The sequence below is a fragment of the Aphis gossypii genome, chromosome 3 (genome assembly GCF_020184175.1).
Source record: "Aphis gossypii isolate Hap1 chromosome 3, ASM2018417v2, whole genome shotgun sequence".
NCBI lineage: Eukaryota > Metazoa > Arthropoda > Insecta > Hemiptera > Aphididae > Aphis > Aphis gossypii.
In genome coordinates, this window is record NC_065532.1 from 16,068,283 (window position 1) to 16,140,196 (window position 71,914).

Consider the following 71,914-nt stretch of genomic DNA (forward strand, 5'->3'; position numbering starts at 1 on the left):
TCTTAATATCTGAATATTATATTGTATGTATTGGGTATATTGGTGTATATGAATAATATATTATTATATAGTATGATTGACATTTGACAATAATTGTTTTGTAAATGATATACCTACCTACCTTATTTCATGGTCGTAGTGACTTGTAGCCCTCATATAGTCATATACTCTTATATATTTGTAATATTAATAATATTATAATTATTATAATACTACTTACCTAATTATCCACGTTACCTACATTTTAGCTTTGAATATAAGTAGTATGGTTTAGATACCTAGATGATTAATATAATTGTTGGAATTTTTTATTTCATGGGTAAAGTGATTTTGTTTTAAAACAACATTTAGAAATTACAAATAACTATGTCGTACCTACCTATTTAATATTACTTATTAGCATATTATCTTAATATTTGTCTCATTTATTACTTAATTATTATAGACTGCTCACTCATATTCAGTTTATCAAAAATTCAAAAATATAACACTATACCTATCTACATTTTATTGAAAAATAACAAAATATTATGTAACACAAATTTAAATACAATATTTTATAAACGTTAATAATTGTTACCGACATTTTACTGATAGTGTTTAATTTACATGTTTCTATAAATAAATTTGTTACAATGTGATTATTACCCATTAAATTTTATGTTGCTATTTAACCTATAGCCTATAGGTAATAGAATTGTAATTTGTAAAGCAGCAACAGGGTGAAATTATTTGACCAGTATGCGTATATTATCGTACATAGGTGTATCTAGTCCGTTTTTTATTGTAACTCGTAAATACTAAATACTAAAGTAAATAGTAATAACTAAGTGTTGAGTTTATAATACAAATCGATTCGTCTCTAATATTATCTACAAAGACGATTGTGAATGTGACGTCACTTATCGAAGTTAAATAATTGATGTTAATTCGTAAGTACGAGCGCTGCTAATAGTGTATACTAATCTAGTAATCTATTTACAAATTACAATATTATAGTTGTTTGGTTCACCATATAGCCGTGGGAGTGTATAGCATAATATTAATAAAAGTATATTATTATAATGATGTATAGGTACGTGCACGAGATTTCGTCACTACCACTACCACCGCGGCCAACACACAATAATTATTCGTTGTGTGATTCGTTTTTTCTGTCTGTCCGCGGTGTGAAATAACAATCTCGGCGTTGCGTTAGTATAGCGTGCGACCTCATCCGCAGTTCGACCTCAGGAAAAAGTTTTGTCGTTCTGTCGCGCTCCTCCACCGTTTGCCAACCACAAGTCGTAGTTATAATTTATAAGTACCTATTAGACATTTATAACGATATGACGAAGACAGACGTTTCTGCCGCTGACGGTGGACGGACATGGCCCGACCACATGACGGCTTGGCAAATCGACACTTATGCATCGTTTGAAGAATCAGCCGTGCTCAACGAAAAGGCCGAGTTACCCGTGTCCCTCGGACCCAAAGAAGTTCTGGTGCGTGTTAGGGCGTCGTCTGTCAATCCCATCGACGTGCTCATGGCCGGTAAGTAAGCAGTAGGCACAATATGTATAATATAGTCTTACTTATATATTTACTTACCCAATGGCGTATTTAAGGTTTTTCCGCCTATAGGCACTTCCCGATTCGCCACCTCAGCCCCCCCCCCATAATTCCTAAAATTATTTATAAAACATATTTAAATACACAATTTGTTGTTTTATAATACTATATAATAAAAGATACATTATTAATGAACATAAATTAATTACACGTAATATCTTTTATGAAATTTAAAAAATTAATTATATTTAACAATTTAAATTTTTCTTCTGCCTAACCTAATCTACTGTTTCGTACTATGTTGCGTATGTGTATAATATAGTAGGTGCATGTAGATATATAGCTGTTTAATTTTGAGCGAACGAAAAATTAGTTAAATTTGATTTCATATTTTCATCAAATGAAAAATACTTTTTATAATTTTGTAAAAAAAAAAAAAAAATCGTCAAATTTACCGCCCTCCAATGTCGCCGCTTTTGGCCCGGGCCTATAGGGCCTGTGCCTAAATACGCCTCTGCAGCTTAAACCTAATATCCATTTAGATTAACTATAGACTATAGTCTATAGTGTTGGATTATAATTATAAAAGGTGTACCTCATTATAAATTATATTACCTAAGACAATATCAACAGCAGTCAGTTCCATTTCAGTTAATCGTCACCAAAAAAACTACATATTATTTTATAGTATATGATTATACTTATATATATATTAAATTAATTACAATTATATAATGACTATGAGAATATCACGTAATATAATGTCGCAATTGTAGGTAAAAAGTGGACAACAAACAAATTAAAAACATTTTTTAGAATATCTTATATGTGTGCTGAATTTCTTTATAAATTTAATTAATATTTTAAATGTTGGTAATTTGTGTTATTTACTATGTCCTTACACTTACCGAAAAATCTTTCGAAACTGTAAATAAGTATAATATAATTCATTAAAATAGAAAATATAATGAGGATATATGGAGTAAGATTTAAAACGATTTCCGAGGTGGTTATATAGCGGCTGTTAGACGTGCAAATAAATACATTGTACATTTGGTAATCCAATAAAGGTATATACTTTTGATTCTTAAATATATTTCAATCAAAATTAAAAATTAGTATTCACTATAAATTTATCTAAAAAGATCTTATTTTCCAATAATATGGTGAATGTGTGTATTTAAAATTAAAAGTCTATCGATATATCATAATTCATAATATATATACATTCTAGTTTTAAATAACTCTAAATGATACTATTCATTATTATACACGAAGTTACTAAAATAAGTTAATCTATGTATTATATTATATTTAATCACGTTAATTATGGAACATGTAGTCTTTATATAAAGTATATAAAGTTATTAGTTATTACTATATTATATGCAGTCACTTAACACTTTATGACTTATGATTAAACTCTTAACTTACTCTATTATATAGTAGGTATCGTGCGTGCGTTTTTATTATACATAAATGATAAATGATTGTGGTTTTTATTTATAGAGGGTTATGGCCAAGTGCTTATGGGCAGGGTCCGGCAAGTGAAAAAGAAGTCGTTCTTCAGACCTATCGAATTCCCCTTGACGTTAGGACGGGATTTCGCTGGTGAAGTAGTTGCGAAAGGAGCCGAAGTCGACTCAGAACACTTGGCCGTTGGCGATGCCGTTCTGGGTGTCGTAGCTCCTTTCCAACTCGGCTGTCACGCCCAATTTGTCACAGTTCCTGTAACTCAGGTAATGGTCATTGCCTCTCGCTGGTGTTGGAAAAATGCTGTATATTTGTTATAAATTTTAACAATTGCACTATATTGTTGTATAGGTAGCCAAGAAGCCCGATTGCATGTCCTATGAGGAAGCTGCGTGCTTATTGTATACAGGCCTGACTACGTGGTGCGCCTTGACGTCGGCCGGTGGCCTAAACGCTTCAAATGCTGCCGATAAGAACGTACTAGTAATTGGTGGATCCGGTGGTGTCGGTAATTGTGCAATACAAATACTCAAGTCGTGGGGTTCCAAGGTACTGTATAGACTCGTGAAAATTAATACTGCATTATGTGTAGCGATTTGGCCAAATAAATACTACATCTTTACAATATGTGATATGTGTACTAGGTATATCTATATTATTTTTGTTGATAACTTAAATGTTACACAATGTTTCCCATAAGTTTAAAGTTGTTCAGCAATTTGGAAGTATCGAAAATGCAAGTTTTTTAGCATTTTAGTTAAATTCTTAAATTAATTAAATGATATTTAAATTGAAAATTCGTGCAATTTTTATTTTAATTACTAATGATTGAAAAATTATTAAATTTTATTAATTATTAAAATTTTTCGCACACATTATTTTTACTAGAAATAAAAATTTTTTTTATATATAAAGCCATATTATTGATTTACGAGCGTTTAATTTTAATTTTTGAATATTTTTAATTATCTAAGTTAGTTTTCTATTAATTTTTCTCTGATAAATTAATGTATATTAATATACTAGTAATATAGAAATAATTTGTTCAAAGTAATGTAGCCTGTAGTCTGTAGGACGTAGGTAAATTATTTATTTATTTATTCATACCTACGGAGGCAGGATTACTAATATGTATTTTATTTATACTGATATAGTAATGTCTGACGCATGCAAAATGAGGACTTAGCTAGTTATGATATCAAACTGTAGGAATACTAAACTTCAAACTGCAAACAGATAGTGACTAATGACTATAACCGGTATTATTTTTAGTTTTCACAGTCACAGTAGAAGCTTTATTTTATTCAGCCTATGATATTAAGTAGGTATCTTATAATATTAGTTTTCCCTAAGGCTTTAAAGCGTTGCTCCTCTAATCAGCTTATCAGTTATCAGCAATCAACATAGGCCATACACAATTTAAAAACATTGCAACATTTGCAACTAATTACCATTCAAATAATTAACGAACCAAACGATCACAAATCTAAAATATATTTTTAATTTGTCAATAGCTATTAGGTTAAGACTATAGGTATCTATAATAAGTTATAACCATTTATTATATAATATTACCTAAACTAAAGTAATATAATATACTATACCTATTATATGTCTATATATAATATACATTAATGATTTTAATTCAAATAAATTTAATCGGATATTTATTTTTCGAAATTTTATTGTTTTTGTATGTAACATTTGTGTGATGGATTTTAACCTATTTAACATAAGTAGGTTTTTTCAATTTTTTTCCATTTATTACCTTCACTTAATACATTTTATTATGTTCTTGGATTATTCGTGTTTTCTTGATGTGCGTTTGATATTGGTGCTTCTTTAATCAAATCAGTTTTTAAAGAATTGAGTGGCTGTGACAGTTGCTTTACCTCATACTTAGATGTATCAATGTTTTTTTGCTCTCCAGAATTTAAAGATTTTAAAGGGAACAAAATTTGCAATAACTTATTGCGGATTGAGCTGTATCCTGGAAAGCATACGAATTGATTTTCTAGTATTGTTCGACATTTTTCGCATTTCCATTTTTTATCAAAATTACTCATTTTTACACACGGAATAAAAAATTAATTACAGTAAAGATAAACAGTAGAAACATACAACTTAACTAATTCTATAGTTACCATTAAAACTTTAATACCTTTTTAGTATTATTATTATTATTATTATTATAAGAATAAGTGCCAATACTGGCCAACAACTTAATTAGAAATATTTTTATATAAATATTTATAAATAGTAGATAACTCAATATTTTATTATCCAGCTAAATATGTAGGTATATTTAACTATATGTTTTGTATTTGTATGTCAGAAGATAGGTATTTTATAATTAATTTATATTAAGTATTAAATTTTATCAAAATTTCAACTTCAAACGCTGATATATTAAATTTTCTTTTACTATTTACTATACTCTTTAATTGTTTTAATGGCAACTAATGAGAAACCTTGTACTAAACGTTCAAATGTTTTAATTGACACTAAATATTTTTGTCAACACTTTAAAAAACTTGAAATTTCTAAAATATCCAATGCCTTAAACTATTTGAAAAAGCAAAAAAAAATGTTATTATATGTTTATAAAATTCTAATTTAAAAATTTGGTAAATCAAGTTTCTCTTATTATTTTGTATAATAAAAAAAAAACTCAAATAGGTACCATTACCATCAATTATATAACATTTATAACTATTCCATCAATTATTTAAAATAACTAAGTTCTCTAAAATGTAAAACTCTTAAAGTACCTATATAGGTGTCTACTATTTAGACCAATTTTATATTTCAGTCTATACTCAGTATTTTGTACTTGACTTTTATTGGTAATTTGGTAGCAATAAAAACTCGAAGTCGAAGTAAATAAATTCATAAATAGCTAACTAAAAAATGAATAAATAGGTATACTTTAATTATTAATAGGTAATAATTATAGTTCAACTATAGTTAATATTGTACAATACGTTTTTCAATTTACTTAAATTAAAATTATACATTTTAAAAAACAATATCTTTTGAATTTTGAAATATTATTTATTATATTTTTTATTATTTAGGTAACTACTACATGTAGTACAAATGCCATAAATTTAGTGAAAGAACTTGGACCAGATAATATTATTGACTACACTACCGTAGATACGCAAAAACAATTGGAGCAATATGGAAAGTATGTAAATATAACACGTTTTTTACTAAGAGTATTATTAAATATCCATAGGTGTGCACAAGGGGGGAGGGGGGTGCATTGCAAGCAATTGCACACTCTTCAAAAAATTGTGTCTACTTTAAATTGTTAATGAAAAATTGTTAAATTACATATTTAAAACTGATTATTGAGAGTAGGTTAGTAACTATATATAATATAATATATAAATACAAAATGACATTTTCAAAATATGTAGATTAATTTTAATGTATTATCTATTTAGTATTTATACTATATTATATGTACTTATTCAAACTATTTTAGGGTAAGGTGAATTGAATTAAAATTAAAGTATTTTAAAAATTTAAACATCTATCACAGTGACCCACGTAATACCTACTAATGTACCTACAGCAGAACTATTTACTCACTAGCCCACCTTTTTTTGCCATTGTAATATTAATATTTTTATAGATACGACCTGATTTTGGACGCGGCCGGGATACCGTATGAAGATATCGGTGCCGCGTACGCACCACTGTTGAAACCTTGGTCGTGGGCAACATTCGTCACCCTCCGTAGTCCCGTTTTGCGTAATACGGACTCGTATGGCATGGTATTCGGTATGTTGAAGAACGCGTACGACCTGGTGGCTCCTAACGTCTGTTCGGGGGCTGTGTTCAAAGGCTCCACGATCCGATGGGGATTTTTTATGCCTGTAGAGCGTGGCATAAAGGAGCTAACCCTCCTAGCCGCGGAGAAAAAGATTACCGTCCCAATCGACAGCGTTTACGGGTTTGCAGACATGAAGAAAGCGTTTGACCGGGTAAAGGCCGGACACCTCCGAGGCAAGGTGGCCGTTAAATTCGACGAAAAGTGACGGGAACGTCGGCAAAAACTTCGAATTTCAGAACTTCAGTTAGTTGTAACGATTATAGTATTACATTATTATTATAATCATTATTATATATTTTTATATTATTATTAATAATACATTTAGTTCGTTGGTGTAAAATCCTTTTACATTTTCCTAATACATCCCTATACCGGCTATATCCTATAAATTTAAACGATTAAATTCTAAATAAAATGTATTTATTTATTTTTATACACTATTAACAATCATATATTTTTTAAAGTCCAATGCTTACGTCATATGTATACATCATTATGTATTGTGAAAAACAAAAATATTGTGTAGAAAATCCTTTGATTTGATTATTAGCAGCAGTGGAGTTTATAAAACCTAGATTAATCATCATCAACATTTATATTAATAATTTAATAAGAAAAATAGTTGGCATGATTGACCCCTGACTAATTTGTAAAAATAAAAATTTATACTTATTATTCTATTGTCTGAAATTTAGTAAGTTAAAAGTCTTGTTCATCAATATGTTATTGATTTTTTTTTCTTTTTGTAAAATTATTGTAATTTTCATGTATTAAAATGTGTACTTATGTTGTTGTTTATAAATATACTTTATGTAAATTTATTTGATAAATACCAGCTGATAGTAAGGAAATTATACTAAAATTTCTTAATAATTAAATTTGGATAATGTAATAAAATGATCTAAGTTTTGTTTGTATAGGGTTATACTACACATAATCACAGTTAATAACCACCATTTTTCTACAACATACAAATTTGAAATTTAGAAATTTTCGAATTGATTCAATGGATTTATAGGTATTATTTTTAATTTGAATAAAATTCATAATTTGTATCATGCAATTTGTTTAACTAGTATATAGTCAAAGAAACTTTAAAAAGGAATAAAAAACACACAAATAAAAATAATTAACAGTCAAATTCAGAAATATATAGATAGGTACAAGTTATGCAGTCTAATATTTACTTTTTACATTCGGAATATGGTAGAAATAGAGTATTATCAAATCGTATCATATTATTAAATCTTTCTATTCTAATCTAGACTAAAGTCATTTAAAAAATAAAATTGTTACCTATATACTGTATCATACTTGTTAGGTAGATTATGTACCATTAATTTTGCTAATTGCATCGTACATTTTTGTAATGCTTTCATAATTTATTATTGACTGAATAATCGAGTCATTGACTTTAAAATAGATACATATTGAATTGTTCAACATGAAAATGTACAAATTTAATACATATCATTTTACATCATACAAAATAAATAGGAAGCTTGATATAACATTAAATAAAAAAGTTAATACTTTATTTATGTTATTTGATATTTACTAGTTACATAAAATTAAGGTAATGTAAGAAGAATATCTGAATAAAAAATAGTAATTTGTAATAATAAATATTCATTTACTTATAATTAAATGATAAACTAATAACTTTACTATGAAAAACAAACCAAAAATATCCTCAAACATTAAATAATAATAACAAAAAGCAGAATTATATTATAATATACCCATTGGCCATGATATAATATTTGTTGAGAGTATATGAACCTCAGACATTATAATAATCAAATTGTAGTATTTTATATATAACTTGTTAATATCATTGTGACTTTTTGAAATGCTTTCACAGGTATTCCAATTGGGGAAGTTTAACTCTCACAGAACTCATTCAAACTACAACAAACGTTAGGCACCAAAAAAGTGTGTGTTTATGCTTAAACCTTAATGCAGATGTCATCAATTTGGCCTGTGGATTTATCACAATATTATTAACCAGGTCATCATTGAGTTTAAAATATTTCACATTAAAATATAAAAGTTGACAGATATAGTGAAATCAATTTCAACACAACCATAGTCCATTGAAAATATTTGCGTTGATTTATGGTTAAATGTATTTCTATCAACAGTATTGCATAAGAAAAGATAAAAATATGTGTTGTGTGTTATGCTTTACATTGAAGAGGAATACATTTTGTATTGTTCAGTCAAATAACACAAATATTTTGACTAAGTACTTTAAAATAAACTAATCTCTTAAACCAATAAATAATAGTAGGCAATATTAATAAAACACGTTTGTATTATGAAAAATTTAAAAAATAATTTAGTAATCATATGAACAATAATATTAAATCAAATCAAGTAAACGTAAAAAGTATAAATAACAAAAAAAATTAAAAAATCATCTCCTTTAAACTATATATAAACTAAATAGTAATAATAAAAATTAAAATAATTAAGTCTCAAAATGGTTTGAGGTAACATAAATTTTATAGTGGTCAATAAATTAATAGTTAACAAAAAAACATTTAAAACAGAACAAGTTATTTAAATTAATACAATCAAAAACATGCAACCATAATAGATTTTAAATATAATTAACACAAAACGACAAAATAAAAACAAATCAAAGTCTTTTAGTTACGTAAAATAGTAATGTTACACCAATAATAAAACAATAGTTAAAATAATCCTATTGATAAGTAAAATTCAAGTCTCTTAAGCACTGAATTATTAAGTTAACAAAACAATAATTTTGAATACTATAACAATTGAATATAAAATGGATCCATATATATTATATATATATATATAAATATAAAAAGTTAAGGTCTTAAACAATTATATAAATTCTAGATAAATAAAACAATTACATCAAAATAAATCAAATAGGTATCAGTCACTATTAACAATAATAAATTTTTAAAAAATAATGCATATGTAATATGAAATTCCAACTGCAGAATTACAATGAAAACATTAATTAAAGTTTCTAGGCATTCTTTGGACTTTATATTTTAAGGTTTCAGCAAACAACAATGATTTGTCAATTTGCTGTTTCATGAAAGTTTGATTACCAATTATTAATAAGATGCACTCCAAGTATTTATTGATAGACATTCCAAGTAGACTCTGGGCTATTAATGAACGGACCATACCAAGTTTTTCTAGCAGTTGATTTAACAATTTCTCCATGACAAGGACTATGTCTTGTTGTAATTGGTCGCCGACAACACAATTCTTGTTCGGTATGGGATAATGCAATATGTCTCGCATGTACGACATGAACTCACACAGTTCATTTGGTGTAACTTCCAAATCCAAAGCCTGTAATCAAAAGTAATTTATTAGTTTCTTTCTACACACAAGTCAAGTATTTTAAATTACCAATAATAAGTCGTTCAACTTTTGTGGCCGATCTCTCAACGTCTTTGTTGATATGCAGATCTTTCTTTGTGCACCTTTTGTAATGGAATTTTTGTTCACTTTAGCAATGAAATCATCAATATTGTCCTCGTCAATGAATTCAATTTCAAGATAACTGAGGCTATTGAAGAACCATTGGTATTTATGTAATTTTAAGTAGTGAAGCCACTTAGCAACCGCTCCATCCATTTCTTGATTAATGATTGTCAGGTCGACTAGTGATTGCGAGTCTCCCAAAATAGCGGCTCTGTTTGTCTTTGCAATCATCTCCAGATGGTTGTAGCCAAAACATTCCACTAAAAAAACAAATTAGACATCATAGTTAAATATTATTTCTATGGCAATTGCAAGTTATTAGTCGATGATTAATACTTACTGCTAAAGTGTGGTAGACCAGAGACAGATTTTAAATTTGTCGGTTGCAGTACGTTTGGCCAAACAGGGGTATTCATGTGTTGAGCAGGCTGAGTATTGAATTGTTGGAAAGGGTCTACTTGTGGGGATTTAAAATGATTTGTCCAAATGTTTTCTGTCGGCATGTGACGTTGACTTCTTTTGTTCAGTTGATTTACTTGGTGAATTAGATGTTTCAAATTCCTAAAAATTTATAAAACATTATTAGTTGAAAATAAGAGTTAAAAAAAAACTAAGTTTTAACTCACTCGTGAACGATGGTTAATTTTGTTGATTTCTCAATTAAATGGCATATTTTCACTGCTACATCAATGTTGGTACCGTTTTCAATTGTTTGATTTAGCATACACTTTAAATTTTTTATATACTCCTCGATGGCCATTATGTTGTTATTCTTAACCAATAACAATGCTTCATGAAGTTTTACAAATGATTTAGATGATGGATTATTTAACCACTTAGTAATTTTATTTGGGTCGTTAGACTCCAGTTCTCTTTTTTTCATCTCTCTAAACCACACAGTGTAGAGATCAGGATGGTTGAAAGACAGATGATCTAGTGCTTCACTCAAACGTTCTTGTCGCTCTTTGAATGATTTACACTGCATTAATGTAATTGCTAGTTGTTTCATTTCGTCCACTAGAAATGAAAAGAACATTAAGGAATTAGAAAAATCACAGAAAATAAAAATAATAAAAGGTAAAAAAACAAAAGTATATTAATTTCTTATTGATGTATATTATAATTATTATAATATAAATGATTATTATTGAAAATATTTTGTATTTTGTTTAGGTATTTATTGTTGATGTTTAAGGCTATGAATAGGTATTAGTCAAATCAGGCCAATATTCAAAGATTATAATATACATATTATATATTTTTTAAATTTTTTATTTAATTTGTATTAATACCTATTATATTATAGCTAAACAATTACATACAAAAATCTAATCTACCAACTACACAGGTAAGTACATCAATTTTAAAATTTCTTAAAATTTAATCCAACCAATAGAATAGAAACCGTATTTGAACAAGTTTACGTTCAAACAAATATATAACTATTTATTTTTAAACAAACAACATATTTTTATTTTTATTTGATTTTCTTGCATCAATATTAATTACTATACAAATCTCATTGATCAAAAGTATATGAGAAATTATTTTTTTTATAATTTTCAAATGTGAATAAAAGAACTATGAGTACTTATTTTGTTTAAAATATTTATAATACCTACTAGTTATAAATTTGTTCAATGAGAAAATAAAGTAACTAAAGATCTGTAAATTTAAATCATATGACATGTATGCTATGTAACACAGATTACAGATAACTATATACTTATTAACATTTTTAAAAATAAATAATAAAACCTTGAAAAAAAAAATTAAATGTTTTAGTGGTGATAGGTACTTATATAATTATATTATTATTAATTTGGTTCTTTAAGTATGGAATAATTAAATGCAAAGACTTACTGTTTAAATATTCAGATTATAATTCTATAGCACGACGTTTGGCAGGTAGGTAGTAAATGTGTTGGTATATTGAATATAATAAAAGACGTAAGAATCTTTAAGTATTTCGAAAAGAGCAACGGTTGTTTCACGGCAACGTCAGAACATGGTATGTCGGTTGTCGGTTGATCAGTGATCACGTCTTGGTCTTGCTGTCTGGTCCTCCCGCCGTCGGTTGTTTTTCTTCAATACTCCCTCTCAAAAAACCACTCTTGAGCATAATATTATGTTATACAGCCTTACAGGTAGGCAGCAAGTTTACCGTATGTCTGCACTACATCCCCTTTTTACGTAACTGTTATATTATACACACAAAATATACAATAACGACGATTTGTTTTTTTTTTTTTTTTGGTGTGTTTCAGATATTGATGATTTTATTTTATCGATTCCAATATAAATACATAGTTTAATTTTATTGTGTAAAAGGGTAGTCAGAAAAATAAGCCACGGAAAAAAAAGTCAAATTAAAATAATTAAATATAAAACAATTAAAATTAAAGTATAAATTAGGTATTATTTAAAAATTGTTTACATATTATTGGTCATATTGTATACATACATAGGTACAAATATATATTATATCTAAACGGTTATAAACGGTTTACATTGGTTTTCATTTTCAGATTTATATATTAGATATTATATAATATTATTAATACACAGGTTATATGTTATATGTTATTATTTATTATTCCATAGTAATAAATATATTTTAGATTCTAAACAGTAATGAATGTATTAATTTTATTTATTTTACATCAAATTTTTAACAAATATACAGAAGAGATGAACGTTTTAGTGAGTTTTGTAGAAAACTGGGATGGGTTGGCATTTTTACCTTTAGAAATGGTTAAAGATGGGATGCTCACTTAAAGAACATAATGCCAGATCGTGCCAATGAGCTAGTTGATTATTTTAACAAAACTTACGTAAATGGGACTTATAGACAGATAGGTATTCCAGGAGAGACTAATATACGTTTTAGAAATTGTCTACCACTATTTCCACTTGAACAGTGGAATACTCATGATTTGACTTTGGCAGATAGCGATCGTACAAATAACCAAACTGAAGGTTGGAATAACCGTTTTTCTAGACTGGTCGGCCACAAGCATCCAAGTATTTGGGTTTTAATAACCAAAATGAGGTTAGAAGTTGCTACAGATGAAACGAAGTTGGCACAACAAAGTCTAGGTTTATTAAGCAACAAAAGAAAATTACCACATTATGAAAAAAATCAAAAATTATTAAAAAATCTCTGCTTGGAAATCAAAGAAGGATTTATTAATTAATTTATTAATATTATAATATTAACAATTTTATTTTTATATATGAATACGGACAATACAGTATGACCAACTGTGTTAAAAATTTTGAATAATATTTTAATTTTAATTTTTTTATATGTTTAATTATAATCATTTTTTAAATATTTTTCCCGTAAATTATTTTCTGTTGTATAATAAATATTAACATATAACCTGTGTATTAATAATTATATATATATATGTATACAATATGACCAATAATGTGTAAACAATTTTTAAATAATACCTAATTTATACTTTAATTTTAATTGTTATATATTTAATTATTTTAATTTGACTTTTTTTTCCGTGACTTATTTTTCCCATGGCTTTTTTTTCTGTGGATTATTTTTCCCGTGGCTTTTTTTTGTTGGCTTTTTTTCCCGAGACTTTTTCCGGGGACTTTTTTTCCTATTATCATAATGTAAAATCAGACTGGCAACGGTCAAGTGTCGAACGGAAACGGCGTCCGTTCGATCAACCAAATAACAGCCGTAACGGAGGAGTTATCACTCAATGATAAATATTAGATCAATTGGGACAATGTCAACATTTTATTAGGTATTCTAGATTTGTCAAATGGATTACTGTTGCTCACACGTGGGCTGCTAAAACTAAACTAGATTCGTTTTGGGAGTAGTGTTTCCGAATTCCATGTTGAGAAAATTAAGGTAACATCATTCAATAGTTTGAATTGTTTTGATTTGTTCTTGTAATTAATGTATTTTCTAATAATGAAATATGATATAATAGGTATAGCAAAATATAAGAATTTGGTTTTTATTTTCGTCGTTTCTATATCTCATGGTTTTTTTCATTGTTTTTTTTCCGTCTAGCATAAAATATAAACACCATACCTACTTATTAGGTTTAAAGTATTTATATTGTTATTATGTAATAAAGTACACAACATTATACAGATTTAATTTAAAATAAATATCATATTATTATGTATACAGACATACAGTGGTATTCAGAAAAAAAAATCCATACAGTATACATTTGTCTGAAACTGTGAAATACTTTAGCATTTAATAACACAATGTTATATTGAATATCGGATACATTCTATGTCCAATTAACGATATTTATAAATATTAAGACATGAAAAATAACAATAATACCTATCTTACCCGCATTTTTAAAAAAGACAAATATTAATTTCCAAGTAATCTTAACAATTGTAAAAAAGGTAATTCCTAGAATATATTATTCAGTTAGATAAGGTTGACCCTCTGCTTGCAGTCACGACGGTTTCTTTTGTTGTTACATATTATCCACATTTCACAAGTATCACCATAGGATACATATATATTATATCACCACTATATTCTTAACTGCAGCAGAGCATAGACATAATATAATATAATAAATAGGCAATATAATGAATTTAATGAGCTTAAGGTTTTTTTTTACCAATACAGGAGATAATGTCAGCTTCATATATAATAATAATCATTCAAAAGGTCCGAATCCATTCTTTTACTATCAGACAAAAAATCTAAGCACCTATTTAAATCAGAAAAAATATAATATAATGTTGGATTTTATTTTCACGATGGTTTTTTTCCGTAGATTCCCGTGATTTGTTTTATACCTATACAGATACACTACATGCATTTTGTATGCCACATACACCTATTTGTATTTGAAAAAAAATAATAAATGTTATAAATGTACCTACGGTTATTTTATTCCACTATGTCCTAAAATTCAAGATAACAAAAAAATCGAGAATATTTACCTATTTTGCCATTTGTACATGTACTATAATATTTTTTAATATTCTTTCCGTAGTCTACAATTATTCAAATAAGGCAGTAGGTTAATATATATATACATTAATTTTATATATATTATTTATAATACCTATTTAATTTTACAAATATGTTTAAAGGGTAATCGGAATAAAAATCCCCGGGAAAAAAAATCCCCGGAAAAAAAATCCCCTGACGAACGACTCCGGAAAAAAAATCCCCGACCCTAGGAAAAAAAATCCCCAGCCTATAATATTACTCACAACCACAATATAAAATGATTTTAGTATTAAATTACAAATAGGTATACTATATATTAAAGTTATCAGTCAAAAAATCAATATATTATATAATATTAGGTACCTATAAATAATTTAAAATAAATTCTGTATTAAAAAAAAAATAATAATAAAAAAATATGTAATTACAAATAAGTATTTAGTATACTATATATTATAGTTTTCAGTCAAAAAATCAAAAAATCAATATATTAAATAATGTTATAAATAATTTTAAATAAATTCTGTAGCGAAATAGTAATAAAAAATAATAATAATAAAAAAATAATAATAAAGATAATAATAATCAAAGTTAGTTATTAGATTGTTTTCTAATATTATGGCTTATCGAATTTAAAAAATCCGAAACATTTATTTTTCCACTTACAAACCTGGCACAAAGTTCTTTTAATCTTATTTCCGTCGTCCGCATCTGTCCAAGTTTGGTTGTTTTCATATTGATTTCTCCAACGTCATCCAATGCTAATTTTGCGTAATCCGATGCAACTTCGTACTTCATTTTTCTTATTAAATGCCAAACTGTAGGATGTTTAATGCCAATTAAATGGGAAAATCGATTGTTCCATCCTTCTGTGACATTATTTGTTCGGTGTCTATTACTATCATCATTTGATAAGGTAGTTTGATGTACATTCCATGTACAAGGTGGAAATACTGGAGGAATTCTTCGAAGACGAATATTGGACTCGTTTGTACCTACTTTTTTAAAAGATCCATTAACATAGGTTGTATCAAAATATATTATAAAATCTTCTGCTCCAGTTGGTATATTTTTTTTTAACCACTCCATGCCATTTTTAACATCATCTAAAGGAAGAAAAGCTAGACTATCAACCATAGTACAGAACTTACGGAATGCTTCGTCTTTTTTATAGCGTTCGGACAAACCTAATTCTTGTAATTTTCTATACGTTGACTGACAGAGGTGGTAAAAACATCCTCGAATCGTAATGTGGCTGCCTAAGATCAGTTTTGCTGCATTCATGACGGCTAGTTCAAAATCCATATTTAAAAAAACGGGATCTGGGTATTTTCCTCGTTTTTCACACTCGTTCATTACAGTACGAAATAAATGTTCATATGTGTATTGTGTTTTACGTTCAAGAATACAGTAAACAGCTGTAATAAAAAATGAATTTTTTTGAACTCGAATTACGTACAGTTGCTTAAAATATTCAGGTGCAAGTCCAAAATTTCCGTCTATGAACCATGTATTAGAACTTGCTAATAAAGATAAACCCGTGTCTGTAGCAAATATTAAAACTCTTTCATTCGCATCTGGACCATTGTCATCTAATAAAAATCTTTCTTCTCCGTATAAGCACCATTCACCTAAAAAATTTTTTTTATTATTTTTTAAACTCAGAGCCTACCTAAATGTAGGTATTGATTTTACAATGACATATAATATGTGTTTTTTTATAATATTATTATTTTTTGTAATTTTTTTAAATTAACAACAAAATATATAATACATAATTAAACCATTATTATATTATTCAATTTTTTTTATAGATATTGTTAGTTGTAAATTAAAAATATTATTTTGAAAATATAAATATAAATACCTTCAATTATTAACTCTTTTCTACATGTTGGTTTTGAAGGATCGTTGTAACCTCTGTGGTTTCGAATTGTACGTTTTACGTGTTCTTCTTTTGGCAATTCAACTAATATATCATGTGGTACATTACTCACAGACTCGGCAAATATTTGACTCGGTGTTGCATAGGATATTTGTGCTTTTTCGTTCATTTTGTTTTGTAATTTTAAAGCAGCGACTGCATTTTTACTAGAAGTATGAACATGTTCATGGTCAATACTAATAAATATTGGTTTTTCAATATCTAAACTCGTTTTAAGTACACTCGGACACTTTAACGAGGTAAATTTAGAGCATCGCCAACGTATAAAATTGGAACACTCTTTTTGAAAATGATAAATATATCCGATGTGCGCAATTTTAGGTTTTTTACTATTATTTTTAATAATTTCAATAACGTGTTCCATGTTTGTGTGTAGGTATACTATCGTGTACTAAGTGTGTACTGCACAGAGCACAGACCTATAATATGTGGTCCACTACAAATCGTTGCTAATTTTCCCATTTATTTTAAGATAGCGAGTATCCAGATTATGTTCATGAGCCCATTACAGATAAGATAGATAGGAGTTACTTTTTACCTTATTTTAAATTATATCAAAGGTACACACTACACCACATAATGATATAACAATTACTATAACATTTGAAGTTCTCATATCTATACATTATGGTCAAAATGTTATAGAAGACGTAATATTTTATTTCAGGCTATTATATAATATATATGTATACATTAATTTTTTCAAGGCTGGGCATTAACGAATTAAAAGTTAAAATTAAGTTAAAACGTTAAATTAATTAAATCGTTGCTTTTTTTCAAATAAACTTTTAACTTAATAAGTTACTTTTTTTAAAATTAACGTGTTAACTTCAAGTTAATTGTATTCAAACATCTAAATTAAGTTAATTTTTGTCCAAAGAATAATACAAATTTTTGAATGAGATTTTTAGAAAAGTAGGTTTTTGATAGCTAATTAATACTTAATGTATTATACAAATAATAATAATTAATATAAATTAATGTAATGCAATAATGTAATCTGGGGATTTTTTTTCCTAGGGTCGGGGATTTTTTTTCCGGAGTCGTTCGTCAGGGGATTTTTTTTCCGGGGATTTTTTTTCCCGGGGATTTTTATTCCGGGATTCGTTTAAAGTCATCTAATGCCAATTTTACATTAGTCTCTAGCAACTATTATTCATGTTTAATTTTTCTTAAAATATGCCAGATTTTATGATATTTAATTCCAACTAAATTTGAAAAAATCTATTGTTTCAACTTTCTGCGGCATAATTTGTTATGTGTCTAATATCTATTGTTATATAAGTGAACGCAATATTTTATTTCTGGAATTTTTTTCTAGCTTTTCGTTGGAGTTGTTTTCTTCAGAGATTTGTATTTTGTTAACTATAAAATTGTTTTTAAAACTATTGTTAGTTATTTAACACCAACACCTCGTAAATTGATTAATTTCACGAATGTGATTTTCATATTGAGAAATAGGAAATTATTTACGAAAATTATTACCTATATGAAAATAATAATTCATAAATTAATCTTTTCAGTTTTCTTTATGATGAAAAACTTATTTTACATAATACTATAATAGTGTGGATTTAAACTAAGCCTCTACAGTCTACATGGACGTCAAAAGACAATATTCAAGAAATAATTGAAAATTAATTAATTATTGCGCATAAAGTATTCAATTAGTATTATATGTATAGTTAATATTATTTTAAATATCAAAACAGTACCAAGAATAAAACAAATATTCACGTACATGCGAGATTTAAAAATAAATGTTTTAGTTTATTCTGATAGGGTTGTATTAGAGGTTATATCAATTGTAGGTGAATAAACACAGATTTACAGATTTCAGCTGTTATACCTATTTCTGGATCTAAAATAGTTAAATATATACGTTTCCATCTACATAAAAATTTGGGTTTAACCGAGTAGAACAAGATAACATTTTTTGGGGAAGTGAAAAAATGGGAAGGCGGAAAAAAAGCTCAAAAACATTATATATGTATAAATATAAATAGATGTATTAAAATGTTTACATAATATATTTACATTTATTTATAGATACATACGTTAAATAATATATACATAGTAGTGAAATATACAGGTACATACTTTATTAAATTATACATGCATATATACTTTTTAGTATTAGAAATTTATAGTTGATTTATCATTAACAAAATATTATGTTGAACGACAAAGTTTTAAATTAAGTGATTTGGGTACTAATACTACTAACAATTAATTATTATTATGACTATTTTTTGTTATAACTAAATTACAAAACTTATTTTTATAAACATTTTTAAGTGCGATGTGTCTATTAAATCGCAAATGCGAGCGAAGAAGAATAGCCAATTATTTTTCAATGAATATGTTATTCAATTTTAATTAGCTTGAATAGAAACAGAATTTTGAGTTTTAAAAATAAATCGTTCAAATTACATAATATTATAGCATTTTGTTTAATAGTATTTATTTAGCGTGCCGCGTGCGTTCGCAGGTTTGTATACGTTTGGTATGTTTCTATTAAACCGAAATTAAAAAATATATAAAAATAATAAGGAGTTGCATGGTTGTATAGGATTAGGTAATCGGTCAAAAAGTCCATTTAGAAAAAAATGAGCAAAAAGACCGGATTCATTTTTTTGTTGTCGGACAAAAAGTTCGAAAATACAATTAAAATATTTTATTAAATTTTCATCTATAATTATTTTATATTATATAAAGGTATTTCATACTACACTAAACAAATAATTTTACGTCCAAATTTATAAAAGGGAAAAATGGGAATTTGAAGCTTATTCATTAAAATACGAAGAATTTTTCTCAATTTAAAATAATAAAAGAAAAATATAGGTATATAATTTAAAATTAAATTATGTTAAGTCTAATATTGCGGATTTTTAGAGAACAACCTTGATAATGCGTAAATAATTAGTATAGTGATGTATGATGTACTGCGGTCCTAAGAAAAAACACAGTAAATTGAAAAAAAAGTATCAGTATTATTATACATCAATATAAAACTCTGATGATTTGTATGTATTTGCATATTTATTCTGGTTGATCGCATGATATTGATTTATATATATAGATCATAGATATGATATTTTCATGACATAGGTATAAATGACTTTTTTAACGCATATTTTTGCATGTATTGACAATTTTATATTTTAAGATTTTAATTTCTTTTTTAAATGTGTACTTTTGTCTATTACAATATAAGAAAAATGTATGATATATTTATAGTTTTCATTAATAACAAAATTAATTAATAGGTATACTTGTAGGAATAAACTGTTTTTCCTTATAAGACTATTAAGACTATAACATCAATAATCAAGGAAATAAAATACGTAAACTAAAATGAGAAAATATCGGTTAAGATTATATGATCAAGCATTGACCTTATTTCACTATTGTTCAAAAAATATAGATAATATTTACTATCTACGCTCTACAGTAATTTATATTTATTATAATATTATTATATGTGTATAGATATAGCAATACCATCAGTAGCGGTGCTACTAGATTAGATTACATTGATTATAATATAAAATTAAATATAATAAAATTAAACTATTTATATTGGAATCGATAAAATAAAATCATCAATATCTGAAACACACCAAAAAAAAAAAAAAAACAAATCGTCGTTATTGTATATTTTGTGTGTATAATATAACAGTTACGTAAAAAGGGGATTTAGTGCAGACATACGGTAAACTTGCTGCCTACCTGTAAGGCTGTATAAGTATAAAATAATATTATGCTCAAGAGTGGTTTTTTGAGAGGGAGTATTGAAGAAAAACAACCGACGGCGGGAGGACCAGACAGCAAGACCAAGACGTGATCACTGATCAACCGACAACCGACATACCATGTTCTGACGTTGCCGTGAAACAACCGTTGCTCTTTTCGAAATACTTAAAGATTCTTACGTCTTTTATTATATTCAATATACCAACACATTTACTACCTACCTGCCAAACGTCGTGCTATAGAATTATAATCTGAATATTTAAACAGTAAGTCTTTGCATTTAATTATTCCATACTTAAACACATTGATGGACAGTACTGCTATAGCAGTAGTTTTTAAATTTGATGTACGTATATCACTACTGCTATTGCAGTAGTTCAATATTCGTTTATTAAAACTCACTACTGCTATAGCAGTACTATTTTCAATAGTTTTATACGGTAGAGAATTTCCCACTGCCCCACTACAACTCAACGGATCATTGGGCACTGTATTTTAAAACCACTTATTTCTATTTTTAGTATTTGCTGTTTATGATAATAATATTATCGGTAATATTATTGACAATTATTTACGACAGCTGTTTATTTTAACGAATAACAATCAGATATTGAATTCACTATTTATAATTTATTTATTTATATAAATTATCGATTGTTTCGTCATAATATTTAGTTATTTGATGGTACTGCTATAGCAGTAGTGATATACGTACATGATAATTACTATGTAGGTGGACAATACTGTTATAACAGTAGTCAAATTACTACTGCTATAGCAGTAGTATGTAATTGCGTTTCAAAAGTTACACAAAAAAAACCACAACAATTCAGAATGTCCATCAATGTGTTAAAGAACCAAATTAATAATAATATAATTGTATAAGTACCTACCACCACTAAAACATTTAATTAATTGTTTTTTTCAAGATTTTATTGTTTATTTTTAAAAATGTTAATAAGTATTTAGTTATCTGTAATCCGTGTTACATAGCATACATGTCATATGATTTAAATTTACAGATCTTTAGTTACTTTATTTTCTCATTGAACAAATTTATAACTAGTAGGTATTATAAATATTTTAAACAAAATAAGTACTCATAGTTCTTTTATTCACATTTGAAAATTATAAAAAAAATAATTTCTCATATACTTTTGATTAATGAGATTTGTATAGTAATTAATATTGATGCAAGAAAATCTAATAAAAATAAAAATATGTTGTTTGTTTAAAAATAAATAGTTATATATTTGTTTGAACGTAAACTTGTTCAAATACGGTTTCTATTCTATTGATTGGATTCAATTTTAAGAAATTTTAAAATTGATGTACTTACCTATGTAATTGGTAGATTAGATTTTTTTATGTAATTGTTTAGCTATAATATAATAGGTATTAATACAAATTAAATAAAAAATTTAAAAAATATATATGTATATTATAATCTTTGAATATTGGCCTGATTTGACCAAAATACAAAATATTTTCAATAATAATCATTTATATTATAATAATTATAATATACATCAATAAGAAATTAATATACTTTTGTTTTTTTACCTTTTATTATTTTTATTTTCTGTGATTTTTCTAATTCCTTAATGTTCTTTTCATTTCTAGTGGACGAAATGAAACAACTAGCAATTACATTAATGCAGTGTAAATCATTCAAAGAGCGACAAGAACGTTTGAGTGAAGCACTAGATCATCTGTCTTTCAACCATCCTGATCTCTACACTGTGTGGTTTAGAGAGATGAAAAAAAGAGAACTGGAGTCTAACGACCCAAATAAAATTACTAAGTGGTTAAATAATCCATCATCTAAATCATTTGTAAAACTTCATGAAGCATTGTTATTGGTTAAGAATAACAACATAATGGCCATCGAGGAGTATATAAAAAATTTAAAGTGTATGCTAAATCAAACAATTGAAAACGGTACCAACATTGATGTAGCAGTGAAAATATGCCATTTAATTGAGAAATCAACAAAATTAACCATCGTTCACGAGTGAGTTAAAACTTAGTTTTTTTTTAACTCTTATTTTCAACTAATAATGTTTTATAAATTTTTAGGAATTTGAAACATCTAATTCACCAAGTAAATCAACTGAACAAAAGAAGTCAACGTCACATGCCGACAGAAAACATTTGGACAAATCATTTTAAATCCCCACAAGTAGACCCTTTCCAACAATTCAATACTCAGCCTGCTCAACACATGAATACCCCTGTTTGGCCAAACGTACTGCAACCGACAGATTTAAAATCTGTCTCTGGTCTACCACACTTTAGCAGTAAGTATTAATCATCGACTAATAACTTGCAATTGCCATAGAAATAATATGTAACTATGATGTCCAATTTGTTTTTTTAGTGGAATGTTTTGGCTACAACCATCTGGAGATGATTGCAAAGACAAACAGAGCCGCTATTTTGGGAGACTCGCAATCACTAGTCGACCTGACAATCATTAATCAAGAAATGGATGGAGCGGTTGCTAAGTGGCTTCACTACTTAAAATTACATAAATACCAATGGTTCTTCAATAGCCTCAGTTATCTTGAAATTGAATTCATTGACGAGGACAATATTGATGATTTCATTGCTAAAGTGAACAAAAATTCCATTACAAAAGGTGCACAAAGAAAGATCTGCATATCAACAAAGACGTTGAGAGATCGGCCACAAAAGTTGAACGACTTATTATTGGTAATTTAAAATACTTGACTTGTGTGTAGAAAGAAACTAATAAATTACTTTTGATTACAGGCTTTGGATTTGGAAGTTACACCAAATGAACTGTGTGAGTTCATGTCGTACATGCGAGACATATTGCATTATCCCATACCGAACAAGAATTGTGTTGTCGGCGACCAATTACAACAAGACATAGTCCTTGTCATGGAGAAATTGTTAAATCAACTGCTAGAAAAACTTGGTATGGTCCGTTCATTAATAGCCCAGAGTCTACTTGGAATGTCTATCAATAAATACTTGGAGTGCATCTTATTAATAATTGGTAATCAAACTTTCATGAAACAGCAAATAGACAAATCATTGTTGTTTGCTGAAACCTTAAAATATAAAGTCCAAAGAATGCCTAGAAACTTTAATTAATGTTTTCATTGTAATTCTGCAGTTGGAATTTCATATTACATATGCATTATTTTTTAAAAATTTATTATTGTTAATAGTGACTGATACCTATTTGATTTATTTTGATGTAATTGTTTTATTTATCTAGAATTTATATAATTGTTTAAGACCTTAACTTTTTATATTTATATATATATATATAATATATATGGATCCATTTTATATTCAATTGTTATAGTATTCAAAATTATTGTTTTGTTAACTTAATAATTCAGTGCTTAAGAGACTTGAATTTTACTTATCAATAGGATTATTTTAACTATTGTTTTATTATTGGTGTAACATTACTATTTTACGTAACTAAAAAACTTTGATTTGTTTTTATTTTGTCGTTTTGTGTTAATTATATTTAAAATCTATTATGGTTGCATGTTTTTGATTGTATTAATTTAAATAACTTGTTCTATTTTAAATGTTTTTTGTTAACTATTAATTTATTGACCACTATAAAATTTATGTTACCTCAAACCATTTTGAGACTGAATTATTTTAATTTTTATTATTACTATTTAGTTTATATATAGTTTAAAGGAGATGATTTTTTAATTTTTTTTGTTATTTATACTTTTTACGTTTACTTGATTTGATTTAATATTATTGTTCATATGATTACTAAATTATTTTTTAAATTTTTCATAATACAAACGTGTTTTATTAATATTGCCTACTATTATTTATTGGTTTAAGAGATTAGTTTATTTTAAAGTACTTAGTCAAAATATTTGTGTTATTTGACTGAACAATACAAAATGTATTCCTCTTCAATGTAAAGCATAACACACAACACATATTTTTATCTTTTCTTATGCAATACTGTTGATAGAAATACATTTAACCATAAATCAACGCAAATATTTTCAATGGACTATGGTTGTGTTGAAATTGATTTCACTATATCTGTCAACTTTTATATTTTAATGTGAAATATTTTAAACTCAATGATGACCTGGTTAATAATATTGTGATAAATCCACAGGCCAAATTGATGACATCTGCATTAAGGTTTAAGCATAAACACACACTTTTTTGGTGCCTAACGTTTGTTGTAGTTTGAATGAGTTCTGTGAGAGTTAAACTTCCCCAATTGGAATACCTGTGAAAGCATTTCAAAAAGTCACAATGATATTAACAAGTTATATATAAAATACTACAATTTGATTATTATAATGTCTGAGGTTCATATACTCTCAACAAATATTATATCATGGCCAATGGGTATATTATAATATAATTCTGCTTTTTGTTTATTATTTTATGTTTGAGGATATTTTTGGTTTGTTTTTCATAGTAAAGTTATTAGTTTATCATTTAATTATTAGTAAGTTAAAACTTATTAAAGTATTATGACAAATTACAATTTTTTACATCACCTTAATTTTACATACCTATCTAAAACTGAATTCAGGTGCAATATATGTAAGTTACCTACTTCTAAATGTCAATTGTTTGTCGTATATTATTGTAGTAGGTAACTATTAAATACCAAATAACATAAATAAATTATAAGCTTTTTTACTCAATTGTTATATTAAGCCTCCTCTTTAATTTTAATGATTATACAATTAAAACAGTGTATCACATATATCAGTTAGACACAGAGATAGGAGCTAGCATTTAAAACTATTAACCTATTTTTATAGTAAAAACATTTTTTTTCCATAAATTCTATTGAAAAAAATATTTAGAAACTATTACTTTATTATCTAAATTTGTGCCTATCTATCGTTGTAGTCTAGAGTATTACAATTACAGCCTAGTGACTTTAAACTGTGTTACTAGATGAAAAAAAATCATAAACATACACATTCAATAAATAACAGTATAGTATAATTTATTCAATAAAAATATAATAGTTCTTTATTTCATCTAACAATGTTGAACATATCATGGTGTTTATCTAGTAACAACAAAAAGTTTTAAAATCAAAGTACTAAGATTAAACATAAATCATGAAATTTCTTATAATATTATAAAATAATTGTATTTTTAAAAATAATGATATTATATTTTGGATATCTTATAATTAAAAGTAAATAACTTAAAATGAATACATAATGTCATTTTATGATCAATGGTTGGATTACGTCTAATAACTAATTAACTAAACTAACATAATTATTATGAATTTTTATTTTTTAAAGCACCATATTAAGTTCTATAGGTCATACAATATTAATATTATAAACAAATATTCACTATTCTGTAGATTTTGATCAACATATAAATTATAAATATATATTCATAGAAAATTAAATAAAACGCTATAGTATCATTAAGCAATAAAATGAATTGAAATCAAAAATCAATGTCAATTTATTGTTATATATACCTATATATGTATATTATAGACTAATATCATATATTTTTTTTTTAGAGATACTATTCTGAAACATAACATTGTAAAATAATTTTATAAGTAATTACACAATAAATTATTAAATATTTTAAAATGTCCCAAAATTGTTCCAATTGAAATCTTGATTAATTTCTGGTTTGGATAAATCTACAACAGATTTTTTTAAAGTTAAAACTTCTCCAATTTGCATTTGTCTTAGAGGTTAAAATGGAGCCATATTTCTTGGTGGTATATGAGGTCTGAATGATCCACCTACTTTGACTAATATAGATTAATATTATATATATATTTTTTATAGAGTTTCTATTCTGAATCCTAATATAGTAAAATAATGTTATAAGTGATCATACAATATACTATTAAACATTTTGAAATGTCTCTAATTTAATTTAATACTTTTACAATATTTCAATAATAATCAATAGATACTACACAATTTGTAAGAAAAAAATTATCAAAGATTAAAGTATACACAGGTTATCACAGACAATTTGCAATTTGTTTTGAATAATAATTTTAATCTAACATTATTTAATATTGGACTAAATATTGGTGTTATTGGAATAACAAATGTAAAAATGATATTGACAAGGCAATATAGGTTATATAAAATTTGATAAATTATAAAAATTAAAGTATAAAAAGTAATAGAAGAATTCATTTCAATGTTAATGAAAAAAAAAAAAAAAATGCATACAGCCAATATAAGTAAAACTCAAGCACCTATATCTTTCATCCAGAATTTGACAATATATATTACAAATGTATAGGAAATTAGGAAACACCATAATTATTACTCAAGTGAACTAATATACAAATTTTCTGATTATATTTATAAAATTTAATTAGAATATGGCAATTATTTTATAACATGTTCTGATATATTGATTTATATTGCTTATCAATAATAGTCTTTGGCTTTTAGACATTGAATTGGAACATAGAAGGAGTTGTTTTTTTAAGAATAAATAATTTTAATGGGAATCTAGAGTTTGGTACAATTTCTGGTCTAAAGAATGGTGGTCCGCTTAGACGTTCAAAAGTATTGTTTCGTTTGGGAAAAATATCCACTTTTGTTTTCAGATTCATGAGCTTTTTAATAGGACTAACTGGTACAAGTTTTTTATTCCAATTGAAATCTTGATTAATTTCTGGTTTGGGTAATTCTACAACAGATTTTTTAAAAGGCAAAACTTCTTCGACTTGTAATCTTCTTGGGGGTAAAGGTGGAGCCATTCTTCTTGGTGGTATAGGAGGTCTGAATGATCCATCTCCTCTACACAGTCGAGGTGGAACTGGAGGAACATCATTATTTTTACCCAAAGTAAATGTCACAGGTGCAAATACAGAGTCATCTGCTTCTCTCTTATCCATTTGAATAACTAGAGAACTGGATGAACTAAAATTTCTTCTACCTTGAACATCCATGTCTTTGGAGGATACTGATGGCACTCTTATTTTAGTCTTTAAGCCAGGTGACTTAAGATTTAAGTCTGGCCATTTTCTTGGATACTTTGGAAGTTGTTTGCAATTTCTTGGTTCAATTTCTAAAGATTTTTCATACAAATAATTACTAATATCGGTATCTTTCATATCATTGAATGGATTTAAGTTCTCTAAAAACTTTTTTATTTTAGGTTCCACATTTAAACAATAAGGTTGATTTTGGTATTGCTGAATCTCTCCAATAATTTCTGCTACTTTTCTCCGTTTATTAAAATTAATTAAATTTGGGCTGTTTGTTAAACAATCTGGATTACCTTCTTCAATATGTAATATATTTGTTAAATACATACCGATGAACGGGACACATGGCGGATTTATACTTCTCAATTTATCTTGATATTTTCTAAAATGATTATTACTTAAATCTCGAGCTTCTTCTAAAGCTCTTTCAAGTCTTGCATTGACAGATTGCATTGTAAATTTTAGACGAAATACTGCGGCTGAACTCATAGCTGAGAGAACTCCTAAGACCCCATTGAAATTATTTAATTCATCTAATGCCATCATAACTTCAATAAATCTTGACACAATCGCTACTCTTTCTTCAATATTTTCACATTCAACAACAGCTTTTTCAATCCAACGGCTAAAATTTGTAGTACGTTTAATTAATCGAAGTAAATGTGGAGAATTTATTTCTTTATCCTTTTTAGTCCATACAGAACCAACCAACTCTGAAGGTTTGACTGCTCTATAATTTTCGGATTCAATAAGAGTTAATTGTCTTGCAAATTCAATAGGATGTACTAGTAGAATGTTGAACTCGTCATTTCCATTAAAATCCATATGAACCTCAATTGGTGGTGGTGGTGAATCAAATGCGAATGTTATTTCTTTTTGAGCTTCAGAAGTTTTTCTTTGAATTATTTTAATAACTGAATCTGCCCATTTTTTCATTGATTTTCCATTAATTGAATCTAAAAATGCATGCAATTTATCTAATAGAGATGGATCACATTGATAGTCATAATAGTGATAGTCAACCCAATGCCTAATTACATTTAATACTCTAAATTGAACAGGTACTAAATATTCTTTTTTAAATCGTTTATTTTCATCTCGAAGACTTACTGAATCCATTGTTATACCAAAAGGCTCAGGAATATTGTACCTTTCGATTAAGAGATTCATCAAATCATGAGGTGAACAAAAACTGCGATATGTTGTTAAAAATGTTTTTACAAATTTTGGATCAGCATAAATATGATAAGTCAAACGTTCTATAAGTTTTAGTAAAATGGCACCTTTAATAAGAGGGACACCATTATTTTCTTTTTCCTCAAAAATTATGTTAGCCCGAGAATCAGGTTCAACAAATCTGTATTCTTCAATTGAAGGCAAACGTAAAGGAAATTTTTTATCTTCATCGAGTAGTATACTGTTCAAAGTTCTATCTAACATACTTTTTGTGTTTAACATGATTAAATCGGCCATCCAATTAGCTTTATCTTGAAATGAATTGGCAGCTAATATTACTGGTGGCTGAAGACGAGGGGCTATTTCAAAAAAGTGTTTTGTCTCTTCTGTATCTTCTCTATCAACAATTTCCACTTTTCTAATAAATAATTTTTCTTTTAATTTGAATTCAGACAAACCACCAACAAGTTGAGAGCTGACTGATACAGAAGTCCTTCTGCTATTTGATTTACATAACAGAAGAACACCATCAAATAAGATTGCTTTGCGCTCTGAACAACGTTTACCTCCACTTGAAACTTTAACAAGTACTCCTTCTCTTATAAACTCTGTACAACATTGACCCATATCTTTACCATCCCAACCATCAATAGCTTTTTGCATTTCATTCAATTTTTCAATGGCTAATAATCGTCTAGGTGTTGCATTAATTTTAAGTCCAAATTCTTTAACATTATCTGGTAAGTTAACTTGATTTGCAGCTGAAGTAATTTGTAATTGTAAAGGTCTCAAAATACCTTCTACTTGTTCTAAACACTCTTTATCAAGCTGAGAAGGAGAAAGTTGATGTAAAATTTTAATATACTCAAAATAGAGAATACAATGCCATAGGGGTAAAAGTAACAATTTTGGAAAATAATATTTTACAGCTTCTTTAAAACCATAACCAGCTGATTGAAGTAAATTTGAAACTTCCGGTTTACCAATTAAACTCCAAAATATATTTCTACACTGTTTTTTAACAATATCATTAGCATAGCGTGCAAACACATCAAATTCAGCAGCTTCAGCCAACTCTTCAATACAACAACCAACTGTAGCTGATTTATCCTCTGCAATTTCCAATATGTCTTCAATAGAACTTAAAAATAATCCAGTAGTCTTACATATGTCTGTAATATTGTTGAACATACTATCCAATTCTTGACTGCTACCTGTAGGTATGATACGATAAATTTCTTCTTTGAAAATTTTTAAAATTAAATGTAAATCTCTTATAAGTTGTCGTTCATCATGCATTAGGTCTCGTATGACTTCTTCATAAGTAGTAGTTCTCTGGATTTTATCAATACCTAATTCAGACAAGTCTAAATCACCATTGTTGTCATGCTTACCAAATAAGTCCATTAATACTTTATCGCCACATATTGCAACACAAAGATCTGGGTAACTGATTTCTACACGGTGTATATTATTTACGTAGTTACCAGCTAATTTTAATATGTCTGCTGCCATATATTCTAAAACAGCTGTTATATAAAGAGCTACTGGATAGTCTAATTTGTATTGGAGTATTTCTTTTTGCACTAAATTATGAATTTTATCGGTCGGTAAAAATAAAGGGTTTTTTTTCTTGTTTTTTTCGATTGCCTCATTTGCATCTTCAATAGCCCACTTGTCTATTGGTTTGGGAAACCATCGTTTTACTTGGTCTTCGATGTCATATACAGTGTGCGGTGGTGATGACCTTAACGTGAGTATTTCTAGGATTTGTACAACTAGCATTTCGACACATTCTAATGCTTCGTCGCTTACTGTTAAAGAAGGGTGCACTCGATCGGCAACCTTCTTTAACGACCCAAACATCAGCCCCTTCCATTTCGTTGGATTACCTTGTATACACAAACATTTTTCGATTTCCGCTTTGGTAAATGAGTTGGAGACCATCTGCTGGCCAGAAAAAAAACGTTTTATACTTACCCGACCACTAAACTCGGATAATAAAGTTAACTTCTGTAATAATATAACAACAAATTTAATTTTAAAATAAATTACTTGTTTATCACTTTTCACTGTTGACTTTAATACAGGGGCTGGTACAGATTTCCCGATTTTGATAACAGCGAGATATCACCAAAATCAAATTTCGGGAGATCGGTGTACCAACCTTAGAAAAATAAATTTCCCATAATAAAAAAAAAGTTTTTTCGAATAACCGGTGTTACCAACAAAAAATTACGAAAATCCCTATTTAAAAAAGCTTAAAACTACCGCTTATCAATTATAACTACAGGTTATCAATTCTAACTACTCGCGTTTTCCAGCTGTTTCCCGGGAAAACCGTCATAGATAGGACAAAAATCATAAGAGGTAAAATTGATCCCCGTTGGATACTTCGTAAGTTCTATAGTTTAGATTTTTCGAAAACGTGTTATTTAGGTTTTTTAAAAACATCGTATACGTCAAATGGCTTTTAAAAAATAAAAGTTTTAAATAATGACTTTTTGGAAAAATGAAAAACTGATCCTAGTGTAGAATCTCTCGGAGAACAAATCGACCTCTATGCAAAATGTTCGTTCGGCCATCGGTTTACCGGGAAAATTGACAATTTCGTAATTCGGAAAATCGCGTTTTCCAGCTGTTTCCCGGGAAAACCGTCATAGATAGGACAAAAATCATAAGAGGTAAAATTGATCCCCGTTGGATACTTCGTAAGTTCTATAGTTTAGATTTTTCGAAAACGTGTTATTTAGGTTTTTTAAAAACATCGTATACGTCAAATGGCTTTTAAAAAATAAAAGTTTTAAATAATGACTTTTTGGAAAAATGAAAAACTGATCCTAGTGTAGAATCTCTCGGAGAACAAATCGACCTCTATGCAAAATGTTCGTTCGGCCATCGGTTTACCGGGAAAATTGACAATTTCGTAATTCGGAAAATCGCGTTTTCCAGCTGTTTCCCGGGAAAACCGTCATAGATAGGACAAAAATCATAAGAGGTAAAATTGATCCCCGTTGGATACTTCGTAAGTTCTATAGTTTAGATTTTTCGAAAACGTGTTATTTAGGTTTTTAAAAAATCGTATACGTCAAATGGCTTTTAAAAAATAAAAGTTTTAAATAATGACTTTTTGGAAAAATGAAAAACTGATCCTAGTGTAGAATCTCTCGGAGAACAAATCGACCTCTATGCAAAATGTTCGTTCGGCCATCGGTTTACCGGGAAAATTGACAATTTCGTAATTCGGAAAATCGCGTTTTCCAGCTGTTTCCCGGGAAAACCGTCATAGATAGGACAAAAATCATAAGAGGTAAAATTGATCCCCGTTGGATACTTCGTAAGTTCTATAGTTTAGATTTTTCGAAAACGTGTTATTTAGGTTTTTTAAAAACATCGTATACGTCAAATGGCTTTTAAAAAATAAAAGTTTTAAATAATGACTTTTTGGAAAAATGAAAAACTGATCCTAGTGTAGAATCTCTCGGAGAACAAATCGACCTCTATGCAAAATGTTCGTTCGGCCATCGGTTTACCGGGAAAATTGACAATTTCGTAATTCGGAAAATCGCGTTTTCCAGCTGTTTCCCGGGAAAACCGTCATAGATAGGACAAAAATCATAAGAGGTAAAATTGATCCCCGTTGGATACTTCGTAAGTTCTATAGTTTAGATTTTTCGAAAACGTGTTATTTAAGTGGCATATAAACATAAAGTTCAAAATAATTATTACTTAAAACATTAGACAGACGTATACCATAAGGAAACGTATGGTTATACGAAAAATAACTTTATGTGTTATTCAACTTTTTGCTTCCCAGATTACGGGTGAAATAATGGTCGTAGGTACTTCGACCATAGACCCTTTTTGAATTGTCGTACGCTAAAATACCAGAATCTCGAGTTTCATAGTGATCGATCGAAAATTCAAAATCCAAAAAACACGTTACTACGTAATTTTCTAAGTACAAAAAACATACGAAAAATCATAACTCCCGAACCACAAGTCGCATAACGTCGATCTCGGAACCCATCGATTCGGCGCAAAGTCCTCTATAATATTTAATTACAAAAACGGTTTGTTGCGCCCAAATCTTAGTGCCCATGCCGAAAAAACCGAAAAAATGTAAATTTTGAACTTTTGAAGCCCCAAATTACAGGGAAAAACGGCTTCTACGGTCTCGACACAAGACGCCAAATTTGATCACCGACCTTCAAACTACCCAGTTCCCGAGTTTCAGAAACATTGTACAAAAATTAAACATTTTCAAAAATACACCTAGGGGGGGTGTTCAAAGACCCTCGACTTCGGGAATGCGTCTTAGAAGAGCCTAAACCAAAACGTTTGGTGAAGCAATGGTCCCCCTAAGTTGAAACCTGTCCGAAAAATACTAGATTGTCTAGATTACCTACCTATTTGTGTATTTATTTATATTACATTAAAATACAGTATTTGTAATTAAGGTGATTTGTTTTGAATGAAGGAAAACGATTTTTGTTATCCGACAACTTAGATTTACTTTTAAACTTTCAAACGATAAGTAAATAAGAATGTTCGCTGTGGATGAAGGACTTAGTATTTTAACAGAAGCAAGCTGCAAATGGTATTGTGATTACAATTTGAACCTCTGTACTTGACTATTTTATAGTTTTATGCAGTTATATGTTTTTTTTTTTATGCATACATAATAACTTAATTTATGACAAGTCTCAAAACCTTTAACGCTGAACAATAGGTATAGTAATTACAAAATAACAAGGGTAAATATTATGTTTTCTATTCAGAATTATTGTGGTCGTCCATTTGCGGACGAGATTAATCACACATAAGAGAACGAGAAATTGTGAACCCAAAACTTAATCGGTAGAGAAATTTATGAGGATTCCATTTAAATGGTTAGTGTAACAAATCTTCCAGTAGTTAAATAGATAGCTTTCAAAAAGCATAAAAAAACCAAAAAACAATACAAAAATTTGCTTTATCAATTATTATAGATTATAGATTAGTATAACCATGGTTGTATATAGTTTTAGAAGGTTACCATTTCAAATCTTAACCAATATTTGAGGTTATTAATTTATTTTTTGTTTTTAATTTCATGATAAAGAAAAAATGATTATTATCAATTTTGATATTTTTGATTTAATTTTTAAGTATTTAAACTTTAAAGTATTTTACATTTTTTGTTTTGTTTAATTGAATAATAATTTCACTACAGTGTACAGTATACAAATTTCAAATCTAAACAGTTCTCCTTAGATGTGGTTTTTGTAAGTCGTTCATGGTTATTAGTCATCATATTTTGTGTATTCTGTAGATTTTATTTTATATAACATTGTTATTATTTCTAGGTGCAATGTATAGACAAAGAATTAAAATCATCGCAAAAAACAAGTTAATATCATGCTATCTACAACAATTACATGCCTACTCAATTCATGTAAGTTTGGTATAGTGTTACAATTTCTTTAATAGGTGTATTATTTATTTAAAGTTTATTTTTTATTTCACATCTAAAGCAACTTAAAAGAAATATGGAAAAGATAATTATTTATCTTACAAAGTTACAATCGGGTATGGATTGATTACTTGAGAATTTGTAATTATTGACTGTTCAATTTTATAGTAATGTTAAATGTTGATAGAATTAATAATTCATAATATTAAATAGTTTATATATTTATAATATAATTATTGATTTTACTTTTCTCTATAACACATAGACAATTATAAATAGTATAAGTATACTCTATAAGCACACCACTATAATACAATAATAAAATTTGAATAATATTGATTATAGTAACTATTTTACATTGATACAATTTTCAGAAAAAATTTTATTAATATTATTTTTTATTATTTTTTTCAGCTTTAGTCAGCAAGATACAATAATTGACATAGGCATTTGTCCAGGACAATAAGGAGATTATTCTGTTTTGAAAAAAGCTTTTTACTAACAAATGTTAAGTTGTAAACTTACACAAGTCCCATCTCTATTATTCAACAATGTATTCTTCAGTTCATAATTTTTTTATATCATATGGTTATATTTTTTATTTTTTAATGTATATTTTATTTTATTTTTTTGTTTGTGTATAATGGCAAACATAAGCCATAAATAATATATATATTTTTATTTCATCATTATATTTTTTTAAAAGATTTATAAAATCACAATTTTATTATTTATACATTTTTTATGTGTGTATCTTATGTAACTATTTACCTTAAACCTAAAATACATAATATAGATTTAAGCAAGTAAATACAATTTTTAAGTTTTATATATGGTTTATATGCTAATGTATATGACATGATCGTGTATTTCTATAACAGTGCCTTGATGTTATTGGTTTACAAAGGAGCACACATGCACTTATAATCTTTTGTCAATACATAAATTAGCAATAACCAAAATTATGAGTGCTGTGTAACACTGATTCACCAGTGGCATTACAGATATAATTTTTTTTGAATATTCAAGTTTAAATTGTTTTAAAGTGTGGAAAGATAACTTCAATATTTTAGGTTATGGATAAAATGTGTGTTACCAATATGAGTTTCATTGAATACTATTTTTTGATATTTTTGATAATTCATGTGTGAGGTCAAAATTAGCAATAATTTTGCATAGAGGTCGATTTGTTCTCCGAGAGATGCTACACTAGGATCAGTTTTTCATTTTTCCAAAAAGGTCAGATAGCCTGATTATATTAATTAAGTCTGTTAGCTAAATATCTTAAGTTCAAATATGACAATATTTATCAAACCCTTAAAAATGTTCAAATTGATTATAGTAAAAAATATATATAAATAGTTTAATTTTTATATCTTAAGATTGAAAAATTGAAACAAGAATTCTCATCAATACATTGATTATTTTAGTCAGCTATCCATATGGGCCACAGCATGTTTTGTAAGCTTTTTATTGATGTGTTTAAAAGTTTAATGATTCATATTTATAAACCATACCTTATACCATATTATGTGTCAGTTCACCTGTAAATTGTTAGGGGTTATAAAGCCCTTCAGAAGCAAAAAGTATGTGATTCACATTCATACTGTTATCTAAAAATACTTAAAATATACTACTAATATAATAAAAATAATATAATACTTAAAACACAGTTTTTTTTATGGCCATTCACTTTTAATATTAATAAAAATAACATTATTTTTTAATTTCCAAATCATATTTTAAAAACAATGTAATAGGTATGATACCTTCTTAATTATACAATTTTTCTCTTAATAACTATTATATTTTTGAAAAAATGTTTAACGTTTTACTAAATAAAATAATTCAACAGAAATATAGTTCTTCAATAGTTAGATGATGTTTACAGCAACTAACAGCTTTTTTGTTTTGTACTAATATACATTGTTTCATCCTCATTGTAACATAATATTTTAAGAATTTGGAAGTTTCTCGTCTTAGGCGCCTTTATTGTTAAATAAACCAGCAGTAGTCTGTAAACTTGCAAGAAGGATGTAGGTTGATCATTTGGACCAATTGGTTGGCATAGTGTACCGTAAGATTGCTACAATTGAAGTATAAACATTAATAATATGAATTTATATTAACTATTCAAAAGTTATTTTACCTCCAAAGAATTTTGGTTCATCTTGTTTTGTTGACATATTTAAAACCACACTTTTGCAATAAATAATTTGTTGAATCCATAGGCGACACAAAACCCATATAACATTGATTTCCCAATCATTGAGCCAAAAAATGGTTTTCTCTAAAACATAATTAACAAGATACCTATAGTGAGATATAACAATGTGATGTTAGGAAGCAACAAGTAAAATTATTGTTTATTAATATAGTTGAACAAACTTATCTTTATTACTGCTTCAGATTTTTCAGTTTCTTCACTGTTTGAACTCTTCAACGCATTGATGTTTTCTGTAAAATTGTATAGCTTTTTAAAAATATAACTTAGTATTCAAAATAATATAAATAAAATAATTAATGATTATAACCAAAATATAATACATTAAGAATTGATAAAATTAAATTACAACGGCTTCATGGCTGCGCATAAGGTCCAATTTCCCTTTGAACGTATCCATCATTACGATGACCGGTATTCCGCAAAAACAACAAGAGGTCTTGTTGTTCATTAAGGCGCTGGACATTTTGAGCAATAATATGAGTGGCAATAACTCGTTCCGATCTTGATATGCCGTCTCTCACCTAATAAAAATAATAATTCATATTATATTTTAAATTAAGTAAAACAAGTTAAGTATGTTAACCATTTACCCTGAGATTATTCCGTACTTGATTAAACTCAACTGAAAACTGATTTTCAATGTAAGTTAATTTTCCTGAAATAGAAGATGACATTATTATATATTACATACGTTATTATATCATCAATTTTATATTATTTATCCATTATTTAATAATCAAGCAAAAAACAAGACAATAAGAAATCAGTAACCATAGCACAAGCATTACACATAAAATCAAGTAACTACAATAATACACAAAAGCATAGATTATACTATAAGGAAAGCAACAAATGGTTTTTAACTAAAATTAAAATACACATAAATTAACTTACTTATCTGTAACACGCTGTTGAACATATAAACCATAAACCATATAATCACAAACATTTAGGACAAAGTTACAACACATAAAAACACATCAGACGTTATCTGACTCACGGAGAAAATCCCAAATATTAGGATGGCGTCCCATTTGTGACAATAATGTTGAGTGGAATGATTCTAAATAGTTATTTGTACGATAGTCTTCTCCAAAAACACTGATAAACTCTGGACCAACCTGTAAAAACCAATAATGCTCAATATACCCAATTAAAAAATTTCTCATTCCCTGTTCGACTTCAGGAAATTGTTGAACATACTGCATGATGGCCCTGAAACCATCATACATACAAAACCGTGGACATTGTGGATGACCTCTAACAGCAGGCAGATGAGGCAGTGCAAGAACCATTCTGAAAACACGAGCTGCTTCAGGATTTCTCTTGACTAAATCCAAAACACCATTTAATTTACGATGACAATACCGCACAATTGATTGGGTGTAATGGAACCAGCAACATCCTAATCTACTTTCTGGAAATGCTTGTTGAACTGCATTCATGAGTCCTTTTTCATAATCTGTAACAAATCGAATTGAATTATAATTTAAAGGTAAAATTTGACGAACAATATTAAACAATGTAACATATGTTTCTTCTGTCCGACTTCTAAGAAGAACATACACCATTGGGAACGATACACTCTTAAATACCACTTGAAAAGTCAGAAAACTTCTCAAGTCTGCAGGAGTAGCAGGAACAGTCTTGAAAGTCCCGTCAATTCCAACTGTTGTAACTGTGGCCAACTCTTCTCTAAATCTCCTAATTGCATCCAGGTTTGCAAAAATAATTCCTTCGCTTGATCCATTGACTAGAAGTTCTTGTTGGAAGAAATTTGACGGTGGTGTCTGAAGCGTTTGACTGTAGGCAGCATTCTCTGGTCGGGTCAATGCTTCAGCAAGCTCATGGATGTCTTCGGGAATGCGTCCACCGTTTGGTTGACGTGACCTCCGCATCCTCTTCCATCTTCCCTGTCCTTGCATAAATGTGTAATTGTTAGCAGCTTCTGGATACCTAAAAAAATTTAATAAATTTTTTTTTAATTTGTTCAATACAATTGTTTATTTCACTATAAACTTACTGTCAAACCAAATTTTTAACTACACAAATAAATTATAATAATTATCAATAATACAAATTATTGAATGAGGCTGGTTTATCATTTAATAATATATTGTAAAATAGTTTTAGGTATTTTAAGAGGAAACTGATGATAATGTATAGTTGTTTGACAATTGTACAACGATGATAAGTACAACATAACCGAGACCTAATTGATTTATTTATTATGTAAAGCTTATAACATATTATAATAACTACTAACCCATTAAATTAAAAGAAATATACCAAATAAACATATAATATATTATTATTATATACTATATTATTATATATATTATTATTATTTTTTCTATATTATAGAATTGGAAAATTAGTTGTATTAAATTCAACAGTGCCTCTTAATAATAAATAACCAAGTAAATAACTTAGAACAAGGAATGTTTAACAACTTTATCATAATACTTGCAAATTTATCAGTTACCTACCTAACTGTGATTAAAAATATATAAGTAAGTAAGCGAATAATGTTTAAATAAACGAAATAGTTAGTTAAATAAAATATTAATTCAAAAACTTACTGAACAATTGCATTGTTGTATGCAGTCCTAACTGAAACAGACATGTTTTCAGGATCAATGCCCCTTGCACCAATTGCTTCTCTCAAGAAAGGCACATGTAAATTGATATCTGCAGGTTCGTGGTTGTGTCGATTTCGAATTCTAATTCTATTGTCAACAGGTTCTGTACTTACCGATGCTGTACAAGGACAATAATCATGTACCCGACTTTTTTGCCTTTCACATACCAAATATATCCGGTTAATTCTGGCTTCGCGCTTGTAGTACTTAAATCCTAAATTATCAATATAAACCCTAGAACCATGATGAACCCCCGGGATCAGTCTGTAAGTAACTGGTACTTGATTCAAAGGATTATCTTCTGGATCTTCTTCTTCAAGCACTTCTTCATCTGCTGGAACTCTTTCATTTTCAAGTACTTCTACTTCTTCATCGGTGAGTTCTTCATTCGGGTTGTTCTCGTAAACAACTGGACGAAAATAATCATGATCCAACAAATGAGCTGGGAGACCGACTTCTTCGTGATTGGCTGGAATGACATAGTCATGATCTCTCAATGCCATTTTACTATGCTAAACAAAACTTAAAAAATATTAAACAAACAAAAGAAATATATGTATAAATATAAAGTCGGTTGGTTTTAAGAAAAACCTTTTATATATACTTATAGGCAAGTCACAGAGATTGGTCTTGAGAAAAACCGTTTATTTCTTTTACTTACAGTAAAATCGCAGAAGTTAGTCTTAAAAAAAACTGTTTTTTTTTCTCGTAGGTAAGTGGCAGGTAAATGGGTAGATGTATCAGGCTATATAATAAATTAAAAAATTTGTATTAGTATCACAGTCATTCACAGATATGATAAAATATCTAATTAACATAATTATTTGTTTTGTTACATTCACATAATATTAACAACTCTTAAAATAATTCATTAATAATTATTCACTTTACATAAACTGAAGCTATTTCAGTTAGAACACATAGGTACATAATTTAGGTAATAAAAATAGAGATTAATTGTTAATCTTATTTTCAGTGTCTTCCACAGTTAATAATTCATGAATTATTAATAAGAAAAAGTTTTAAGTTATTTGATATGCTTTATAAATATTTGACTTAACAACATTGCAGATTCTTCCAGCCATAACTGCCATGCAATTTTCAGATATATTCAATTTTCCTAAACAGAATAACTGTATAGTTATTAAAATATTCATAAAAATATGTGTAACTGTTTAATAAAAAAGACAAAGTTATGGTTAAGTTAAGTATTGCAATTTTCAAGATGTCATCAAAATAGCTATCATCATTGATTATACATAGTATTATACTATGTATAATCAATGCTATCATCAACCAATGACCATCACAACAAAATCCATGGTGTTTACTGCATACAATATATTTGGAAGATTTTTGTAAGCAGCATTCAGTATTTTCAAATCTGTAATTACAGAAAATTAGAATATTTTAAACATTGTGACAATCAATCTGCAGAATTCTGTTCAAGTAATGATGATCAAAAGCACTGGTATTTAATTTAGATAGTGGCAACAGAAAAACTAAGTGATCAGTGATAGTTTTAAAATAATACATTATGATCTTTATTAATCAATATAAAATAACAATAATAATATTAATTTATTTATTTCCCAACTATAGTTTAACAATTTATAAGATAAATAAAATTAAATTGCAGTTGTTAGACATTTCTAAGCCATTGGCTGTGTTCATAAAAATATTAAAAGTCTAAACAATATAATAACAACAATAATTAATATATATAATAATGTTGGTTAATACATATTAAAGAAAATAAGTAAAAAGATAATGAGCAACAGAGCATGAAAAATAATTTTTGATTTAAAATAATAGAATGACAATATCTTTAATGTTTAATGTAGTTGGATAAACTTATGCTAAGCTAATTATATTAATAATAATAGTTTTTTTAAGTTGATGAAAATTATAAAAGCTATGAGGGTTAATTTTAAATTTAATAACACCTAATGGAAATTGGAAGTGTGTTATTTGTAACATGTAAAGTATTATATTATTTACATTGTAAAAATAAGGAAATTATTTACTTTATAAGTATAATGATATATATTAAGCTGTTAATGTACAAAATACAAATAAATAATTATGTTGAAATTGTTTTACAAAAACGTGGTATTCGAGTCTATAGTTACGTAAATGTAGTACTTCCTAGTCGAAAAACTTATTAATTAGGAGTGCACATGCTATTAAGAAATATTTAATATTATCTAATAAACAATAAGAATAAAAAGATATATTACAAATAATAATTCATCTAAGAACATATTATTAAGGTAAAAATTAAAAAATATAAGATTTACTTACGTTAAGATGAACCAAATACCAACTTCCTAATAAAAGCGACAAAGACAAACGTAAAATGACCGTTAAAGTTATTATAGACGGTTATTTGCTATTTGAAATTTTAACGGACGAAATTATTGATTAAACTGATTAAAACCTAACTTCACCAATATTAAAAGCTAACTAAACAGGGTTTTATTTTATAGGAGATTAAATTTCTCGATATGAATTTTTGGAAAAATCACGATTGGTATTAAACTGATATTTAAATTTTTTATTTAATCGCTGGTAATCGATGTGGGAATTGGAATTTTATAGGTTGGTATGGGCCTTTTTTTTTTTTTCTTATCAGGTTTATTGTTATCAGTTTTTATCAAAATCGGGAAAACTGTACCCGCCCCCCAGCCCCGTATAGTCATGTATAATCTTATTTTTTCCTTCAACCAGTTCAACCACGGTCTTAGAATAATTTTAAAATATTATTTATTTATTTATTTATTTATTTATTTATTTTTATTTTATTATATTATTTTGAATAATTTTCAGGTTGTTAATTACCATGACAAAATATAAAGTATTATCAAAAGTATCATAGATGTCATAATTATACCTATATTTTAAATTTTTACTTAAATTTGTTACATAATGTAAGTATTTACCAGTATTTAAAATCTAAAACTGTTATATTGTTACTGGCACTCCCGGCCATTCCCTTTAAAAAGCTAAACAAGTTTTCTAAAATATCTTGATTTAGCTTTCTTGTTAAGACATATTGAACTCCATATAATTTTTTTAAGTCTTTCATCAAATTTTTGAGGGATGTGTTGCTAACTAAAATTCCTTCAAGTATAATGGATAATAGCAGGGTTAACAAATAAAAATATATAATTAATTATAAATTATTAGGTATAAATTATAAAAAAAAACATTACCCTTTTGGAAAGGAAGTAGTGATTTTTTGCCATGAACTCGCATATGTTTAATGAAATTGTTCATTTTTTTCAATTAGCTCATTTTGAGTTTGTTCATTAAGGCCATAACTCTCTACCCCTTTATCATACTTATTTTGAGTATTTAATAAATCAAACCATTGATTAAATAATGAAATGATATTTGCAGCCTATTTCATATTATAAACATTAAATAGGTAAGCAAACTAATTTAGTATTGAGTGTATAGTATGATAATACTTATACTGTTCTATGTATGAGCTTAATCCACAAAAAAAACATTGTTACCCAATCAAAAAATCATAATACTCACATCTCTCCAGTTATATGTATTTAAATCTCCCCTGTCTCCACAAAATGTTATTGCTTTAGCTACAGTATTTGAAAGCAACTGAGCAGCTAGTTTCACGTTCATCCGACCTGTTCCCTCAACCAATAAATGGCGACTAGTAACTTTATGAGCTAATTTATAGTCATGTCCAGAGTTAAGGTTTATTAATTCTTCAAATATATTTTTCCCAATATATTTACCATTAGGAAGAATAAAACCTCTGAATAAAATATTAGCGTTTAGATATTTAATGATTAAATTTACTGACTTAAAAATTAACTTCATACTTATCAAGTAAATGATTCCTTGCTAATTGAGCAAATGTGGTACATCTGCAAAGACATACACTTGATTTTTGGTAAAAGGATGTTCAAATGAGGTATTATCTACAGATATATTTAAACTATTCCATAATCTCATGTTAGTTGAACCCATGTCACTAACGATAGAAATCACATTAAACCCAACATTATGCAATTGTTCTATAATTTGTAATAGTAACTCTTTTGTCATTTTTTGATCATAGCCGTAATATATTGGCTGTTTCCAATTATTAACCAACCCTATTAAAGAAATAAAATGTATAGTATCTTAGTAATAAAAATATATGATCATCTATTTATGATGAAGTATTGAAATGTTATATATACCACGAACAACAACAGTTTGAATACATTTGTGAGGTCCAATAACACGTTCATGTTTCTTATCGAAACATATTCTATTTGAAATATAGGTTTCATCGAAACATATAACTGATAATTTTTCAGTTTCATTCATGAATTCTCCTTAAAAATGTATTTAGTAATTCAGTTAAAATATTAAAATACTTAAGTTAATATATTATTACCTTTTGCTTTCATTAAGGATAGAACACTAAAAAGTATTCCATCTTCAATACAAAATCTTGCAGCCCACGTTCTTAGCGTAGACAGGCCTTAAAAATATTATTCTTTATGTTATATGTAAATATGTAAATCAATTTAAAATTTAAGTAAGAAACTAAACCATTTTTATTAACCTGATAGCGGAAAATTTTTTTTGACTCTCAAATATCGGTATGCCTTTGGAGAAACACTCCTTAATGTAATGGCACTTGAAATATCTTCAGGTGTCCACCGGTATACTTTTTTTGTAGGGTAAAGAAACATATTAACCTGAGTTGGTGTAAAATATTTTGAGAGAATTTCAAAAAACCGATTTTCAAAACGGGAATTTTCCAAAGAAATATATTGTTCTAAATCATGATTGTCTTTTTTACAATTCTCTATCTCATTTTTCAATCTAAATAAAATAATATTTAACTTGTTCAAATTGTACTTAGAACTGAATAGGTATAAATAAGTTATGTAAACACAGTGTAAAAAACATATAAAGCATTAGTTTATTTAGTGTCATACAAATAAAAAAAAACAAATATTAAAACTAGTACTAATACAAAACATTCTTAGCATTCTATTATATCTGTTGTATTAATTTTAAATAAATAAATAAAACACATTTAGTTTATTTCATTATACTACAAATTAGAGTTATACATATATATATATATATAATGTACCATATTATATAATAGTTAAATTATGAGTTTTAATAGTAGTGAGTGGGAGATTGGCCCACCACTGCTAATTATTGTTGTATTTGATTTGTTTTAATAAATGATAGGGGCCGGAGGAGAAGTATTGGAAACATAGTTCCTTCTCCAATCCTCGGTACCAAAAGAAAAAAAGATATATTATTATAAAAAAAAATTAAAGCATACAAACATGAAAAGCATATTTTTATTTTTGTAATTGTTGGGTAAATAACAAATTATAAAAATAAAACCAAAACATCACTGCCAACTCATAGATCTTAGAAATTAACAAAAATTTATAATTGTAATGTGAATAAAAAAATTAAAATTAAATGTAAAAATAATTAAAAACTGAATTTAAAATATGAAAGTGTAAAAAATATAGTGCTTCGTATTACATTGTAGATCCTCAAAATCTAAAACATGTTCATACTATCTAGTAGGTTTTATTTTAATAACCTACATAAATAATGAACAGGTTTTATCAATTGAGCATAGTGGAGATGAATTGTCTTGTTCACAAAAGGCTTCAGAAGAATCAACTAAAATCAACAATAACAATACATTACTTAAGAATTAATTCATCTTTTTCAAGTTCAGCATTATCTTTATCGATAAGTGGCTTTACTCCCAGATCGCAACTATCATCAAATCCAAATAATTTAACACTGCATCTCTTAGGACGTCTAATTACTGGGTCGATTGAATTAGGTACAGATTCACTAAAAATAAAAACAAATAAATTGGCACATTAATATTTTTTCTTTAAAAAAAAATCAATTGCAAATATTAATTCTGGAAAAAAAAGAGATCCCGATCTTAATAATACAATTCAATTTAGACTAAAAAAAAATAGTTACACAGAAAATGTTCCAGCTGTAGTCTTTAATGGTAATAATGCTGGAGTAGTAGTAGTGACCTCTTGTGATGAACACACAATTGGACTTAAACAAAACAAGTTAGGGAGGTATAAAAAAAATTAGAAAAACTTCAATATTGATTAAATTATAAGAAATCAAAAAATTACTTCATAACTATTTCATCTATCCCATCTTTGGTACCCATATCACATCCATTTGTACCACATTCAATGTTTTCATCAAAACCAGAAGAACTTAAAAATTAAATATTATTAACAGTTTATTTCTCTATAACATAGTAAGTAAAACCATGTAATGCTTACTATAATGGTACAGCGTCTGATTTTAAATTGAATGCACCTATATCATTATGATTATAATGGTATGGAGCAAAATGCAACGAGCAAACTACAGCTAAAATACAAATTATTTATAAAACATACAACATTTATTACTAAATATTTTTTGTTATTTTATTAAAATTATATTTCTAGTGAAAAAAGTAATTTAAATTACCAATAAAATAAAATTAATTGCAATAGTAAACCTGAATGAATATAATATGCAGGTCTCTTATACACAAAGTTTATTTGCTAATTCAATACAGAAATCGTAGGTTTTTGGTAATCAATGTAATAATGATAAAAACCAATTTTCATATTTAACTATGTAATAGATAGTTACTTAAATTTACCTGAATTAAAATTAATTTGCCTTAAATTCTGATGACCTGGTAGGATTTGATTTTGCCATAGAATTCTTAATTTTGGATCTTTTGGAAACCTATGTAAAATAACTTTTGCATATTTTGGTAAACCTTTTTTTTTGCTACCACTGTAACACCCAAAAAACTCACACACCGGCATTATAATAGGTCTATTTTTAATATAAGAAAATGTACATAAAATTATTTAAATCGCAGTAATAAAATCATGGAACACGAGTACCTACAGAAACCTGAGAAACATCAAACAGGAATACAGCCTACAGGAACAGGGTTTTATTATGATAAAATCAATCGATTAGTTCTGATAAGCGATTGTATAGATAATAATCATAAGTTCATGTTTATATAATATATTTATGTATATTTTGTCATGATTAATGTTAATGTTTGATGCAATATTACAATATAAATTCATATTTACGCGGTATCAAGGTGGATATATATATATATCGCGCGGTATTCAAGTCCTTCAAAATAAGGACCAATGAAAAGCGGAGAACCTAACACACAGGAAAAAGTGGGGATGCGCAGACAAGATTAAAACTCGTATTGTTGCTGACATACCTATATATTTTGTCATGTGGCAGCGGCCGTTGCGTTTGCGTACCGTGTCAAAGTCTTATCACTCTTATCCACTCCGATTTAAAAAGTTACTAAACATCATGCCTCTATATGGTCAAGTCATCATTGGACCGCCTGGTTGTGGAAAAACTACGTATTGTGATGAAATGAGCAAGTACTTACAAGAATTGGGCAGACAAGTAGCTATAATCAATATAGGTAATTATTCATGAATATTGAATAGTGATAAAATTATATTTTTATTAATTGTGTTTAAGGCTACTAATTTCCTAATGGTTGATTTAAAGTGTCATTAATTTTCTGTTTTTATAATATTATACTAAAATAAAGTTTTTATTTTTTACACTATCCTATTGTACATAATATTATTTTATTTTATTTGTATTAACCATTAAGGTATTGAATTATTTATTTTATTAGATCCAGCTAATGATTCATTGTGTTACAAAGCAGCAATTGATATATCAGAACTTATTACTGTTGAAGATGTTATGGATTATGTAAACTTAGGACCCAATGGAGCTTTGATTTATTGTATAGAATACTTGGAAAAGAGGCTTGATTGGTTATTAGAAAAATTAAGGAAACTGACTGGTTATTATTTATTTTTTGATTGTCCTGGACAGGTATATGATTGTTTATAATTTAGCATATTGAGCAAAATCTAATAATAATAATTCACTTGATTCAGGTAGAAATATACACTCATCATAACTCAATGAAAAATATTATGTCTGCAATAAAAAACGAATTAGATTTGCGATTATGTTGTGTTCAACTTATTGATTGTCATTATTGTAGTGATCCAGGTATATATATATTTTTTATATCGTTTTGGTTAAACATTATCTTATTAATAAAAAGTTATATGTTATTATAATTTATAAACAAGTTGTAATATAATACATTAAATAACTGTTCTTATCAGATACCATATAATATTAACAGAATCAAATATTTTTTGTAGATATTTATTAATAAGTACTTATTATTTTTATTTAACTATTTAAATGTTAAATTAGTTTATTAGAACATATATTTCAATGGATTAGACAATTTATTTAAAATATATTTTTCTTTACGATTTTTTCGCGTCTAATGCGCCATTGTCCCAGTTTTAACGGCATGTCCTGGCCAATCATTTAGTTTTGTCTTGCTTAATAGAAACTGGGAGAAAATAACAATGAATACTGTATTATTTAATAATAAAACAGAATAATATTGTGCCAATGTTATCTGTCACCATACGAGTATACTATTATACTATAAGTATAATTTAAAAAAGAAATATAAGTTATAATAAGTTCCTATGATAGGAATTTAAAATTTTTGACAACTCTAATAATAATAAATAATTATTCATTTTTAGGTAAATACATATCTGCGCTTTTGATGTGTACATCTACCATGTATCAAATGGAATTACCTCATGTGAATATATTATCAAAAATAGATATTGCAGTTAAACACAAATCCAAGCTATTATTTAATTTAGATTTTTATACGGATGTATTGAGTCTTGATCATCTCTTGGATGCATTGCAAAATGATCCTCATACCTCTAGGTAAGTCCATATTTCAATATTATTATCATTTCAACAGAAATATTAAGGTATCCTTGTACTTAAATATGACAATTTTAATGTTTAAAAAAGAAAACATGTGCACCTTTTTGTATACTACCTATTTATGAATATCAGTATAGTATGTGGTTTGCCAATGTATTTTTATACTGTGATTGGGAATTGGGATATCAATGATATTATAGGTGACAACAATATAATTAGTTTAGACAGTGGTGTTGCCTGGAATTCTTTTTTCAGGAGTTGGTGATAATTAGTTTTTTTGTTGAAGAGGCTTAATTTAGATCTCTTCTAAGTATAATGTTATGACGCTATATCGCTGAATATAAATAACATTTTAGAATTTTCATATCAATTACAAATGATATGAGGAAATAATGGAGAAATGTATGAGGTATTGAGGTAGGTATGTGATAAAGGGAAATGGTTTAGATCAGGAAGTTGTGCATGTTAAAACAGAATAGAAGATGAGTTTAGCAAAAATGAGAATGCTAAAATGTGTGGAATTCTTAGTTGATGAGTTTTCTTAGGGATAGCGTAGGAGTAACATTAATGTGAACAATATGAGGGAGAATAAGTTAAAATGTTGCAATCATGTTATGAAGAGAGGTAAATAATTAAAGGCAGTGAGAGTAACAATGAAAATAAATTTAGAAGAAAGTAGAGGGAGTTGATGACCAAAGAAGAGAAGAATAGATAGAATAGAAAACGATACAAAAATAGTTTGTTAGTAAAGAAGAAGTGGAACATTACTGTTATTAAGGAGCTGTAGGATAAGAAAGGTAGACCCTATATAGTTGGGAGTAAATGACAAAGATAAAGATTCTATAACATCTTGATAATATTTTAACTCTTTATCGCTAAAATTAATATAATTTGTATTAAAGACTTTTATTATTAATGTCTTTCGTAATTAATAGTTGTTTTTTTTTCAATATATATTACACATAATTAAAAATTTTATTTGCTTTACAGATATCATCGCTTAAATAAAGCTATAGTTAGCCTGATTGAAGGGCAAAATATTGTTTCATTTCTACCACTTAATGTAAAGGATAAACGTACATTAGAATTGGTGAGAAAGAACATCGATAGAGCTAATGGGTATATTTTTAATCCTAAAATGTTAAACTCAGTTATGCAACTGGACATCAACGATTTAACTCTTGACGTTTTAGAAGATATACCTAAATCCAATTCATCAGATAAAATGATGCAAAATTGAATTTTTTTTTTTTATTTATCTTGTATAATACTATATAGCTTCAAACAAACATATAATAAATAAACTTAATTATGTTAAGTTTTATTTTAAGAAGAAACAAATACAATTATTATTTGTATATAAATAAAATAAAATTATAATAATTTAAAATCGTGAATATGTTTTTATATTGAATTATATTCTTTAAATCACATTCCAAATACCTAGTTCAAAATAATACACTAAAATAAATATCAAACAAATACAAAGTACAGAACAAATTATACAAATTACATTAGTAATAAGTAAACCACGTGTAATAATTATATACCCTAGATGATCATTTTGACAAAAACATAAAATAGTTGAAAATTTGCTATGTTTGAAAGCAAATTAGCAAAACAATCTAATGACGTAATCATCATGTACAGCGATAAGAAAAACAGGTTTTAGAAGGTAAATATTGTATAAAAAAAGTGTGTTCTAAGATTATAAATAATGGTAACGACTGATACACAGTCACAAAGACTACAATACATGTGTTGTTTGAATACAGATCAAATACAAATTAAGCATTCAGAAAGTTGTTGACCAAAAAAGGTAAATATCACAATAAAATGTATAACAATAATCAATAGGTTATATAAATATAAGGTTAACATAAATTGAATAAAAAATTGTTTGAATACATCTTAATATAAACTGATTTAAGTATCCTTTATAATCTCTTTAAAGGTTTAAAACTATGAAATTATAAAGTTTTACTTTGATCACAGTCATACGTTTTTATACATAAATTGTTTAGTTATTAATTTTTTATGTATAATTTTCATTGATAAGGCTTTTTCATAATCGTCTTCTCTAGAATTGCTGTCAATAGATAATATAGTTTCAGTATGAGATATCGAAAATCCAAGTAATTCATTAACTGAATCTTGCAATGATGGCTGTGCTTCTTTCAACTGTTCATAAATACTATAAGCTGTAGTTAAAGCTTTATCCAAATCAATTCGTTCGCATAAATTATTTACATGCTGAAAATAATAATTAAAATAAATTACTTTTATTACTATGTGTCACTGTTAAATTTGGTTAATAAGAAGAATGAAAACCCTTCTGAATTTAAGAGGACATTTTACCCATTTACATTCTCTCTTACAAACGTTCAATATTGTAAAATTTGTTTCACACGAACAAAGACTACTCAAGCTGTAGTTCAAGTTAATTAACCAAATTTTCATACTAGAAAGAAGAGATTTTGGACTGTACAACATCATTATTATTTTTTTGATGTAAGAACTCTAGTGAAGTTATTCAAGTTTAAGAAATAAAAAAATAATGGATTGTGAAATAATAAAAACGTATTTTATATTAGTGATAAAAATAAAATTAAAAACAATGTTGCACAGCCCTAGTGGTTCTTGCCCATGTGAAATGGTTTTTACTTTATTATACATATTTTGTAAGACAGATAACATTTGCAGATAGTCAGTAGATAATAAGATAGTATTATATAGTAAATAAATAATAATGAATTTAATAACAATACTATACTAACTTTCAATATTTCAGTTAATCCAAAGTTTTCATTGATGATAGTATCCTTTTCATTATCCAATATTGCTACACATATTAGTAAATGAAATTTGCACATGGAATATCAGTCCATAATACTTCCCACAAGCGCATAATGTCAGAATGGATAAATTCTCGTTTGAATAAAACCAAAAGCCATCTAAAGCAAAAGTACATATTGCTAGAATCCATCTCTTTCAAATGGTTTTCTAATTTTGGTGATACAGTTGTAAGTAAATAATGTAAATCGTTCAACTGTTTTTTCATGCCAGTTTGTTTTAATTCAAAGTTTGTATTCTAAAACAGAAAAAATAAATAGATTAGTAATCTAAATTGTAATTCATTTAGTAATATACATGTTATAAATTTTTATTACTTACGACTCTGTTCATGAAACCCACAAAACACCCAAATGATTCTACTTCATCGCTATTCATTATCATTAATATAGGTGATAATAAATCACTCATATCCTGGACATAACCGAGGTCAAAATTGTACATAACATAAGTCATTAATACATTATGTAGTTTAACTAGATTTTCATTCCTTTCTCCAGCATAAAAATCAAGAGTGCGGTCAGTTCTATAAACATCTTTATCTGTAATCAAAGAAAAATAATTTAATAATTATTAAAATAGGAAGGTTGTCTTGATATTACCTATTAAGCTCTTGTGATCTCTATACTTATTAAACCTAGATATTTGATCAGGAGACATATTCATCCATTGTACTTTCATTCTCTCATATTCAGTTTTTTGTTGTCTATCAATATTTATACGTTGTTCTCAAGTAGAATTCCAAGGATAATATCCAAGTAAGTATTTCCATACTTCATGTCTTATGGAATTTTCACAACCCTAATTATTATACAAATAAAATTAATAGAAATCTTTACATATTATATACATTTATATAACTTACTCCATGGAAAATTATTTTTTTGATGTAATCTTCATTTATTATTCGACCCTCTTCATTCATAGATAGATAAAATGTGGTTTGATCTAATGGATTTCCTCTTGACTTTACTGCTGGTCTTGGTGGCAATACAGTTGGTGGAGAGTGATCTAGCATAGTATATTCGTCATCTTCCTCAGCTCTATTTAAGAGTTCGGCTACTTCTTGGTCTGGTCTTGTATCTGGTGTGCGAGTCACTTCATATTCGATATACAATTTTGTAAGTACATATAATATATTATATAGTTATTGTAATGTAATAAACTATAATTTACTCACATAGAACATCACTAATTTTTGCAAATGTTTCATAAGTTTTTTCTACAGGGTTGTTTTGAAAACCACTAATAAAACTCCAGACTGTACTAGTAGGTGGTTGATCAGGAAATATTTTTAACTCTTTAATTGACTGACATAGAGGATCTGAATCTTGTCGCTCACCCATTACCAATATCACTCCAGTAGGTTTGTGGTGTCGTATTTCTCTAGTGTAGCAGAAATAAATAAATAATAATTATGTATAGTTAATATTGTGTTGTATTAAATTTTTTAATATATAAATTTATTTACTTTTCTGTATGAAGTAAAGTTTTTAAAGCGGTCACAAAATCACTAATAGGTGAGCTTTCATATAAAAATGTGACAAGTGAACCACTCCATTAGTTTGGAGTATTGATATTTGATGTTTTTTATGTTTTTTCATTTTATAACTCTTCATTGTAGCCAAATTAATTTTTATATCAATACTATTACGATCATCTAAAAAATAAAAATACAAATTAAGTGTAATATAATAATATTATTATGCCTGAAATTATTTTCTTCAATTTAATCTTAATTTATTACATATTATGAGTTATTATTAATGAGTTAATGACCATTGAAGTGTTGAAATAATCTTTATAACAGACAGTTTATAAAACATAAAAGAAAAGAAAATTAAAGATCAATATTCTGAATTTACTTACTTTTATTTTTTCCATTTTGTTTGTATCCCATATCAACTATATTCCATTCATCTATATCAGGAAATATAGACATTTCAGTTGGTTTCCATTCAATGAATTTTGCATTTCTCTACAAAAAATATTTATAATTATTTGATCTTTTTGTACAAAAAGTAAAGTATTATTGTTGACTGTTGTTAAGTAACAAAATCTTACATATTTCATAATTCGCAATAATCCTGTATAATGAATTTCTGCATTTTTATGATTCTTCGATCCTTTGAGCAATTTACTTAAACTTTTTATTGCTACACCTTGTTGGACAAAATACTCCTAAATAAATATTTATTAGTAACATAAATTAAGAAATAAAAGTAAGTAATTTACTGTTCCAACTTCTTCATACTTCCATAAGTTGAATTATTTCCGTAGTAGTTGTTTTTTCATATAAGATTACAGTACCTGCTCCAGCTAAGCATAAAAATATTAGATAATATTTATTTTAATTTACCTTATCATATTTGATTTACTTTATCTTATAAATGATGAAGGTATTATATTTTATTGTAGAAACCATAGACCTATAATAATAGTTTATAGGTCTATGGCCCAGAGTTTCCATTCTGATTTAATCTATTCTGTGGTCAAAATAATGAATCGTCAAATCATTGCCGTGGTGTAGCGGGGTGGGGAGCGGTGCGATAACGTGCCCGAGCGAGCGCTGAGCGTAGGGATGTCCAAATATTATCGATAATATCGAAATATCGATATTTGTTGTAAAAATGTATCGATATTTTATGTCGATATTTATAATCCGATATATCGACTATGTCGATATATTTGCCGTAATATTGGATAATTTTTCCATGATGTTTTTCAATAATTTTTGAAATTTAATGGAAAATTTAAATTACAATTTGGGTAGTACAGATGTATTAATATGTCCATCATGGTGGATATATCCACCTTGATGTCTATGGTCGACACTCGACAGTGATCATAATTCATAAGCCATAGCCCGCATAGGACACTATAAATAAATGGATAACTAATAATCTAATTTTAGAATGACTAATCAATAGAAATAAATATAAAAACAATATTAGTATTAGTATACAATTATTTATAATGACGATAAATGTTAATATTTACATGCTTACAAAATGTGGTAGTGTACAAGAACAAGATACAGTTGATAGAGTGTAGTGTTTGAGTGTTCCAATGTTTGTATAATTGTGTATTACTTTGTAGGTAACTTTAAAGTTGGTTAAAAATGTCTGTCAATTTATCAAAAAATCAAATAGCTTGTGTTACAATTTTCCAGTGTTAAAATCGTACCCAGTTTCTACACCTGACTGTGCATGAATTTCAACACAAAAAATTTTATTCCGATATTATCGATATATCGATTATAAAATTAAATTTATATCGAATATCGATATAGAAAATTTTGACATATCGAAATATCGATATATCGATATCAAAATCAATTTGGACATCCCTAGCTGAGCGGCAAATGGCAACCGCGCTCATTTGCACGAGCGCCGTCTTGCTGTCTGGACTTATATTATTACGTTATATATTTACGCGTATTGTACAATGAGTCGTACAATAGAATTACTGGTTGGTGACACATTTACCTTGCACTGAATTATTCCTATGCCTCCCGGTGGAAGCTGCCTATTCCATTCGATTGCATATTCTTTATTTGATTAAATAAAATTAAATAAAATTTTTATTTGCTTAGCATATGCTATTACTATCCATAAATCACAAGGCCTTAGCCTTGAAAGCGCTCTTCTCGATATAGGCTCCTCTGTGTTTACTAAAGGATAGAGCACTATAGAAGCACTTATAGTGCCTTACTAAAGGACAGGCTTACGTTGGACTCTCCAGAGTTAAAACATTAGATGGAGTACATCTTATCAATTTAGATCCAAGTCAAATCAAGGCACAAGAGAGCTCTATTGTAGAGTACAACCGCCTGCGCACGCTATACCGCCGCGACTTGGTCAAATTAAGTACAAGTAGAAAACGCATAAAAAAAATTCCAGATACTGAATGGGCAATTTACCCAAACATTTTAAAAGTTCAGGAAAATATAAATAATGACACACAAAAAAAAATTATAACCCGTACATGTAGGAAAATACAATAGTTTATTAAAAATCATTTGGAAATTATTTTAATATGATTTAATAGCTATTAATAATTTACTTACAAAAAAGTAATGATATCCCAACAAAACATATATGTAAAATGATAGCCAAGTTCAATTAAATAATATGCTTTGGTTGTTGACTTCAACGACAAAAGAAGTGAGATCTAAATGGATGCCAAGTTCAATGGTCAGTCCTGAAATTTATTTATAACATCTATAAAATATAATTTCTTCTTATCACTTAGGATAATGTTTTGAAGCCTAAGGTCTGACTTGGCTAGTTTCCATATTATACGAATTATGTTATAGTCTTCGTAAGTTCTAAAGTTGTAAGTTCTTTTTTATCCTTCTAAAAATTTGGCTTGCTGGTAGAAACTAGCTATCGAACACAGTGCTCTTCTATGACTGTTTTGGTTGGTACTTAATAATAATTCGTATATGACAACTAGCCAAGTCAGACCTTAGGCTTCAAAACATTACCCTAAGTGATAAGAAGAAATTATATTTTATGTTGTTATAAATAAATTTCAGGACTGACCATTGAACTTGGCATCCATTTAGATCCCACTTCTTTTGTCGTTGAAGTCAACAACCAAAGCATATTATTTAATTGAACTTGGCTATCATTTTACATATATGTTTTGTTGGGATTATCATATACATAATATAGATAATGTTGTTTTTGTAACAGGGGCAACGCACTGAGCGCTACACGCTGCGCGGGTTTTTGAATGTTCTAATATCACCCCATTTGTGTTTTTAACGGGGCGCAACATACTCTGTTATATGAATCATCATTGATGAAAAAAAAAATACAACGCATGGAGAGAGCATCGATTGAGCCTAACGTTACAATAGTATTGTAATTTTTTTCCTAACTGCCTATAAATATAGTAAAATCACTGAATAAAGTTAATGCATTTTTATAGAAGGTTGATAAAAGTATAGTAAGTAAACCGTAAACCAATAATGCAAACAATAATTATAATTATAGACTATAGAAACTAGTAGGTATGGCAACTATTATATCTTAAAAATTAAAATCTTTGTTGTGTACGTGAAGTTGGCCCACCCACTTTGAAGTAGAGACTTAAAATCTTCACCAATAGTTTGCGAGTTATTTGCGAGAATTTGCGAGTTTACTTTTAGAATTTGCGAGTTAGCCGATTTGGAGCAGTAAGCAAAATAAAAATGGGTGGGCCAAATTCACGAAGCCCACCCATGTTACTCTAAAATTTTGGAATATATACCAAAATATGCGTCACAATTTGCGATAATTTGCGAGCCAACTTTCGAAATTTGCGAGTCGACCCTTTACCCACAAAACCCACTTTTTGATCGTGAAGTTGGCCCACCCATGTTATCCTAAAAATTTGAAATTGGTATCAAACGATAGCCTCTTATTTGCGAAAATTTGCGAGTCCACTTTTAGAATTTGCGAGTAAGCCGTTTGCAAAATATTGATGGGTGGGCCAAATTCACGAAACCCACCCATGTCACTCTAAAACTTCGAAATATATACCAAAAGATGCGTCACAATTTGCGATAATTTGCGAGCCAACTTTCGAAATTTGCGAGTCGACCCTTTACCCACAAAACCCACTTTTTGATCGTGAAGTTGGCCCACCCATGTTATCCTAAAAATTTGAAATTGGTATCAAACGATAGCCTCTTATTTGCGAAAATTTGCGAGTCCACTTTTAGAATTTGCGAGTAAGCCGTTTGCAAAATATTGATGGGTGAGCCAAATTCACGAAGCCCACCCATGTCACTTTAAAATTTCGAAATATATACCAAAAGATGCGTCACAATTTGTGAGAATTTGAGAGTCCACTTTCAGAATTTGAGAGTATGTTTTTATGGTTTTTAATTGTTTTTTTATTTTTTTATGGTTTCTAATGTTTATTTTTTTAGTATTGTTTAGTTTTTAACGTTATTTCAAATTTCAAATTGGTTACTTTATTTCAATTTTGCTTTAAAATTTCCAAATGGTTTTTGTATTTTTAACCTTTTTTTCGCATTTATTAACATTTTTAAACTTATTAACTTTAACGTTTAATAATTTTCACCTTTTTTAAAACTTTTTTATCCTGTGTTTTTTTATGTTATTTTATATTCAAAATTGCTTATTTTATTTTGCGTTTATTTACAGTATTTTTTGCTCTCTAAGTTTTATTTATTTTTTACGTTTAAAATGTTATTTATGAATTAACCTTTATACAGATAATTATTTTAATAATTTTTTCACGTATCTACTTATAGCTCCGCATCTTTTTGATTAGTTTAGCATATTTTTTTTCATTCGGTTTTTCAATTTAAAGTCGAATTGTTATTGATAAATGTTGGACTGGCCCATCGCCCCACTTAAGATTTCTGTATGGCCATGCCTGATACATATGTTCATAGTTGACTGGCTATAAAAAAATAAAACTTTTTTTTATTAGCTCTTCATAGACAGAAGAAATATTCTCCCATTTCTCCCTGGTTAGAGATTCAATTTTTTTAACCTAACAAATGTTTCGCGTTTGATGTTTTTTTCTACCAAAGCTTGCGTATTATTTACACTTTAGGTACCAACAATTGGTTAGACTATTTTCAAGTTTTCAAGTTTTCAATACATACAATCATGGAGTTAATAATTCATTTTTGAAATTATACTTCTTACTGTTTATGGAACTACCTATGAAAACAAATAGTTATTTTTATTCAAGGATTGAAGAATATAAAATTTTCAACCAATATTGTATTCTTTTTAAACACGTTTTTATTCAAATAATTTTTTTCACTTATCATTTTTTTTATTTACATTGTAGTTATATATATAATTTATTTTTATATTTTTATATACATAAGTAAATGAGGTTTTAAAACAACATTTTCGTTTTTCAAAATACTTATTTTTTGTTCAAGGTCGTTATGAAGTTCCCATGTATGGTTTCGTGTTCTGTTAACATACGTGATATAGTGACCTCCAGATACGAAATCAACAATGCTTGTCAGAAAGAAGCTGAAATTATAAAAACATAGTATTTAAAAATATATATTTATTCAAAATAGAAAGGTGTATTTTAGTTACTTTTTATTTAATGTTTTTGGAATATGTTGAAATTGTATTGGTGAAATAAAAAAATCTGTCTCGATAAATATATGTTCACCTAATATTCTTGATGAGATTTTAATACCTCCACATTTTGAACATTTAGTACTCTTGTTTTCTATATATCCATTTAATAATGTTTGCAGTTGTGCAATATCGCTGTTTAATGGTAAAATTATAGTTGGCGATGGTCTTGTAATATCTCCACATTTGTTACAAGAAACATATTCTAAGGCACTGGGTTCATCATTTAAATAGCTTTGAATAATTTTTGTCACATTACATTCTGAGTTAATAGTTATAACTTTTGGGTAGATTTCTGATTTGTCAAAGTGCATCAGTAACAAGTCTACTCTCCTTTTATAAATAATTTTGTTTGGTCCTTGCATTGCCAAGTCTTTTGAAAATTTCAATAATAAGTTGTCACTCTCGTTGATATAATGCTTATATGAATTATTATCATTATATGCTACTGCTATCGCGACCGCAATGGTGTCAAATGCACATGTATTTGTAACCATATATACGAGTATATCTTTTTTAATCTTGCATTGGTTTGATATGTTTCCATTAAGCAACAATGTTTTTTTATGGGACCTCATTCTTGAACTATTCAAAATTCGGTCGATGTCTTGGCATGGTTTTATATACTTAGTTGGTCTCATATATTTTTTTTTTTTGGCGAAAATGGTCCGTTTGGTTTGTTTTTTAAGCCCATCCAACTTTCTTGTTCTTTTAATGTGTCAACGCTTTCAAAGGAACAAGTCGATGATCTACTGTTGTGGCTTATTGTATCACATACAAAATTCAGATCCTGAGAGTTGTCATCGGATTTATATTGTTCTGACGTTACGATTTGATCATCACAAAAATCCATCCAACTATCAGGTTGTATTGTGTTGTTAGTGCTGCCTGATGAACATGACGAAGATCTACTTTTTTGTTTCATGTTTATAAGTTTTGGGTAATCATAGTTGTCTTCGAGTTCTTTTTCTGAGGTTTTAGAAAATAATTGTTCACTTCTTGCTATTGTCATTGAACTTTTTAAGCTATTTAAATGAGTAATAACAAAACGATCCGCTGTCATTGGCTTAAAATCATGCCTTAAAATTTTGTTTTTAAGTTCAGAAAAATCACCTTCCACCGATGCGGAAGTTGCTGTAGAGTAAGGAGATTTAAAATATTCTGACATCACATTTGACCATAAAGGAAACTGTTTCGAAATACGTAATAAATTTTTACAAAATTCAGGATGATAGTATGCATTTAAATCATCACTTTGTACTGATGATCTCGCGGAGCTTTTCAAATCAATATATCTTAAAAAATCATTTATAAACGAACTTGACTCCTGGTCAATATCTTCTTCTTGGTCAATAAAATCTTCAGTTTCAGAAATATCTTGATCTGAGGTATTTAATCTTGGAATTTCAAAAACCCCTAATTAAAATTAACATACTATAACTTTACTTAATATTCAATTTCATAAAAATTTAAATTTCAAAAGTCAATGAAATAGTTATGCTTTATATTATAATATATAAGTTAAATTGTGGATCTTAGTAATAATAACTCGCGCATAAAATGTATACAATTTTTAATTGTATGTATTTTATACTAAAAAATACATTAAAAAAATGTCTGTATCGTTAATGAGTTTTGTAAAAATTTGAATTTCCAACTATATCTAATTTAATACAATAGAAGCTTCGAAGTCTTTTTACTATAAAACGAGTAGGAATATGAACAACTTAAAAAATAAACATACACAATCGTAAAACCCATACTTTTATAACTCTATTCAGAATTTAGCATACACATTTCACCAGACTTGGGTATAGTATTCCGATTACAGTATTCTGAATACTTTTTGAATACTTTCTTTTTTAATGTATTCAATACGGTATTTTGAATATCTCTTACAAGTATTCTAAATACAGTAATCGGGAAATTTTTTTAACGTCCAATCACACTTAAAAAATTAATTTTTTTTTTCGTCATTGAAGCTTTTGCATTTGTATATAACTACAAATAAAACGAAATTATTATAATATTCATTTATAAACAATGAATTGAAAAAAAAATATTTTTGTCATTGATATCTAAATTTACTAAAAAAAAGTATTCAAAATATATTTGGAATACTTTTTGTGAAGTATTCCAAATACTTGGAAATATTATTATTATAAAGTATTCAAATATACGTATATATTCTGAATACTTTTTTCTAAAGTGTTTTGTAAATGTATTCTCAAAAAATTTTTAAAAAGTATTTTACCCAAGTCTGCATTTCACACATAATTGTGAAATATGATATATTTATATTCTAAGTTTAAAATTTATAATTAAGAATAAAGAATATTTTAAAAATATAATACCTTTTATTTTACTCAGTAATTCCTTTTTTGCAACTTCCGATGGGCAATCAGTTTCAATTGATTCTGTTAGTTTTCCACAATATCGACTCTTAGCCAATGTTAAAGTATCCATTAAAACTGTTTTAAAACTATCCAAAGTTTTAGAATTTATCAATAAAATTATACACCTGTAATTATAAATGATTAAAAGCGACGTTCATAAATAATATTAAAAATTCAGTTACCTGACGTAAAATTCCTTTAAATGAATACTTCCAATTCCCTTCCAACATTTCCATCTAGTTACTAATTTTACTAGATGAGCAATATCGATTCGAATGTAGCATAATGTGAGCTTGGTCTGAGTTTTTCCCTCCAATATTTGTAAACATAAATCGATGTATTGACGTAATGTAAGGCCACCACAAAAAGCTCTTGATATGGCACCCAACAATGCCATAGAATAATCGGTTACTGTCTCTTGTGGTGCAGTTACCCCATCATTTAGCCACATCATTAACCAAGAATAAATGGTAAATGTATCTTGTCTTTCACTTACCATTTGAGTCACTGATACTTTCTAATCTCCATTAGATATTACTGCTTCGTATAAAAAAATATGACTCGACAATATTCCTTCTTTTGTTCGTTTTAGTTTTTTAACAACACTATCGGTGGCGTCAATTGCTAACCTGATATATGATTTTTTCAACTGTTTGTAAACGACTAGTTGACAAGGAGTCCAATAATGAATGATCAAAGGATCAGCACAAATATTGTGAATTGAACCTGCATAGCTAGAATGTTTGAACTCTATAAGTGACATTATAGGACATTTTAGGACAACACCAATTTTTTTGTCTTTTTCTTGTTGTTTACATTTTCGTAACACGCTTTTTTTATAAATGTTAGCAGGAATTTTTTCTCCAAACTGTAGGGGAGCAACTTCGTCTCTAACCCAATTACTGGCACAGTCATGTAATAACTTCTGGCCTACTTCGGTCCTTTTTTGTGCATTTAATGGCCGTTTTGACACATGGTTACATTTTAGATCAACTCCAGTCAAACAAATATTTGTGACCAATGGCATAGCTTCATCTGGTTTTTTATCAACCCATCCTGTAGCAATCGCACCACAATCTTTGCATTTTCCAGAAAATGTAATATAATTTTTCGATCTCGAAGTATCATTTGCTATTCGACAACGCTTATATATAATATTACAAGGAGCTTTACAACATTTTATGAACCAATCGTTGATAATATTAGTCCATACACCTTGTTTTAAGGTAAAGTACGATTTTTTCTTTCTTCCATATTTTACTTGTATTGGGCTCATTTTAATATAATCTCTATATGGTATATCGAATTTGTAAACATGAGTACCCTCTGATGCATCAGTATCATCATCTGTATTATACTGTTTGAATTTTGATCGATTTCCGATTCTACTGGAGTAAAATTGTCAATAGAAGGCTTAGATACAAGCAATCTTAAATTGTTTTTCCAGGAATGACGGTTTTGAGATACATTGTTGTATAAAGTATAAGGAGAAACTTTCTTATCAAGAGTTTCACTTAATTGGAGCCACAATTTATTAGAATAAGGAATTAAATTTCCAACCGAATCAAACAAGTGCTCTGCTACAGATTTTAATTCATTATATACCTTATCATGGGGAACGGTTGGTTTTCTCCCACAAGTGACCTTAAAAACATTGGAAAAAAAATTATTTTTTTATTTGTTGCAACCAACACTACTACGTAAAATAAGTCCATATATAATGATGTTTTTGTTAATAAATAAAATAAAGGTGAAATATCGATTTTTTTTAAATATTAGTGGTAAATGGCACACATTCCAAAAATAAAACACAAAAAAATCAAAATCACTACTTTTTCATAATTTAACACAAGATATCAGTTAATTGTTTTAACATAATAAAATCACAAAATGACTCAAATACATAGACTTGAGTTACGAGACTAAAAAGGTGCTTAAGAATTAATATTGAAAATTAACTGAAAGTTTATAAAAATAATACTAGCTAATGTGTAATTACGAATATTTTGTACTTTTGTAAACATGGGGAATTGAGTGTGTTTAAAAATACAGTCGTACCTGTATAAATTAATAATTATTAAATTGTCGAAATATGAACGAAAAGATGGAACTATTGAGAAATATGTAAAAATATGTACTTATTTCAAAATATATAAAATAAAATATAGTTTATTTAATAAAACTCCATTGAAACAAATTTATCACTCACATAAATTAATTTAACAATTCATAGTACAAATATGTACCTATTTAGTATTTACATATAAAACCGAGCCCTAAATTAATAACTACAAAATAATAATGCAATTACTAAATAAATTCAACACACTTAACATTTTTCCTATAATAACGCTTCGAGTTTTCTCAATAGCTATTTAAAGTAAAACTTATGGAAAACTTAGTGTTGAATTTTATAACCTAAGATATAAACACAAACAATTTTATGAATTTTGAACTACAAAATAATTTGCAAATATTCATAATTTTGAAGAATTTTTGTCAAAATTTGAACTTGAAATGCTAATAAAAATAAATTGTGCCTATGTATTCTTATAATTTTTTAATCACTATAAGAATAACATATGAGGAACTTTGTATACAATTTTCAAGTATTTTGATAGGGCCAAAAAAATTTAATCGACACTTCAAAAAAAAATTTCGGTTGTCTATAAATAGCTCAAAAAAACTCAAAATATTTTGAAAATTAAATCAAGTAAATAAATGCCAATCTAAATAACTGGTAAAATTTTCAAGTATCTACGACTTATACTTTTTGAATAATTACAAATATTTAAAAACGTTTGAGGATAAATCGTTATCGTTACGCGATTTCGTAAAAATTTAAAATTCAAACGCACATAAAATTTTTTTGTTTGAATCCGGTAAAGTTTTTTTACAGACATTTGAAGAAAAATTTATGGAGAACCTTGTACCAAATTTTCAAAACTTAGTTATAAAAGAAAACATTTTTACAATTTTTCAACCACAAAATTACTTGCAAATTTTCTCAATTTTGACATATTTCGTATAAATTCGAACTTTAAGCACTTATAAAAAAAAATTGTGACTAACGATTTCGGATTTTTTTTTATCACTTTAAAAAACTTATAAGAAACCTTGTATTAAATTTTCAAAATTTTCTGGTCAGCCAAAAAAATTTTATCGTTGTTTAAAAAAAAAAATACTTTGAAAAATTGAAAATTTGAATTGTCTATAAATAGTTCAAAAAAAGTCAAAATTCTTTGAAAATTTAACTGTGTATGGAGAACGCTAATATAAACATTTGGTGAAAATTTCAAGTATTTACATTGATTATTTTTTGAGTTATAGCAAAATAAAAAATTTGATTTTGACGAAAATTGGTTTTGCGTAAAAATTCCCGTTTTTCCGTAATTTTTTTTTTGTTTTTCTCGATTTTTTTGAAAACTGTTGGAAAATATTTACTTTTTACCTGTATAATGCACCAATGATATTCACTTTTACATCGGAAACCACCCCCATAGTTTGAAATTGGAGTATTATTTCGACTAGTTATGCTGTACACAGACACAAAAAAAATAAATAAAAACACACATCATTGTAAAATCAATACATTCATCACTTCGTTCAGAATCTAAAATATTCAGGACAAACATTTTCTATCACAAAACCAATATTTTACATCATTACATCAGTGAAATACGTTAATACATTTTATTCAATTGAATAAAATATAATCGTTCATCTTAACCGATAAAACTAGGTCCATTATTTTACTGTAAAAATAAGCGTTGATTGTTTTACAATGTTTTGTACAAATAAGGCTATAACACTTAGGTAGTATATAGTTCAATCACATAAACATTGAGGTTGTTTTTTCGGAATGTATACTTTGCTATATGTTTTGCTATATGAAATTGAAGCATAATTTCGACTAGTTATGCTGTACACAGACACACAAAAAAAAACATACATCATTGTAAAATCAACACATTCATCACTCCGTTCAGAATCTGAAGTATAATTACCAACAAACAAATAATATAAAATAATCATATTTAATGTAAAAACATATGTTACATTTTCCGTTTATAAATATAATAAAAATTCTTATCTTATTAAATAAAATCTAAATAAAATTCCAATTCATAGACATATTTTCATTATTGATAATGGAAATAACTTTTAAACTATTTCTAAATGCTAGAAATTTGTAAAATTGCTAATCATATTATTATTACAACAGATAATTATAATCGTTATTTTCTAAACTATAATATTGTTGTTTTTGAAGATTTAGAAAATATTAAAATGTGTAGACTTAGTATGGATGTTTAAAAATATTTTTTTTAATACCTATAAAATATTTAATTATTCTGTTAAAAATCATATATATATATATTATTTTTTATTAACATTTGAAGTTCAAATATTGACAACAATTTGTAAAAATCATGAATATTTGCAAATCATTTTGTAGATACAATTCATAAAAATTGTTGTATAAGTAGCTAAGAGTTGAAAATGTTCAAACAAGATTTTCTATAAGTTTGGCTTACAATAATTATAGAATAACTTAAAGTTTAGTGTATTCAGGCCATTTTCACCAACTTCTGGAAATTATATCTTAGGCTGACAAATTATATACGTTCAGAATCGTTTTTCGTATACAAGGATACCTCTTATTGAATTCAAATTTAATACATAAATTATAGTGACCTACTATACAGCAGAGCGTTACTCACTTGACCACTACTTCTTTTTTTTTTATGAATATTGATAATTTTTTTTTTTTGGCTTAGTCAAAATACATGAAAATTTAATATGTACAAAGTTCCTCATGAAATAGTCTTATAGTGATTCAAAAATTATAAAAATACACTGGCACAAATTTTCTCCGTTCAGAATCGTTTTTCGTATACAATTATATCTATCATTGGATTCAAATTTAATACTCCTATAATATATAATAGTGATCAGCAGGGCCCTAATATACATCAGAGGGGTACCCATTAGACCACGCTTTTTTTTATTTCAATTTTTGTTACATTTATTAGATGACAAATAGATTTCAAATGTCTGGACCAATTTATTTTTGTAGGTGGTTGAAGTTACATTAATTACATTTTTATTTTCTGATGATTCTATGTTAAATTATTATTATTTGTGAAAATTTTTGATTTTATTATGTTTAAAATAATTTATTAATATTTTGTGTTAAATTATGAAAAGGTAGTGCTTTTTGACCTTGTTGTGTTTAATTTTTTTTTTTAATATTTTTACAAAATGTGCATACATGTGCCCACTCATTACTAATATTTCATACCTAATTATTAATATATTATTATATTAAGCAAAAAATAAGAACATAAATATTTATATATTTTGACTTTTTTATAACAAAAATCAGTGACATACAGTTATGACTATTTAATTTATAGATTATATTGTTAGTTTATTAGTGCCTATTTAAAAAAATATCTGTAAGTTCACACCAATATTACTATGTTATTTAAAATAATTAATAATCAATTTACCTTGTTCCTCTCCATTTTTGATAATTAATGTTTAAATAAGTGTTGTCCACAAAACAAAAAAAGCAAAAGTAATTAAAAAAAACACGTTAATTAATAATAATTATATTAAGAATATCAATTAAATATTTTTGTAGAGATGGTGCTGTCTGTCTCACTGACCATAGACTAATAAACCAGTATTATTCAATACAATTAAAAATAAAATTCATATGCATCACAAAAATATTAAACATAATAATATCGCATATCTATTATTAGAATAAAATCCAATATAATATGTTTAGTTTAAATAAATCCCTTTATTTTATTAATAGATGTTCACTGTGACAGTCAATACGTACAACAATGCATATCGTATCAACTCAACTAGATTATACAGCATTCAATATATACAATATAAAATAGTAGATAGTAATAATTATTTTATTTATAAATTATTTTTTGTGTTCAACTGCTAAGACAAAATAATATGATAGATAATAGAATGTGAGTGAATTGAATTTAAATAATTATTGAGAATATTTTTTACAAATACAAATCTATAGTTTACTTACTTTTTCATAGTGGTTGAATTTCAAACTTAATTTGTAGATCTAATGTATGAAATTTAGTTTGAAAAATCACATACAGTAAGCCATAAATCATAATACATTGAATTTAAGACAATAATTTGAATTTACTCACCATTTCAGCAACATACCTACTATTTTTTGTTCTTGTGATCTGTGCAATATTGATTAACAACATTGTTTTCACATACACACAGTATACTTGATAAATTAATCAAATTTGAATAATAATTAACCAAACTTACTAATAAATATAAAAATGAACTACATTTGATTTTACATTAATATTGGGCCAGTCCAACATTTATCAATAACAATTCGACTTTAAATTGAAAAACCGAATGAAAAAAAATATGCTAAACTAATCAAAAAGATGCGGAGCTATAAGTAGATACGTGAAAAAATTATTAAAATAATTATCTGTATAAAGGTTAATTCATAAATAACATTTTAAACGTAAAAAATAAATAAAACTTAGAGAGCAAAAAATACTGTAAATAAACGCAAAATAAAATAAGCAATTTTGAATATAAAATAACATAAAAAAACACAGGATAAAAAAGTTTTAAAAAAAGGTGAAAATTATTAAACGTTAAAGTTAATAAGTTTAAAAATGTTAATAAATGCGAAAAAAAGGTTAAAAATACAAAAACCATTTGGAAATTTTAAAGCAAAATTGAAATAAAGTAACCAATTTGAAATTTGAAATAACGTTAAAAACTAAACAATACTAAAAAAATAAACATTAGAAACCATAAAAAAATAAAAAAACAATTAAAAACCATAAAAACATACTCTCAAATTCTGAAAGTGGACTCTCAAATTCTCACAAATTGTGACGCATCTTTTGGTATATATTTCGAAATTTTAAAGTGACATGGGTGGGCTTCGTGAATTTGGCTCACCCATCAATATTTTGCAAACGGCTTACTCGCAAATTCTAAAAGTGGACTCGCAAATTTTCGCAAATAAGAGGCTATCGTTTGATACCAATTTCAAATTTTTAGGATAACATGGGTGGGCCAACTTCACGATCAAAAAGTGGGTTTTGTGGGTAAAGGGTCGACTCGCAAATTTCGAAAGTTGGCTCGCAAATTATCGCAAATTGTGACGCATCTTTTGGTATATATTTCGAAGTTTTAGAGTGACATGGGTGGGTTTCGTGAATTTGGCCCACCCATCAATATTTTGCAAACGGCTTACTCGCAAATTCTAAAAGTGGACTCGCAAATTTTCGCAAATAAGAGGCTATCGTTTGATACCAATTTCAAATTTTTAGGATAACATGGGTGGGCCAACTTCACGATCAAAAAGTGGGTTTTGTGGGTAAAGGGTCGACTCGCAAATTTCGAAAGTTGGCTCGCAAATTATCGCAAATTGTGACGCATATTTTGGTATATATTCCAAAATTTTAGAGTAACATGGGTGGGCTTCGTGAATTTGGCCCACCCATTTTTATTTTGCTTACTGCTCCAAATCGGCTAACTCGCAAATTCTAAAAGTAAACTCGCAAATTCTCGCAAATAACTCGCAAACTATTGGTGAAGATTTTAAGTCTCTACTTCAAAGTGGGTGGGCCAACTTCACGCACGTATCTTTGTTTCCTACAATTATTAGTTGTTATTATCAATTGTTATATTTACAATACCGAATGGCTATCACTTATAAATTATATTACATTATTGATTATTTTATTAATAATTTTTTTTTTATCTAATCTGTATTAGTTATTGAATTCAAGTACTAATATTTAAAGTTTTGATTAATTATCTTATCGTTATAATTTATAAAAAACAATATAAATAAAATAATAGATAATAGAGAAAAATCCATTCGTTTAGTAGAAATATATAGGTACATAAACAAGTAATGACTTATTTGTGGCAATATCAGCTTTAAGTTTAAAATGTGTGATGAATTTTATTATTATGATTAGTTTATGTCAACAATTAGTAAAATAAACTAAATCCAACGCAAATTTATCTTAAATTGTAGATATTATTAAGTGATACACTAATATTCACGATCTGATTTAATTGTACAAATAAATTTAAAGAAATAAAGTAGGTAGGTACCCACTACTTGTTATTATGGTGTATTTTTGTCTCATTTGTCAGAATAGTGAATATTGTAAAATGTACATAGGTACAATAAAATTATATTAACATATATTATATATTTTTAGTGTTTATATTAATAATAATTAGATATGTTTTAAATATCAGAAAATGGAGAACCATCTTTATAATATTCTTCAAATCCTTGCGGAATCACTTGGTACCGAATTTTACATTCACAAAAATCTATGATATTTCCTGAACTATATACAAATGTACAATATAATATTATACTAATTTAATATGTAGAATCCATATTGTAGAGATTATTAGTTATAATTAATATATTAAGGCATAATATCATATATGTAGGCACTATTTTCCATTAGCCATCATATTTGCCATGTGGTTTCTTTATAAAAAATGAAAAAAAAATGTTCAAAATATCCAATTAAAAAAGCAATGACAAATATAATACTTTTACGTCAAAAATATTTTTCAATCAACCATAAAATAGTAGTCAGGAAATTAGGAATTTAATTCAACGTAATTAATTATAATAATTATGAAAAATTGGCAAAACTAAAATACCATTCAAATATATTTTTCGGGACAAATAAAAAAGAATATCTCTTCGATTAAAAACTTAATTTAAATATTTCATCATTGTTCTGTGTTCAAAATTTGATTCGTCTATAAAAATACTATATATAATCATTTTATGCTCGATGTTGTTATGATTTATATTTAATCGTTAAAGAACCTATACCTATATGACATTATATAAAATATAAATAAAACGTACAACATACGCATTACACGATACAAATATTACACTTAATACTATTGTACATGAGTATGTTATGACATATAAGCGCACGGAGAAAAACTTTAAGTAAACCAGGTCACACGAGAATCTCATAAATTATATTACAAAAATATATTACACAAAGAAAAATGTCTTATCAAACGTTGTAACCCGACTGCTTGTAAGTATAAATAAATTAATATTACAACACTTATAGTTTTGGAAAACAATTTAAAAGTCGTAAAATTCTGACCAACACAATAATTAATTAAAAAAAAAATATAGACTAGAAATAAACAAGGGCGTATCATTGAGCTTAAACTTTTCAATATGTAGCTATCATCACATCATAACACAATAAACCGTTTAAATAGTATCCATAAACAGGGTGGATTTTGTGTTGATCTACGTAGGGTCAGAGCGGTAGAGTAGGTACTATAGGTTCTATATATAATGTGCGTGTAATCCTACACAGTACACACTTTACTAAGACATTACATTACATAGTTAATACAAATAACAACGCAGTGAACTGAAGCATCTACGTTCAGTGTCCACCCTATTTTAGCTCATTTACTCCAAAAGTACACAAAGCAACCTCATTAACAGCAGCAGCAGCAGCAGCAGTAGATAATGGACACCAGAAATGTAAATACTAAATACATATTATTAAGTATTATATAAACTTTGATAATGTCATAATAATAAGGTTCTTAATTCTTAATTTCTTACTTAATTCGATATTTTTTGGTATATTTCAATATTTGCGTGAATTCTTTAGAATTTTAATAATTTCATAAGTCTCTTAACCCATTTTACATTAGTAATGTGTATATACAAAGCATTAATGTCAGATTTAAATGTCTATTATGGCTGTATCATGTATAATTTATATTCATCAGGAATAGAATTAATAGATATTTAATTATTTTTTTGAATTTAATTATTATAATTTATAAATATTTGTCAATTACCTCATTGTATGAAAAAAACAGTTTTCGTTCAAATTATATATTTTATACAATATTTTGAACTTAACAATAATTTGCTATTTTTGTAATTTTAATGAATTCTGTAAAAAAAAATGTGAACTTTAAAAGTTCATGATTAAAATGTAACTATGTATCTTTAATATGTATAAATACTTATAATTTTGATAAGTTTTTTTAACTAATATATTTTACTAGCTGACCCCGTGCACTTCGTTGCCCGTTAAAAATGCAAATTCTATATAATATGATTCGAATTTTGATTAATTTGTTATTTACTATTCGGTTTAACGGTGTTCAAAACTTAGACATTTTCATTGACTGTTTTGATTTTCAAAAATCTTGTGAAAGCACCACTTTAATATGCGAATTTTGTAAAATGCTTTCTTATTACACACTAAATTTGTGATACGATTTTACGAATGTACCGTGTAAATTGTAAGCATCGATTTATCATTGTTCAGGCTCTACGTTTATCAGTCAGTGAGTTACTCAAGTCATAATATTATAGTCATTCTGCTTACCGTTGCCGTGAGACTCTCTTATGATTATGAGAGCAGTATATTATCATGTAGGCAATCCACACGTGGTGGATTGCGGACCCCGCGAGATGTGTATAAGAAGTTTATAATTTCTAACACTTAAGTTTCAAAGTTATGTCATTTTTTTTTTTTTACTACAGTGGGTAAAATACAATAATGTGCCATCTCGTGGTTTTTGTATTGTTGCCTGTTGGTAAAACAATAAAACTTAGTATAACTTGTTATGTTAGTCTATTGCTGTGAATTTGAAATTTACTGTGACAACGAATCATCAGTTCCAGAATATTATCGGCGATCGCCACATATTATTAATAATAAATATTGAAAAAAAAACTATTCTATCTTTTAAGTTGGACCATATTATAAATGGTTACCAAATTTTATCAAAATTCGTAATTCATTATATTAATTTTATATATTACCATAGCAACCACAAATAAATAAATATTATTCTCAAATCTTATAACCCCCATAGCAACCATTTATAAACAAAAATTTCTATCGTAAATCTCAATATTCCTGTTTGAGCACATATTTTTAATAATAAATATTGAAAAAAAACTATCCTATATTTTAAGTTGGACCAAATTACACACGGTGTAAAAAATTTCATCAAAATCGGTCCAGTAGTTTCGGATATTATCGCGAACATACATCGTGACACGAAATTT

At 27.2% G+C, this 71,914-nt stretch overlaps 8 protein-coding genes, 1 long non-coding RNA gene and 1 pseudogene across 18 annotated transcripts in view; 4 read left to right on the forward strand and 6 right to left on the reverse strand.

Moving 5' to 3' along the window:
* Positions 1-7,674, forward strand: part of LOC114123905 (reticulon-4-interacting protein 1 homolog, mitochondrial-like) — an 8,836-nt gene extending 1,162 nt beyond the window's left edge. For both annotated transcript variants that reach the window (XM_027987043.2, XM_050203108.1), the window contains exons 2-6: positions 1,076-1,533; positions 3,061-3,290; positions 3,376-3,573; positions 6,102-6,214; positions 6,668-7,674. In XM_027987043.2, coding sequence (XP_027842844.1) covers positions 1,329-1,533; positions 3,061-3,290; positions 3,376-3,573; positions 6,102-6,214; positions 6,668-7,073 — 1,152 coding nt within the window. In that variant the 5' untranslated portion in view covers positions 1,076-1,328 and the 3' untranslated portion in view covers positions 7,074-7,674. The remainder of the gene's footprint in view (positions 1-1,075; positions 1,534-3,060; positions 3,291-3,375; positions 3,574-6,101; positions 6,215-6,667) is intronic.
* Positions 7,675-9,664: 1,990 nt separating this feature from the next.
* Positions 9,665-12,653, reverse strand: LOC126551357 (uncharacterized). Its single transcript, XM_050204446.1, has 5 exons — positions 12,212-12,653; positions 10,975-11,365; positions 10,689-10,909; positions 10,274-10,608; positions 9,665-10,213 (listed from the first exon to the last, which is right to left on the reverse strand). Coding segments are annotated over exons 1-5 (1,296 nt in total). The 5' UTR covers positions 12,213-12,653; the 3' UTR covers positions 9,665-9,865.
* Positions 12,654-15,832: 3,179 nt separating this feature from the next.
* On the reverse strand, positions 15,833-17,824 carry LOC114123879 (uncharacterized). The gene is made up of 2 exons (XM_027987015.2): positions 17,185-17,824; positions 15,833-16,948 (listed from the first exon to the last, which is right to left on the reverse strand). Exons 1-2 carry the CDS (start codon positions 17,624-17,626, stop codon positions 15,909-15,911), a joined length of 1,482 nt encoding a protein of 493 aa, XP_027842816.2. The 5' UTR covers positions 17,627-17,824; the 3' UTR covers positions 15,833-15,908.
* Positions 17,825-20,944: 3,120 nt separating this feature from the next.
* On the forward strand, positions 20,945-24,722 carry LOC114123903 (uncharacterized). 2 transcript variants are annotated; one of them, XM_027987040.2, is made up of 5 exons: positions 20,945-21,287; positions 22,645-23,035; positions 23,101-23,321; positions 23,402-23,736; positions 23,797-24,449. In XM_027987040.2, coding segments are annotated over exons 1-5 (1,296 nt in total). In that variant the 5' UTR covers positions 20,945-21,286; the 3' UTR covers positions 24,145-24,449. The 2 variants fall into 2 exon arrangements, with proteins under 2 accessions (XP_027842841.1, XP_027842840.1); XM_027987039.2 differs by lacking the exon at positions 20,945-21,287 and adding an exon at positions 21,322-22,086 and having other exon boundaries at positions 23,797-24,722.
* A 2,624-nt stretch (positions 24,723-27,346) lies between these two features.
* On the reverse strand, positions 27,347-31,282 carry LOC114123880 (protein son of sevenless-like). The gene has a single exon (XM_027987016.2). The coding sequence runs from the start codon at positions 31,127-31,129 to the stop codon at positions 27,461-27,463; it is 3,669 nt and encodes a 1,222-aa protein (XP_027842817.2). The 5' UTR covers positions 31,130-31,282; the 3' UTR covers positions 27,347-27,460.
* Positions 31,283-34,280: 2,998 nt separating this feature from the next.
* On the forward strand, positions 34,281-35,371 carry LOC126551486 (uncharacterized). The gene is made up of 3 exons (XR_007605397.1): positions 34,281-34,449; positions 34,531-34,619; positions 35,052-35,371. It is a non-coding gene; the product is annotated as an uncharacterized LOC126551486 (long non-coding RNA).
* A 1,839-nt stretch (positions 35,372-37,210) lies between these two features.
* Positions 37,211-42,176, reverse strand: LOC126551485 (uncharacterized). Of its 6 annotated transcripts, none has more exons than XR_007605393.1 (6): positions 41,811-42,175; positions 39,447-40,890; positions 38,068-38,820; positions 37,865-37,985; positions 37,455-37,519; positions 37,211-37,385 (listed from the first exon to the last, which is right to left on the reverse strand). XR_007605393.1 is itself a non-coding variant. In XM_050204929.1 (4 exons), exons 1-4 carry the CDS (start codon positions 40,007-40,009, stop codon positions 37,218-37,220), a joined length of 1,752 nt encoding a protein of 583 aa, XP_050060886.1. In that variant the 5' UTR covers positions 40,010-40,252; the 3' UTR covers positions 37,211-37,217. The 6 variants fall into 6 exon arrangements, 1 of the variants encoding a protein (XP_050060886.1); XR_007605394.1 differs by having other exon boundaries at positions 37,315-37,385; positions 37,759-37,985; XR_007605396.1 differs by lacking the exon at positions 37,211-37,385 and adding an exon at positions 37,759-37,772 and having other exon boundaries at positions 41,811-42,176.
* Positions 42,177-45,615: 3,439 nt separating this feature from the next.
* LOC126551487 (uncharacterized) lies at positions 45,616-46,678 on the reverse strand. Of its 2 annotated transcripts, none has more exons than XR_007605398.1 (3): positions 46,023-46,321; positions 45,830-45,920; positions 45,616-45,760 (listed from the first exon to the last, which is right to left on the reverse strand). XR_007605398.1 is itself a non-coding variant. In XM_050204931.1 (3 exons), exons 1-3 carry the CDS (start codon positions 46,370-46,372, stop codon positions 45,670-45,672), a joined length of 354 nt encoding a protein of 117 aa, XP_050060888.1. In that variant the 5' UTR covers positions 46,373-46,678; the 3' UTR covers positions 45,616-45,669. The 2 variants fall into 2 exon arrangements, 1 of the variants encoding a protein (XP_050060888.1); XM_050204931.1 differs by having other exon boundaries at positions 46,201-46,678.
* Positions 46,679-46,813: 135 nt separating this feature from the next.
* On the forward strand, positions 46,814-49,780 carry LOC114125756 (GPN-loop GTPase 2-like). The gene is made up of 5 exons (XM_050204930.1): positions 46,814-47,013; positions 47,236-47,441; positions 47,507-47,624; positions 48,185-48,380; positions 49,374-49,780. Exons 1-5 carry the CDS (start codon positions 46,896-46,898, stop codon positions 49,621-49,623), a joined length of 888 nt encoding a protein of 295 aa, XP_050060887.1. The 5' UTR covers positions 46,814-46,895; the 3' UTR covers positions 49,624-49,780.
* Positions 49,766-58,944, reverse strand: LOC114123421 (TBC1 domain family member 15-like; annotated as a pseudogene). The gene is made up of 11 exons (XR_007605027.1): positions 58,428-58,944; positions 53,472-53,555; positions 53,301-53,417; positions 53,106-53,214; positions 52,708-52,896; positions 52,417-52,622; positions 52,102-52,334; positions 51,839-52,037; positions 51,558-51,778; positions 51,161-51,474; positions 49,766-50,636 (listed from the first exon to the last, which is right to left on the reverse strand). The product of XR_007605027.1 is annotated as a TBC1 domain family member 15-like (transcript).
* Positions 58,945-71,914: the final 12,970 nt, after the last annotated feature.

Bases quoted from the DNA above. Each gene is read 5' to 3' on its own strand.
- LOC114123903 (XM_027987039.2), top strand. From the start codon at position 22,020: ATGTCATATGATTTAAATTTACAGATCTTTAGTTACTTTATTTTCTCA. The intron at 23,036-23,100 runs GTGAGTTAAAAC...ATAAATTTTTAG, and splicing joins AAATTAACCATCGTTCACGA to GAATTTGAAACATCTAATTC. The intron at 23,737-23,796 runs GTAATTTAAAAT...TTTTGATTACAG, and splicing joins AGTTGAACGACTTATTATTG to GCTTTGGATTTGGAAGTTAC.
- LOC114123879 (XM_027987015.2), bottom strand. From the start codon at position 17,626: ATGGAACACGTTATTGAAATTATTAAAAATAATAGTAAAAAACCTAAA. The intron at 16,949-17,184 runs GTATTTATATTT...AAAATTTTTTAG, and splicing joins AAAAGAGTTAATAATTGAAG to GTGAATGGTGCTTATACGGA.
- LOC114123880 (XM_027987016.2), bottom strand. From the start codon at position 31,129: ATGGTCTCCAACTCATTTACCAAAGCGGAAATCGAAAAATGTTTGTGT.
- LOC126551487 (XM_050204931.1), bottom strand. From the start codon at position 46,372: ATGCCGGTGTGTGAGTTTTTTGGGTGTTACAGTGGTAGCAAAAAAAAA. The intron at 45,921-46,200 runs GTAAATTTAAGT...TTTGTATTTTAG, and splicing joins GCAAATTAATTTTAATTCAG to CTGTAGTTTGCTCGTTGCAT. The intron at 45,761-45,829 runs GTAAGCATTACA...TTAATTTTTAAG, and splicing joins TCAGACGCTGTACCATTATA to TTCTTCTGGTTTTGATGAAA.
- LOC126551357 (XM_050204446.1), bottom strand. The intron at 10,609-10,688 runs GTAAGTATTAAT...TTGTTTTTTTAG, and splicing joins TGGTCTACCACACTTTAGCA to TGGAATGTTTTGGCTACAAC. The intron at 10,214-10,273 runs GTAATTTAAAAT...TTTTGATTACAG, and splicing joins AGTTGAACGACTTATTATTG to GCTTTGGATTTGGAAGTTAC.
- LOC114125756 (XM_050204930.1), top strand. From the start codon at position 46,896: ATGCCTCTATATGGTCAAGTCATCATTGGACCGCCTGGTTGTGGAAAA. The intron at 47,442-47,506 runs GTATATGATTGT...CACTTGATTCAG, and splicing joins TTTTTGATTGTCCTGGACAG to GTAGAAATATACACTCATCA. The intron at 47,625-48,184 runs GTATATATATAT...ATTCATTTTTAG, and splicing joins TCATTATTGTAGTGATCCAG to GTAAATACATATCTGCGCTT.
- LOC126551485 (XM_050204929.1), bottom strand. From the start codon at position 40,009: ATGGCATTGAGAGATCATGACTATGTCATTCCAGCCAATCACGAAGAA. The intron at 37,520-37,864 runs GTGAGTCAGATA...CTTCTATTTCAG, and splicing joins TAATATTTGGGATTTTCTCC to GAAAATTAACTTACATTGAA. The intron at 37,386-37,454 runs GTAAATGGTTAA...TATTTTTATTAG, and splicing joins AAGTACGGAATAATCTCAGG to GTGAGAGACGGCATATCAAG.